The 72,089-nt window shown below is 44.6% G+C and overlaps 2 protein-coding genes, 2 long non-coding RNA genes and 1 pseudogene across 4 annotated transcripts; 2 read left to right on the top strand and 3 right to left on the bottom strand.

The window, feature by feature from the left end:
• Positions 1-7,332: 7,332 nt before the first annotated feature.
• LOC123057488 (uncharacterized) lies at positions 7,333-8,059 on the bottom strand. The gene is made up of 2 exons (XR_006426872.1): positions 7,929-8,059; positions 7,333-7,623 (listed from the first exon to the last, which is right to left on the bottom strand). It is a non-coding gene; the product is annotated as an uncharacterized lncRNA (long non-coding RNA).
• A 13,338-nt stretch (positions 8,060-21,397) lies between these two features.
• On the bottom strand, positions 21,398-23,216 carry LOC123056581 (uncharacterized). The gene is made up of 3 exons (XM_044479932.1): positions 22,873-23,216; positions 22,129-22,406; positions 21,398-22,044 (listed from the first exon to the last, which is right to left on the bottom strand). Exons 2-3 carry the CDS (start codon positions 22,145-22,147, stop codon positions 21,398-21,400), a joined length of 666 nt encoding a protein of 221 aa, XP_044335867.1. The 5' UTR covers positions 22,148-22,406; positions 22,873-23,216.
• An 8,136-nt stretch (positions 23,217-31,352) lies between these two features.
• LOC123059790 (uncharacterized) lies at positions 31,353-31,895 on the bottom strand. The gene is made up of 2 exons (XR_006427583.1): positions 31,769-31,895; positions 31,353-31,639 (listed from the first exon to the last, which is right to left on the bottom strand). It is a non-coding gene; the product is annotated as an uncharacterized lncRNA (long non-coding RNA).
• Positions 31,896-49,804: 17,909 nt separating this feature from the next.
• Positions 49,805-50,767, top strand: LOC123059789 (fasciclin-like arabinogalactan protein 3). The gene has a single exon (XM_044482277.1). The coding sequence runs from the start codon at positions 49,849-49,851 to the stop codon at positions 50,464-50,466; it is 618 nt and encodes a 205-aa protein (XP_044338212.1). The 5' UTR covers positions 49,805-49,848; the 3' UTR covers positions 50,467-50,767.
• Positions 50,768-53,777: 3,010 nt separating this feature from the next.
• LOC123056579 (fasciclin-like arabinogalactan protein 3) lies at positions 53,778-54,669 on the top strand (annotated as a pseudogene).
• The last annotated feature ends 17,420 nt before the right edge of the window (positions 54,670-72,089 follow it).

Genomic DNA, 72,089 nt, shown 5'->3' with positions numbered 1-72,089 from the left:
ATAGCAATATTAGGTTCTACTTTAACTTGCTCAGGAGGTGTATAAGTTCTAATATTGCTTTTTAACAGGGAAAGGTGGTTTCTCAATATAAGAAGTAGGAACAATAGGATCATTATAAGTGACAGTCTTTTATTCAACTTTAATAGGTGCAGCTACTTTTACTTCTATGGGAGGATGATATTTAAACCACTTCTCCTTAGGGAGATCAACATAAATAGCAAAAGATTCACAGAAAGAAGCTACTATCTCAGAGTCAAGTCCATATTTAGTGCTAAACTTACGGATAATATCGGTATCCATAAAAGATTGAACACAATCAAACTTAGGTGTCATACCCGACTCCTTACCTTCGTCGAGGTCCCAATCTTCAGAGTTTCGTTTAATTCTATCCAATAAATTCCATCTGAATTCAATAGTCTTCATCATAAAAGAGCCAGCACAAGAAGTATTGAGCATGGTGCGATTGTTTTCAGAAAGCCGAGCATAAAAACTTTGCATAATTATTTCTCTTGAGAGCTCATGATTGGGGCATGAATATAACATTGATTTAAGCCTCCCCCAAGCTTGATCGATGCTTTCTCCTTCGCAAGGCCAGAAATTATATATATAATTATGATCACGATGAACAAGATGCATAGGGTAATACTTTTGATGAAATTCCAGCTTCAATCTTTTATAGTCCCACGATCTCATATCATCACATAGCCTATACCATATCAATGCGTCTCCCTTCAAAGATAAAGGGAAGATCTTCTTCTTAGCAACATCATCGGGTATACATGCAAGCTTAAATAATCCACAAACTTCATCCACATATATTAAGTGCTCATCAGGATGCTTTGTTCCATCTCCTGTAAAAGGATTAGCTAGCAGTTTTTCTATCATACCCGAAGGATACTCATAAGGAATTTCATTTTCAATAGGTTCAGTAGGTTGAGGAGCAACTCTTTGCTCTACTGGACGGGGTGAAGATACCCCGAACAAGCCCCTCGGAGAATTACTTTCCATAGTAACAAGTGACAGTAAATTTCAGCACACTATATAAAATTTTCCTTACCAAATCCCACCTACCAAAGGCGCTACACTCCCCGGCAACAGCGCCAGAAAAGAGTCTTGATGACCCAAAAGTATAGGGGATCTATCGTAGTCCTTTCGATAAGTAAGAGTATCGAACCCAACGAGGAGCAGAAGGAAATGATAAGCGGTTTTCATCAAGGTATTCTCTGCAAGTACTGAAATAAGTGGTAACAGATAGTTTTGTGACGGGATAAATTGTAACAAGCAACAAGTAAAAAAAGTAAATAAGGTGCAGCAAGATGGCCCAATCCTTTTGTAGCAAAGGACGAACCGCAACAAACTCTTATAATAGGAAAAGCGCTCCCGAGGACACATGGGAATATCGTCAAGCTAGTTTTCATCACGTTCATATGATTCGCGTTTGATACTTTGATAATTTGATATGTGGGTGGACCGGTGCTTGGGTGCTGTTCTTGCTTGAACAAGCATCCCACTTATGATTAACCTCTATTGCAAGCATCCGCAACTACAACAAAAGTATTAAGGTAAACCTAACCATAGCATGAAACATGTGGATCCAAATCAGCCCCTTACGAAGCAACGCATAAACTAGGGTTTAAGCTTCTGTCACTCTAGCAACCCATTATCTACTTATTACTTCCCAATGCCTTCCTCTAGGCCCAAATAATGGTGAAGTGTTATGTAGTCGACGTTCACATAACACCACTAGAGGCTAGACAACATACATCTTATCAAAATATCAAACGGATACCAAATTCACATGACTACTCATAGCAAGACTTCTCCCTTGTCCTCAGGAACGAACGTAATTACTCACAAAGCATATTCATGTTCATAATCAGAGGGGTAATAATATGCATATAGGATCTGAACATATGATCTTCCACCAATTAAACCAACTAGCATCAACTACAAGGAGTAATCAACACTACTAGCAACCTACTAGCACCAATCCCGGACTTTTAGACAAGAATTGGATGCAAGAGATGAACTAGGGTTTGGAGATGAGATGGTGCTGGCGAAGATATTCATGGAGATTGCCCTATCCCGATGAGAGGAGCATTGGTGATGACGATGGTGATGATTTCCCCCTCCGGGAGGGAAGTTTCCCCGGCAGAACAGCTCTGCCGGAGCTCTAGATTGGATCCGCCAAGGTTCCGCCTCGTGGCGGCGGGGTCTCGTCCTGAAAAGTTCCTCCTTTTTTTCTCATCGAAAGACCTCATATAGGAGAAGATGGGCATCGGAGAGCCACCAGGGGGCCCACGAGGTAGGGGGGCGCCCCCCACCCTCGTGAGCAGGGTGTGGGCCCCCTGGCCTTCATCTTTGGCGTGGATTTTTATTTATTTCTTCTATGACATTCCGTGGAGTTTCAGGACTTTTGGAGTTACGCAGAATAAGTCTCTAATATTTGCTCCTTTTCCAGACCAGAATTCCAGCTGCCGGCATTCTCGCTCTTTATGTAAACCTTGTAAAATAAGAGACAATAGCCATAAGTATTGCGATATAGAGTGAAATAACAGTCCATAATGCGATAAATATCGATATAAAAGCATGATGCAAAATGGACGTATCAGCAAACCCGTGGCTCTCGCGAAAGCAAATCCGTGTCTCTTGCGGAAGGAAAAAGAAATGTGTTTTCCTGTTTCCGAGAGGCTTGGCCCTGCATCTTGCAGAAGCAAATCCGTGCCTCTCGCGACAGAAAAAAGAAAAGAAAATGTGTTTTTTCGCGCAAAAAGTCGAATTATTTTCTGTCCAAAAGCAAAGAAAGACAAGGGAAAAAACAAAAAATATAAAACTAGAAAAAAAACCATCTTAAAAGCCAAAAATGCATGCGGAAAAATAAAAAAAATAAAAATCAGAGGGAGCGTCCACGACGCGACACGTGATGGAGGCTGAGAGCGCGCCAAGTGACGTGCTCTCAGCCCACCCCAAGTGAACCTTGGGGAGACTCCCGAACGAGCAATCTTTGATTAGTTGCTCCCAACTTAATAACCAACCTAGGGTTAGGCGCCATCAGGCCGTTGGTACCAGAAATATGCATTGTCCAAACATATGGGTGGATGCCCTAGAACTAATTGTTGGTCTCTGATTTTCTTAAACACGAAATAGGAGGTGTCCCACCAGTAAGATCGGGGTCCGTTGCGCCTCCATGGACCTAAGGCCATTTGAGACGAGGCAGATCGGCGGCGGCACTGGCGGCAGGCGAGGAACCATAGCCACTTGAAGCCTCTCATGTTTAGGTGTTTCTTTGAGTTTGTTTAGTGTTTGTGTCCTGCTTAGAAGGGTGATATAGCAGCGACTCCCTGGAGATGGAATAAGGTTGTCCCCGCCTAACCCACTATCGTGGTGGTGCGTCTTGTTTCGTCGTAGGGCATGTGGAGATGTGTCTCCGGCGGATCCTGCGGGATTCGGTCGATATTTGTCTATGATGGATTTGCTTTGATCCGGTCTTCGCTCATCTGTGTTCATGTATCTACGGTTTCGATCCTTCTGACCTATGCTTCTCTTGATAGGTGACGGTTGCTGTTCTGGTGGATTTGTCATGTGGCGATTTAGCATGATGACTTCTCGATTGTCTACTACAACAGGGTCTGTCTAGCTCCGATGAAGGAGGGGCAATAACGGTGCCGTGCCTTCAGCTCGCTTCAGTGCTTGTAGTCGTCCCTAGGTGGTGCACGGACCTGGATGTGATTTCTCTTACTTCTAGTGTTCTTTGTACTGCCAATATGTTTGATGGATAGATCAAAAGTTTCTTGCAAACAAAAAAGGGCTCTGTTTCCTGTCAAATAGTGAGAAAAATCCTTTATGTCCTGCTGTAAGGCTTTAATATTTCCACTGCTAGTAAAGCAAATTTCAATTTATTTGAATGTTTTCTGAAATCTCTGCCGGAAGCTCTTGTTATTTTATATTAAAATTCCACTAAGTTTTTGTTGTGGATTCATTCCTGTCAATGTAAAAGGCACATGACCAAAATGGTTTCTGAGTTCAAACTTCAGCAGGGATAGCAATGTTAATCGACTGGGCTGCCTTAATGTGATAGCAAATTATCCGACTCTTCCTCCATAGTAAAAGTGTAATCTTGAAAAAAGTCGCATGGAGCACTATGAAATGGCATGTACACTTGAATAGATAGTGTTTATTCATCCAATATTCAACATGGACTCAAATGAGCCGAGAAAAATAGTTTGGAGAAGAAACTGAGCGCAGTCAATGGACTACTTACTTAACCGGTTAACCTCCATGTCAGTCATCTCAGTACATATATGTCGTTTACTACCTCCATTATTATATTCTAGGGATAGGTGATCAACCAGGATGTGGAAAATACGTACATGAGACAAAATTTGAGTAATATATTTGTGATAGGAAAATTTTAGTTTGCATTGGGCATGCGGGCAACTTTTAAGTTGCATATAGTTTTTTCATTGGCACCACATGATTGAACTTCTCAAGAAGTTTTAACCAAATTGATATTACAGTTTGAGAAACAAATACAACAAGTATGTATCAATAGCAATAATAGTTTGGGCTAAATTCACGCCCAATTTAGATTGCCTACTTTTAACTTAGGGATCTGCCTTCTAGATTTTTGGAACAAGTTACTATGTTAAATTGTTATTATTGTCTAAGAAAATGCAAAGTTTGCATCTCGATGCATTGATAAAAAAGAGAAAGTTATGATCCTACCAGCCTAAGACTAGGCCGAAACACCCATGAACTCAAGACAAGACTACAACCAACAACTACTAGGCAAATATTACGACATGCACCACCAAACAAACCCAAGCCTATATGCCATGCAGACTAACAAGTATGGTGCAAATCCTGTCACAGGAAGCGAGAAACAAAATCTGAAAAGAGGGTAAATTTGGCCACTCCTGCTTTGGAGATGGCATGGCATTGCAGACAGCCAATCACGCACAGCAACCGTTGTCGAAGCCTCGGAACGACCAGACACCACACACCACCACACACACCGTACATGTTGCCACATCCCTTGTCTGAGGCAACATACACCAATGATCGTCACTTCAAATGTCTCCCCGGGTGACCAAGATGCCACGACATGGAGTCCTCCGTGATCCACTACCCATGCCATCCATGGTAGCGGCGCTGGCATGATGCGGATGCAGATATGGACAGGCAGCTATAGCAATAGCATGGGCCACCGGAACACGCGTCAACCTAGGGATATAGAACCAAGAATCATGCCTCCATGGAGGGAGTGACATCTTTGACGCCAACGTCATCCGACCCGGCAAGCCAAACCTAGGTTTTCACGGGGGGTCAAGACCACGAGGGACGAACAAAGGTGAGCTTGAGCTCCTCAACGATGCAACCAAGGAGGAAAATGATGCTCGAGTGAGCCGTCATCATTACCATATCGACAAAGGTCATGCATTGCTTTTGCCAAGTTTGTGGATTACTATTGCATTTTACAACTTCATGGAATTATGTGTACCTCAAGCCAAGTTCGTGTGCATTCGATGCAATTAGCTCAATATTTAGTGCAAATACGTAGTTGCAATTTTAGTTTTTTATTGTTGTGTAATATGCAAACGATTTTAATTTCAGGGATGGAGAGAGAGGGTTGGGGGCGGGGCGGGGGGAGATTGGTGGTGTGGTGATGGTGGTTCCATGTGGATAGGAGCCTCACAATGCTACTTCGATTGCAGTTTAAGTCAATAGTCAGTTTCATGAAGTATCATGAGTCATGCCACTAACCGCTGGCACAATAGTGACTAGCACATTGGCTCACTTTATCATAGAAGTACATAGGGGTATTGTGGGCTTGTCTGGATTCATAGGGGATGCGTTTGGATGCCTGCATCTAGTTTGCATGTATTCAATACTTGTCTCAGTTGGCCATGGTTGAGCAAATGCAGGGTAAAAACCATCATCTGCACATTATTTGGTTGCTTGCATATAGACTCACTGCAATAGGGAAGCAATTTTTGCTTGCCGTTTGGTTTCCTGCATTGACTAGGCTGATGCAAGTGCCTGGTATTTTGTTGAATACAGGCAACATGATTAAGAGTTAACAACCACACATAAAACACATAGTTACAATAGAGTTCCTTGGCATTGTGCTTGCGATGTCGATGCCAGTATAATAGACTACGAGTAAGGAGGCCGAGAGGAACGACGCCGATGGTGGCGCCGGGCACAACATGGCGTCCATCCGGGAAGATTGACGTTGATCAGTGATAACTAAAAGGAGCCACTCATATTTCTTCTAAATCATAAACCACCACACGACCACCTTGATACATTATACATATATGACCGTTAAAACAGAAAAAGTACAACATGAAAGTCTTCTGAAACATTTAGATAAACCTACTGGTCAAAGGGTATTTTAAACGGTCGACCGTGCGCGACGAATTCTACGAAATTCAACAAAAATTGCTTTAAACATGAACATGAAATTAAGCATTTATGGTCAAGAAAACTATGAACCGATCATCGGAATAGGACCACAACATCGATGTGCTTCTTTTTTGTGTAGACCTTATCTCAAATCGGAGTGCCATTGTGTAGATTAGAAGGTACTGGGTGAAAGAGATTAAGCCAAGTCTCGTTAAAACTGACCACACATATGCATTCCTACGGTACAGTAGAAAGATGTAGATCTACTCATCTACGGGAATCAAAACAGATAACATACAACACAAAAGTCGTATGAAACATCGAGATGAAACTACCTGTCAAAGAAAATTTCGAATGGTCGACCCTGCACGAATAATTTGATGAAATTCGTCGAAAGTAGCTCCAAATATGAACACAAAATTGAGCATTTACAGTCGATGAAACTACACACAGGTCATCCAAATGGACCCATAACATTAACGTGCATCTTGTCATGTAAACATTATCTCGAATCGGAATACCGTCGTGTAGATTGGAAGGGGTCAGATGAAAGAGATTAAGAGGAGATTAATTAGAACAGGTGCAAACACATGTATTAGTTGCAGTTAGCTGCACCAGCTCACGAGTAACTGCACCACGACCACGAGAGCCACCCACATGCGCTCCTTTGCATCGCTCGAGTATGGCTCACTGGAAACGGCTGAATCAAGCGTTTCCAGTGATGTAGGCCTAGATGTGTTTTAAAGTTCATGCTATGCAGCCCAAGCAGTGAATCTAGGCAACCAAACAGGTCGAATTCTTCCTGCGCGTATTTGATTAGGCTATTTGCAGGCAACCAAACGCATCCAGGGTGAATATATCAAAATAATGTTTGTGTTTGTACCGTATGTTTATAAAAAGAAAAGAGTTAAGAATAAGCATAGGTACGCTAATATCATTATTTATCGTCTCAATTATTTAGCACCATGATGGATCATACATAGATGAAAAGAATATATAAGCGGCACTGTTTCGTGCATAATTAAATGGCCTTCCTAACAGCTTGCTGCAGGGTCTTGCGGTGCGGCGCCAGTGCTGACATCTCCGGCTTGGGTGGCGGTGGCGGCGGAGGATGGAGCGGAGGCCTTGGAACTGGAGTTGGAGGTGACGGAGAGACCTGGCGACCTGGCACGGGCGGCGGAGGACTCGTTGGCTCATGGCTTCCGTCAAGAGCAACTGCGTGCATATGCATTAGCATGAACCATCAATCCTTCTCACCCCAAACATAAATACGTACTGCATGTACAATACACACATGATGCCGACGTGGGATTACTAGCTAGTAGTACTCCCTCTTTACAGAGGGATTGAGTAGAGATCTAAACATTTTTATATTTCTTTATAGAGGAAGTACTCCCTCCATCCAGAAAAGCTTGTCCCAAGCTTGTCTGTCAAATGGATGTATCTATCACTAATTTGGTGCTAAATACATCCATTTAAGGGACAACCTTTTTCGAACAGAGGGAGTAGTAATTAGTTACCTCTTGCCGACGCCGAGCATGACAGGGAACAGCATATCAGAGCAAGGATCACAAGGCTGCGTACCAAGGACGAAGGAGGAGAAGTAGAACGCTTCATGATGCGTTATCCTTCCTGTCCCAGCTTCTCATGTGTTCTCCTTGTGCGTGCATGTCTTGTTTTATAGGTAACGCAAATACAACTGCGTATGCGTTCTCCTTTCTGTATTATTATTGGGAAAAGATTGGTCACGCAGACTTATGTATGGTCAAAGTCTTCCCTTGGGTCAACAGACAGGGCATATTTGGAAACTTTTCCTTGAGACCAAAGAATTGGTGGCGAGTACTGTTGGAAAGATACTCCTTTCTCGTCTTGTATGGACCAAGGAGTCAACACCATCGGCTATCATGCAGCTTGTCGAGAAAAACATTGGTTCGCAGCAAAAAGCGCGTCTTCCGATTGCAGCGTTCTACGTTTGTTTCGGGAGCGATGGTTTCCCTAACCACGCTTTCTGATACGGCGGTTCAGAAAATCAAAACCGCCCGACTCGGCACGGATTAGAAGTCGGGACCCGGCGCACAAACCAAACAATGAACGTATTACGTAAAAGTATTCTGACGCAGCACTTCCCGATACGAAACATTGAATACGTTACCTGCGCTGTACCAAACGCGCCGTATAGCGTTTCTTCGAATTTCTAGCTTATTACAAGACTTGTTTTCCAGTCGAATTTCCCACTACTCCCTCCGTCCAGGTGCATAGGGCATCTAAGGTGTTGCATCGTAACCTAGGTGTGTGAAGATTGGATGGAGAAGACTAAACCAAAAATCAATGACAATAATGATTCCTATTTGGCCAACTTGGAAAGTTGGGAGGAGCCAACCACAACGTTGGTTTCCCATGCCATTAATTCCTAAATAGCAACATGCAATACCTATTTAATGCCCCAACTAATGAAAATGTTAGGATGCAAAATGAAAATTAATGATCATGAAGAATGATGAACTTATTCCATGCATGGTGACTTATATATTTGGAATACTAATTTTTTGTAAGACGCCCTATGCACCTGGACGGAGGGAGTACATGTTTTTTTGCCGGTTTTGCTAATGGTCAGGTGCCTCAACCCTCAAAACAAGTATTGTTTGAGGTGAAGCCAGCAGCAGCCCATGTAAAAAGGCTCGATTTGTTCCTTATTTTTTTCGCTAGCTTGTAACAGCCCATGTAAAAAGGGTCGGGTTGTTCCAATTTTTTTTTCATTCCCTACCTTGGAACAGCCCACGTAAAAGGGTACTGACTGGCTGGAGATTGCCCACAGCTCAACAATGATATTCAGAGGAATTGAGGATTGAGATTAGTAGATGCATGGTGTGATGTACCGATGAGTCAAACATTGGGTTCTTCGCTACTTCCCGCTGGTTGGATCCGGAAGATTTGACAACTGAAGAAGGCCGCGTCGCGTAGACGCCTTATGAATAGGATCAGCAGAAGCAGGGCAGGGAGAGCGAGCTGAGGCGGCCGTGCGTGAGGGCACGGGACGGCGGGGACTAATTTCGCGTACTAAGAGCATCTTCAACAGGCACACAAAAGTTTCGTGCTCTAGAATAGTTTTAGCGCGCCACACTTTAGCACTTTTAGCACGCCGTATCCCACATTGCTTTTATCAGATGCCCAAAAACGCGCGCCTAAAAAAACATGCAGTGTAAATTGTGAAGCGCGCAATCCGGAACCTCAAATTTGCAGTACGCGAAAGCGTTTTTCAGCGCCCGCCCGACCCTTTTTTTGTGCGCACTATTTTACAGCTTCTGCTAGAGCAGTCCGGCGCCCAAAAAACCCAAATTTTAACGCGCAAAGCAGTTTTTGAGCGCGTGTTTGTCACGAACTCATCATCGCAAGAGGGGATCGGAGAGGGGAAGGGGATGAGATCGAGACTTGGGGAAGACGTTTCTTTCCAAGGGAGGAGGTACAGCGCAGGTGAGTTAGGTTCAGAGATACATCATACACATCAAATGCCTGCCTACTGGTTCCAGCTGGCTAAATAGCCGCGCCACACATGGCAACTCGCCTTACAGGTGGGTTCGTGCCACCAGGCATTGGGGTCCACCACATCACACGCCCACCGCATCATCTCCTGGTGATGCCGGTGTGACATTTCCCATTCCTTCAGAACGAGCGTCTTCTTCAGATGCTTCGAGCTGGCCTCCGTCGCCGACCGATGGTGCGTCCCACGCCGGTGCTTGCGGAAAGCGGCGGCGAAGGGTGTCGTAGTCTTCCCAAGTGGTCGTCGTCTCGTCATTGCGCCATCACACCTTGACTTGCAACAGAGCGCTGGCGCCGTGCTTGACCATCGACGCTCCACGATCTCCACCGGTTCGTCGTCATGGCCTGCGAGATCAGGGGGTCGTGGCAGCTCGAAGAAGACTGGTGTGTAATTGGGGGTGAATGGCTTGAGCTGTGATACGTGGAAGACTGGGTGGATCTTATTGTCCGCCGGTAACTCCAGTTTGTACGCCAGCTTGCCAATCTTGTCGATCACCGAGAATGGTCCGAAGTACTTGTACGCCAGCTTGGCGCAGGGTCTGTTTGCCACGGACGACTGCGCGTAGGGCTGGAGCTTGAGGAGAACAGCGTCGCCCACCACGAAGGAGCGCTTTGAGCGATGTTGATCGACCTGTTTCTTGAATCGGTGCTGGGCGCGAAGGATTTGCTCATGCGGGCGCGCCGTGTGCAGTCCCCAGTCCCAGGGATCGCCGTCAATCATGGGCACCGTCTTGTCGTCCCAGAGTGTCATGGTGCCCAGGTTGGGCTCAACGCCATAAAGAGCTTTGAAGGGGGTACATTTGATCGAGGAGTGGAACAACGAGTTGTACCAGAATTCCGCTATAGGTAGCCATCGACACCATTGCCAGGGCGCCTCGTGCACGACGCAACGCAAGTACATCTCCATGCACTGGTTGACGCGTTCGCTCTGGCCATCCGTCTAGGGGTGGTACGCTGTGGAGAGGAGCAGCTTGGTGCCCGTGCTGGCTAAGAGTTCACGCCAGAGTGCGCTGGTGAAGACACGATCGCGGTCGGAGACGATGGAGCTGGGGATGCCGTGCAGCTTGACAATCTGATCCCAGAAGACCTTGGCGACCTAAGGGGCCTTGAATGGGTGACGAAGCGGAATGAAGTGCACTGATTTGGTCAGCTTGTCGACGACCACCATGATGGAATCGAAGCCCTCCGACGATGGCAAGCCATCCACGATATCCATGGTGAGGTCGCGCCAGGGAGCGGTCGGCACGGGCAAGGGTGCGAGCATGCCCGCCGGCTTGGATTGCTCGTGTTTGGCATGCTGACACACTGGGCACTGCCGCACGTAGTCGGTGACATCGGTTTTCAATCTGTCCCACACAAAAAGTTTCTTGATGCGCTGGTAGGTGGCCGTAGCGCCGGAGTGACCACCGGCCGCGTTGTCGTGCAGAGCGCTGGTGATCTTGGTGCGCAAGGCCGTGTTCTTGCCGATCCACAAGCGCTCCTGCTTGCGGATGAGCCCCTTGTAGAGCTCGTAGCCGTCGTCGTCGGGACTGTGGATCGCGAGACGCACCAGGCGATCCTGTGCATCGGTGTCTGTGGCGTAGGAGTTTGCCACCTCTTGCACCGATGCTGGCTAGCAGATGGAGAGCGCGTCGAGGTTCAGGGTCGCGCCCACTCGAGAGAGAGCATCCACGGCTCCATTTCCGCTGCCTCGTCAGTAGCGGAACTTGAATTGGAGTCCCACCCGCTTGGCCATGGCCTTGCATTGCAGATCGGTGGCGAGCTGCTGATCTTGCAGGTTGCAAAGGCTTTTGTGATCCGTGATGATGGTGAAGGGGCCCCGTTGCAAGTACGTGCGCCATTTCTCGACGGCCATCATGACGGCGATGTGACGCCCGGATAATTAGACTACAGTATGCCACGTCACCACGACTACTGTTACTAATCTCGCGTTAGTTCAAAATGATTCAAATTCAAATTTGAGTTAATGACAAACACCAAAAGTTTTCAAACGTTAAAACTGAAATGTTCGGTTTGCGGAAAATAATCCATACATTATTTTGGTGAAGTAACCACACTTTTACAAAATGTTTAAATATTCTGAAATAAGTAAAACAGTAGCAGAAACAGATAATTAAATGACTTTTTCAATTAATAAAATATTAAGCTAATTTATTAATTGCCCGAACTAATGGGGCACTGACATATTTATAAGTACTAATTTAGGTGCTAGTGGTAAATTTGATAAAACCTAAAATAAAAAGGAACTAAAAATAAAATAGAAAAGAAATAGGAAAAAAAGGAAAAAAGACAAAAGAAAATAAAAACAAAACTAATCTACTGAGCCATGTGCCCCATTAGCCCAAGAAAACAGCCCAGCCCACCCCTGCCATCCCCTTCCTGTCGCTACAGGAGACGGAGGGGGCCGTGGCAGCCATCCACGGTGCCATGGCCGCGGTGGTGGCCATCGGCGATCCCTGCCCCGCCTACAAGGCCCCGTCAACGCCCCTGAAACCCTAGCCCCCTCGCAGTGCTTTCCCCCTCGCGCCCCTCGCATTCTCTCCCGCGCCCAGCTGAGCTCCTCGTCGCTGCCGCCCCGTCACCGCCACGGCCAGCCAAGGAGCCCAGGAGGACCACCGCCGTCGTCCTCTTCGGCTACGGGGGCGCGTTCAAGCCCGGAGCCACCACATCGACCGGATCAACGCCATCTTCTTCCTTGGTCGTCGCCGCTGCTCTTCATCGATCCGTCGCCTCTGCAGCTCCTAAGCCATCAACGGGCCTCCGTGTGCCTCCGCGGTGAGCTCCTCGTCCGTTCCCCCTCTTCTCTGGCTCGATCCGTTCCATTTGTGGCCGTCCCGTGAGCTTTGTCCATCATGGCAAAAGTTCAGTGTCCAGGTACGTGCACGCTGCTGCTCCTCTGTTGCTGATGCGTGTTGCTGCTGCTTTCTACCTACTGTTGCTTGCCGCTGCTCGCGTCGTCACGCCGTGCCCGCGCTCGCTGGCCTTTGGCACGACCGGCCGCGCCCGGCCGCGCCTACGCGCGTGCCCGCCTTCGCGTGGCCTCGCCCCCATGCGTGCTCCCGCATCGCATCACGACTGCTGCTACTGCTGATTGCTGTTGCCGCTAGGTGCTTCTTCTACTAGCTGCCGCTGCTTGCTGCTCTTCCGGCTGCCTTGTGCGTTGCTGCTTCTCTTACTCCACTACTTGTTCCTGCTGCTACCTAGCCGTTGCTTCTGCTGATGTTTTGCTACTGTTACTCTGCTTTGCTAGGTGCCTGCTATTACATTAATGCTAATGGCCACAGCCGGGCACATGCTTGTGTCAGTTGTGTGCGTGTTTGTGCAAAGCCACCAACAGCCGGCCGGTGCAAATTAGCTTAGGGGCTGATTACTAGTTTGGTTAACTGTTAACCAATGACAATGGCCACCACTGTTAGTTAATCTAATTTAATTAGAGTCTAGTTAACCTTAGACAATGACATGTGAGACCCACTTACACTATTCATATGTTGACCAGTCAACATTTGACCGGGTCAACCCAACCCCACTGCCCCCACCTGTCATACACTATGGCTACAATAGCACTAGGTGACAAAATTATAATCTGTTTTATTTTCGAATTAAATTAATTCTAGAAAATGCAATAAACTTTGAAAATGAATATAAAATAATCCGTAACTCGGATGGAAATACTTTGTACATGAAAGTTGCTCAGAACGATGAGACGAATCCGAATATGCAGTCCATTCGTCCTCCGCGCATCCCTAGCATAGCGGACACGCAACTTTCCCTCTTCGGTTCATTTGTCCAGAAACGCGAAACACCGGGGATATTTTCTCGGATGTTTCTCCATCACCGGTATCACCTCATACCGCGTTAGAGCACACCTAGCATCACGCTTTTTCATGTCATGCATCGTTAGGCATTTGTTTGCATTATATTTATTGTTTCTTCCCACTCTTCTCTCGCTAGACACCAAGACCGACGCCGCTGCTACCCAGTACGACTACGGTGTTGACGACCCCTCTCTCTTACCAGAGCAACCAAGCAAGCCCCCTCCCCCCCTTGATCACCAGATATCATTAGAGTTGTGTAGCATGTTACTGCTTTCCGTTAATCCTATTCTGATGCAAAGCCTGTCATTTTTACTACAACTATTGATACCTTACCCGCAATCCTAAATACTTAGTATAGGATGCTAGATTATCATCAGTGGCCAACATTCCTGGCAGTCTTCCATGCTATACTATCGGGCCGTGATCACGTCGGGTGTTGGTCACGGGTAAATACATACATATATACATACTATACAGGTGGTGACTAAAGTCGGTCGGCTCGTTGAGTACCTACAAGTGATTCTGATGTGGGGGCTGAAGGGGCAGGTGGCTCCATCCAGGTAGTGGTGGGCCTGAGTACCCGACGGCCCCCGACTGTTACTTTGAGGCGGAGCGACAGGGCAGGTTGAGACCACCTAGGAGAGAGGTGGGCCTGGCCCTGGTCGGCATTCGCGGATACTTCAATTAACACGCTTAACGAGATCTTGGTATTTGATCTGAATCTGGCTACTGGCCTGTACGCACTAACCAACTACGTGGGAACAGTTATGGGCACTCGGCGTCGTGGTATCAGCCGAAGCCTTCGTGATGTCAGCGACTGAGCAGCGCGCGCCGGGTTGGACCGCGTAACGCAACTTCCTTTGTAATGGAGGTTGCTAGGTCTGCTCAACGGCCGCGTACGCAACATGCAGGTGTGCAATGGGCGATGGGCCCAGACCCCTACGCGCATAGGATTTAGACCGGCATGCTGACCTGTCTGTTGTGCCTAGGTGGGGCTGCAACGTGTTGATCTTCCGAGGCCGGGCATGACCTAGGAAAGTGTGTCCGGACAAAGGGGATCGAGCGTGTTGGGAAATGTGGTGCACCCCTGCAAGGAAGTTTATCTATTCAAATAGCCGTGTCCCTCGGTAAAAGGACAACCCGGAGTTGTACCTTGACCTTATGACAACTAGAACCGGATTCTTAATAAAACACACCCTTCCAAGTGCCAGATACAACCGGTGATCGCTCTCTCACAGGGCGACGAGGGGAGGATCACCGGGTAGGATTATGCTATGCGATGATACTTGGTGAACTTACCATTTACTCTCTTCTGCTGCTGCAAGATGAAGTATCCAGAAGTGTAGTCTTCAATAGGACTAGCTATCCCCCTCTTATTCTGGCATTCTGCAGTTCAGTCCACATACGTTACCCCTTTACCATTTGATACCAATGCATACATATGTAGTGTAGCTCCTTGCTTGCGAGTACTTTGGATTAGTACTCACGGTTGCTTTGCTCCCCCTTTTCCCCCTTTCTATACCCGATTGTTGTGACCAGACGTTAGAGTCCAGGAGACGCCACTGTCGATGACGACTGCTACTACTCGGGAGGTGCCTACTGTTGGGGAACGTAGCAGAAATTCAAAATTTTCCTACGTGTCACCAAGATCTATCTATGGAGAGACTAGCAACGAGGGGAAGGAGAGTCCATCTACATACCCTTGTAGATCGCTAAGCGGAAGCGTTCAAGTGAACGGGGTTGATGGAGTCGTACTCGTCGTGATCCAAATCACCGATGACCAAGTGCCGAATGGACGGCACCTCCGCGTTCAACACACGTACAGCCCGGTGACGTCTCCCATGCCTTGATCTAGCAAGGAGAGAGGGAGAGGTTGAGGAAGACTCTATCCAGCAGCAGCACAACGGCGTGGTGGTGATGGAGGAGCGTGGCAATCCTGCAGGGCTTCGCCAAGCACCGCGAGATATGAGGAGAAAGAGAGGGAGGGCTGCACCAACAGGCAGAGATCAGATCGCGTGTTATGGGCAGCCCCAGGCCTCACTATATATAGGGGAGAGAGAGGAGGGTGCGCCCCCTCTAGGGTTCCCACCCCTAGGGGGGGCAGCCCTAGATGGGAAAGGGGAGGCGGCCAAGAGGGGGAGAGAGGGGGCGCCCCCTAGGGTGGGCCTTAGGCCCATCTAAGCCTAGGGTTTCCCCTCTCTCCTCCTTTGCTGCGCCTTGGGCCTTGTGGGAGCCGCACCAGCCCACTTAGGGGCTGGTCCCTCACCACCCTTGGCCCATGCAATCCTCCGGGGCATGTGGCCCCACTTGGTGGACCCCCCGGGACCCTCCCGGTGGTCCCGGTACGTTACCGATAAATCCCGAAACTCTTCCGGTGACCAAAACAGGACTTCCCATATATAAATCTTTACCTCCGGACCATTCCGGAACTCCTCGTGACGTCCGGGATCTCATCCGGGACTCCGAACAACATTCGGTAACCACATACAAACTTCCTTTATAACCCTAGCATCATCGAACCTTAAGTGTGTAGACCCTACGGGTTCAGGAACCATGCAGACATGACCGGGACACCTCTCCGGCCAATAACCAACAGCGGGATCTGGATACCCATGTTGGCTCCCACATGTTCCACGATGATCTCATCGGATGAACCACGATGTCAAGGACTTAATCAATCCCGTATACAATTCCCTTTGTCTAGCGGTATTGTACTTGCCCGAGATTCGATCGTCGGTATCCCTACACCTTGTTCAATCTCGTTACCGGTAAGTCTCTTTACTCGTTCCGTAACACATCATCCCATGATCAACTCCTTGATCACATTGTGCACATTATGATGATGTCCTACCGAGTGGGCCCAGAGATACCTCTCCGCTTACACGGAGTGACAAATCCCAGTCTCGATTCGTGCCAACCCAACAGACACTTTCGGAGATACCCGTAGTGTACCTTTATAGCCACCCAGTTACGTTGTGACGTTTGGCACACCCAAATCACTCCTACGGTATCCGGGAGTTGCACAATCTCATGGTCTAAGGAAATGATACTTGACATTAGAAAAGCTTTAGCATACGAACTACACGATCTAGTGCTATGCTTAGGATTGGGTCTCATCCATCACATCATTCTCCCAATGATGTGATCCCATTATCAATGACATCCAATGTCCATGGTCAGGAAACCGTAACCATCTATTGATCAACGAGCTAGTCAACTAGAGGCTTACTAGGGACATGGTGTTGTCTATGTATCCACACATGTATCTGAGTTTCCTATCAATACAATTCTAGCATGGATAATAAACGATTATCATGAACAAGGAAATATAATAATAATCAATTTATTATTGCCTCTAGGGCATATTTCCAACAGTCTCCCACTTGCACTAGAGTCAATAATCTAGTTCACATCGCCATGTGATTAACACTCACAGGTCACATCGCCATGTGACCAACATCCAAAGAGTTTACTAGAGTCAATAATCTAGTTCACATCACTATGTGATTAACACTCAATGAGTTCTGGGTTTGATCATGTTGCTTGTGAGAGAGGTTTTAGTCAACGGGTCTGAACCTTTCAGATCCGTGTGTGCTTTACAAATCTCTATGTCATCTCCTAGATGCAGCTACCACGCTCTATTTGGAGCTATTCCAAATAACTGTTCTACTATACGAATCCAGTTTACTACTCAGAATAATCTGGATTAGTGTCAAAGTTTGCATCGGCGTAACCCTTTACGACGAACTCTTTTACCACCTCCATAACCGAGAAAATTCCTTAGTCCACTAGTTACTAAGGATAACTTTGACCGCTGTACTGTGATCCATTCTTGGATCACTCTTGTACCCCTTGACTGACTCATGGCAAGGCACACTTCAGGTGCGGTACACAGCATAGCATACTGTAGAGCCTATGTCTTAAGCATAGGGGACGACCTTCGTCCTTTCTCTCTATTCTGCCATGGTCGAGCTTTAAGTCTTAACTTCATACCTTACAACTCAGGCAAGAACTCCTTCTTTGACTGATCCATCTTGAACACCATCAAGATCATGTCAAGGAATGTGCTCATTTGAAAGTACCATTAAGCGTTTTGATCTATCCTTATAGATCTCGATGCTCAATGTTCAAGTAGCTTAATCCAGGCTTTCCATTGAAAAATACTTTCCAAATAACCCTACATGCTTTCTAGAAATTCTACATCATTTCCGATCAACAACATGTTAACAACATATACTCATCAGAAATTCTATAGTGCTCCCACTCACTTCTTTGGAAATACAAGTTTCTCATAAACTTTGTATACACCCAAAATCTTTGATCATCTCATCAAAGCATACATTCCAACTCCGAGATGCTTACTCCAGTTCTTAGAAGGATTGCTGGAGCTTTGCATACTTATTAGCATCTTTTAGGATTGACAAAACCTTCCGGTTGTATCACATACAACCTTTCCTCAAGAAAATCGTCGAGGAAACAATGTTTTGACATCCTATCTGCAAGATTCCATAAATAATGCAGCAATCGCTAATATAATTCCAACAGACTTTTAGCATCGCTACGTGTGAGAAAGTCTCATCGTAGTCAACTCCTTGAACTTGTCGGGAAACATCTTAACGACAAGTCGAGCTTTCTCAATGGTGACACTTACCATCATTGTCTGTCTTCCTTTTAAAATCCATATGCACCCAACAGGCCTACGACCATCAAGTAGTTCTTCCAAAGTCTATACTTTGTTTTATATATGGATCCTCTCTCGGATTTTATGGCCTCGAGCCATTTGTCGGAATCCGGGCCCACCATCGCTTCTCCACAGCTTGTAGGCTCATTGTTGTCTAGCAACATGACTTCCAAGACAGGATTACGTACCACTCAGAAGTAGTACGCATCCTTGTCATCCCACGAGGTTTGGTAGTGACTTGATCTGAAGTTTCATGATCACTATCATAAGCTTCCACTTCAATTGGTGTAGGTGCCATAGGAACAACTTCATGTGCCCTGCCACACACTAGTTGAAGAGACGGTTCAATAACCTCATCAAGTCTCCACCACCCTCCCACTCAATTCTTTCGAGAGAAACTTTTCCTCGAGAAAGGACCCGATTCTAGAAACAATCCCTTTTTGCTTTCGGATCTGAGACAGGAGGTATACCCAACTGTTTTGGGTGTCCTATGAAGATGCATTTATCCGCTTTGGGTTCGAGCTTATCAACCTGAAACTTTTTCACATAAGCATCGTAGCCCCAAACTTTTAAGAAATGACAGCTTAGGTTTCTCTAAACCATAGTTCATACGGTGTCATCTTATCGGAATTACGTGGTGCCCTATTTAAAATGAATGTGGTTGTCTTTAATGCCTAACCCATAAACTATCGTGGTAATTCGATAAGAGACATCATGGTATGCATCATATCCAATAGGGTGTAGTTATGATGTTCGGACACACCATCACACTATGGTGTTCCAGGTTGTATTAGTTGTGAAACAATTTCCACAATGTCTTAATTCTGTGCCAAACTCGTAATTCAGATATTCATCTCTATGATCATATCATAGATCTTTTATCCTCTTGTCACGACGATCTTTCAACTTCACCCTGAAATTACTTGAACCTTTCAATAATTCAGACTCGTGATTTATCAAGTAAATATACTCAACATCTACTCAAATCATCTGTGAAGTAAGAACATAACGATATCCACTACATGCCTCAGCACTCATTGGATTGCAGACATCAAAATGTATTACTTCCAACAAGTTGCTTTCTAGTTCAATTTTACTGAAAAACGAGGCTTTCAGTCATCTTGCCCATGTGGTATGATTTGCATGTCTCAGGTGATTCAAAATCAAGTGAGTCCAAACGGTCCATTTGCATGGAGTTTCTTCATGCATATACACCAATAGACATGGTTCGCATGTCTCAAACTTTTCAAAAATGAGTGAGTCCAAAGATCCATCAACATGGAGCCTCTTCATGCGTTTTATACCGATATGACTTAAGTGGCAGTGCCACAAGTAGGTGGTACTATCATTACTATATTTTGGCATGAACATGTGTATCACTATGATCGAGATTCAATAAACCATTCATTTCAGGTGTAAGACCATTGAAGGTATTATTCAAATAAACAGAGTAACCGTTATTCTCCTTAAATGAATAACCGTATTGCGATAGACATAATCCAATCATGTCTATGCTCAACGCAAACACCAATCTCGATGGCAGAGGGAGCGTGCGATGCTTGATCATATCAACATTGGAAACACTTCCAACATATATCGTCAGCTCACATTTAGCTAGTCTCCGTTTATTTCGTAGCTTTTATTTCGAGTTACTAACACTTAGCAACCGAACCGGTATCTAATACCCTGGTGCTACTAGGAGTACTAGTAAAGTACACATCAACATAATGTATATCCAATATACTTCTATCGACCTTGCCAGCCTTCTCATCTACCAAGTATCTAGGGTAATTCTGCTCCAGTGGTTGTTCCCTTTATTACAGAAGCACTTAGTCTCGGATTTGGGTTCAACCTTGGGTTTCTTCACTAGAGCAGCAGCTGATTTGCCGTTTCATGAAGTATCCCTTTGTTCCCTTGCCCTTCTTGAAACTAGTGGTTTCACCAACCATCAACAATTGATGCTCCTTCTTGATTTCTACTTTCGCGGTGTCAAACATTGCGAATATCTTAAGGATCATCATATATGTCCCTGATATATCATAGTTCATCACGAAGCTCTAGCAGCTTGGTGGTAATGACTTCGGAGAACCATCACTATTTCATCTGGAAGATCAACTCCCACTCGATTCAAGCGATTGTTGTACTCAGACAATCTGAGCACAAGCACAACAATTGAGCTTTTCTCCTTAGTTTGTAGGCTAAGAAAATTGTCAGAGGTCTTATACCTCTTGACGTGGGCATGAGCCTGAAATCCCAATTTCAGCCCTCAAAACATCTCATATGTTTTGCGACGTTTCAAAAACGTCTTCGGTGCCTCAACTCTAAACTGTTTAACTGAACTATCACGTAGTTATCAAAATGTGTATGTCAGATGTTCGCAACATCCACAGACGACGTTCGCGGTTCAGCACACTGAGCGGTGCATTAAGGACATAAGCCTTCTATGAAGCAATGAGGACAATCCTCAGTTTACGGACCTAGTTCGCATAATTCTACTATCAACTTTCAACTAATTTTTTCTCTAGGAACATATCTAAACAGTAGAACTGAAGCGCTAGCTACGACATAATTTGTGAAGACCTTTTGACTATGTTTAGGATAATTAAGTTCATCTTATGAACTCCCACTCAGATAGACATCCCTCTAGTCATCTAAGTGATTACATGATCCGAGTCAACTAGGCCGTGTCCGATCATCACGTGAGACGGACTAGTCATCATCGGTGAACATATTCATGTTGATCGTATCTACCATACGACTCATGCTCGTCCTTTCGGTCTCTTGTGTTCCGAGGTCATGTCTGTACATGCTAGGCTCGTCAAGTTAACCCTAAGTGTTTTGCATGTGTAAAACTGTCTTACACCCGTTGTATGTGAACGTAAGGATCTATCACACCCGATCATCACGTGGTGCTTCGAAACGACGAACTTTAGCAACGGTTTTAACAGCTAAGCTATTACAAGGCTTTATAAACCCATGAAGATGAGCATTGTCCCTCCCTCGCCGGTTCACCATCTTGAGTCTGCTGGAAGTTGGGTTTTGACCAATCAAAGCCGTTCATGGCGACAAATTTGGCTTCGTCGTCAATTAAGCCGACCGGGTCAACCTCTGGGGCAAATGTATCTTCTCTCACTGGTGGGATCAAGTATGTTCCTTTATATGAGGGAGGGGCCATCTTCTTATTCTCACTATCAAAACCCGGCTGGTACTTGTCCACATTGGTGTCATCTCCAAGACCAGTCGCCTGAGGCCGGACTTCACGGACGCAGGCTATGAAGTCATCCTGATCAAAAGGAGACCCGTCCTCCTTCATGGTAGGATAGTCTCTTGCTACGTCCGCCGGGTCTAGGTCTGGCACCCAAGCCTTGGAGTGGCTTAGGGCAGTCAAAGCTCCGGCTCGTGCGCAGGAGCGTTTTACTTCTTGAAACCTGGCAGGAAGGATGGACAGCTTCTTCAGGACGTCGCTGAGCCGGTTGGGTCCTTGATTGGCATGACAGATGGAAGCCAGAGCCCGTTGTGCGCCGATATACAATTGTTCAACCAAATTATATACTGCCTTCAGCTTAATCAACGGGTCTTGGCTCAGATTCTTACTTCGCGGACCTGCATAAATTTTTTTTAGAGTCAGTTGGCGGATTATACTCCGGATTGGCAAAAATATACGAAAGGTCAAATCAGGCAGCTTACCAAAGATAGCAGCAACCATCTAAGACACTCGGCCCTTTAATCCGTTCAGCTCTGTTGAAATTTCTTTCAGATCTGTTTCGGCTGTCTCAGCTCGTCGGGTCAGAAGTGTTTTCTCATTTTCCCAAGTCTTCTCCTTGGCAGCAAAGCTGGTCTTCAAATTTTCCATTGCAGAAAGGCTTATTTTGCAGTTTGGAAGTGGAAGATTTGATTTCTGACTCCTGACTCGCTAGCCGGGTCTTTGCGTGAGTCAATTGAGAGTTCAATTCCGACAAGGCATTCTGTGAAACGTTCAGACAAGTCAAGACTTGGTTTCAAATTCAAATATCCAAATTCAAGATTCAAGTCTCAAGTACTTTACGAATAAACCACTTAACACTTGGGGGCTAATGTATGCCAAATCAAATTTTTACGACTCTACCAACATATTTAAAGTCCCAAGTCCCTTACAAAGTAACAACACTTGGCACTTGGGGGCCATTGTACGCAGTTCAGCAAGTTTATCAAGGTTAAACCAGAGTGTTAAGTACTTTGAAGACGGTTTTAAATTCTAAAGTACTGATTCATTAATGATCAAAATAAACCGGTCCTTGGGGACTATAGGTGAAGTTTTGTTCTATCAATATCAGGCAAAGATTCAGAGGTAAAAGTCTCAGCCTATATTTTAAGTCTACAGGTTATTCTGTTTCTCTTATAATCTGAAGACTTGGGGGCTGAAGGAATATTAGTAAACAGGAAACAACGTACCTCATACTTCAACTGAAGCTGCTTGACCATCTCGATCTCAGACTCACGACTGGAGTGTACATGACTGAGATAGCCGGATAAGATATCACTAGCATTGAGACGGTCATAGTTGGCAACATCAAAGCGAACCTTCTGCCTCTCCAATGCTTCTTGCTTTGTTGTGCACCAAGCCAGCACCGTTGGGTTCCCCGGCTCAACAAAGCGGCTCCCAGTAATTTGAACATCTTGAGCAGGTGGATACGGCAGGTTGGTTGAGCTTGACGGTCCAGCTATAGAAGGATTCATAATGGCTTCGTCAAAAGTCGGCTCAGGAGGGTTTTCCTCATTGTCAATAGGCGGGTGTTCTGGAGCGTTATTCAATGGAGAAGGCGGCCTAGCCGGTTCAGATGCTAGCACTGGCGGGTCTTCCGCCGGTTTAGCCGCCTTCGTCTTGTTGGATTTAGCCTGACCACTGAGGAAAAATATTGCAGGATTTTCATCATAAAGATACAATTGAGCAACCCAGAAGAAAGGAGGATTTCTGATTACCCAGGAGCAGTCTTGAAAGCCGGAAATTGTGTTTGTGATGAGTCGCCTGAAGAACAAGACACCTCCTGAAAAAAGAAAAGAGTTAAAATAAATACAAGGAGCAGGATTCATTAAAACGAGTTAAAGACAGTAATAAGTAAACCTCGTTCGGGCATTTCCGAGGGGTCTGTTGAAGGACGATAGCCGGTTCATCTTCAATCCCAACTTCACGGCGGCTTTCATGTTGCTGCTTTTTCAAATGAAAGTTGGGATCCAAGTGAGCTAAGGGGTTAGAAAACCTTAATTTACGGATCACTCGTCGAACTTTGTGTCTTGGTAAGGGCTCTGAGTCGGAGGAAATGATAGTTACCTCTGCTTCCCCGGCCTGACTGGCCCAGTGTCATCCTGGCAAGGATCAGTGTCAATAAGATTGTTAAAAAATTGGCCAAGGGAATCAAGGGCTACCTCCGAGTCAGACGTGTCATCAAGTTTCATTAAATCTTCAGCAGTGGTCTTCTTTTTCTTCTTCGATCTCCGGGTCAATTTCTTGGCGTTCATGGCGGCGAGTTTCGCCTTCTTGGTAGCTTCGTGATCATATTTCACTTTCCAAAAGTCAGAGTTGGCCTACAAAGACAAGAGGACGGATCAGTGATAAACAATACGGCTGGACAAAATACAAAGGAAGAAAGATCAGAATATCCTTACTTTTGGTACCGGGTTAAGTTTATAGAAGGGATTTAACCCAACAACACTGCAATATTCATACTTCGCATTCACCAGAAGGTTTGACATTGAGACAATGTCCTCCTCGGTTAGTTGAACCGGAGTATGACGAAGAGAGTCGTCCGGGTCTCCACCATATTCATACATCAATTTTGAACGACGACTTAATGGAATAATCCGCCATGAGATCCAGCAGTGGGTTAGATCGACTCCGGTTAAACCGTTCCCCAACAAACCGTTGATTCTTCTGATAGATGGAAGCAGCTTCTTGCGTTCAGCAATGGTAAGTTTATCTGGCAGTGTGAACTTGGAGTCAAGACGATCGGGGCGGTAACCCGGCAGTGGCTTCTCGTTGGCGGGTGAGATGTCCTGACCGTAAAACCAAGTTTGGTTCCAGTCCTTTGAGTGACTTGGTAAAACTATGAGAGGGAAGACAACACCCTACCGACACTGAATTGAGATGCCTTCAAGTTCTAAGCTAAGGCCGTTGGTGCACTCGTTCTGCCGGTTCAGATAGAAGTATTCTCTAAATAGCTCCACAGTCGGCTCTTGCTGAAGATATACCTCACAGAGCACTTGGAAGTTACAAATATTGGATATGGAATTGGGCCCAATATCCTGAGGATGGAGTTTGAAAAAGTGAAGAGCTTCTCTGAAAAACTTTGAACCGGGCGGTGAGAAGCCACGGTTCATGTGGCCAGTAAAGACGATCACTTCGCCGTCTTTCGGATTGGGTCGTTCTTCTTCCGGGTGAGGAGCACGATAAGACATGATGCTTTTTGAGGGCAGAAACCCAATGAGGAAGAACTCTTTTAAACGATCCTCGGTTATGGTTGAGGGGACCCAATTACAGATGGTGGGTGTCTTTGACAGCATGATGTGCAAGGAATTGAAAAAGAAATAACAACATGCCGGTTCAGTTTATGGTCAGGATAACAGTTAAAGGCCGAAGATGTAAAACAAGTAATGGCGGCTTAACTAAGGGCTAATGAAATATAAGGAAAAGAAAGCCGGAGCGGTAAGCCGCCATGACTACAAATTTTTTCAGAAAGCAGATTCAGCTAAGTATTGGCATAAACAAGTTTTACCAAGCTGTCATTATTATTTTGGATCAAATGGCCGTTCTGAAAAGAAAAATATTCTAGACCTAAAAATCTAGTACAAATGGGTTCGTCGGCTATAATGAAGCATCTATACAGGAAAAAGGGATCTACTGCTATCAAAAATGGACGCAAAACAACTACCGCGCGAGTTATATCTCCTCTTTGGATCAAGAGAGGCTGCGGAGGAAGAACTACTAAGAAGGTTCATGAAGAACGGTGAAGAACACCGATGAACTCGCAATCCCTAATGCAAATCTAAAAAGTTTGAGAAGATAAGACTTACGGATGCGGATTCGCTGCGGAGGGTCGTCGCCGTTTATCTGGACAGTTCAGGGTGATGTAGCGGCCAGGCTCGAGGACGAGGATGAGCGTTGCGGCGGCGGCGGAGCTCGAGCAGTAGCTGAGATGGCGAGAGAAAGAAGATGAAGGAGAGGGGAGAATGAGAAAAACTGGCCGCGTGCCTATTTATAAGGGCAGATGCGAACAGACGGGCGCGAAAATCAAGGGAGAACCAAATAATGGTTATCCAGCTATATAGACGCCTTGATTCTCGGGAAGCATTAAAGATAAAAGATCCGTTGGAAGATAACGTCATGAAAGTTTTTTGTGTTTTCAAAAGATGACGTCACGGCGGGTTACAGAGTTTTTTCAGACAGAAGATGGATTTCATCTAAGTATTGAAGATTGACAAAGAACAAAGTTCAAAGTCAACCTGGGGCCTAATGTTGCGGATATTACTATCAGTATGACCCGCCCAGGAGGGGCCGGGTCAACCCTAATGGTGGGTTACATAAGAAGCCCAATATACATTCAAGATGATAGTTTATTAAACATATAGAAGGCCCAAAGGCCTGGGGCCGGCTTAAGGCCCGATATTGTAAACCGCCGTATGTAAGGAAAGACTTGTAAAGAAAGACATGTAAAGGAAGTCACTGAGCCGGACACGGTTATGAGCCGGCCGGGACTCTGTAGGCCACCAGACGTCAACCCATGTATATAAGGGGACGACCCGGTGACGGCTTAGGGGAAGAAACAACCAAGTCGATAACCAAGCCGGCGAGTTGAGCCCCTTGGAGATCGAAACTTCAGCAATACCAATCCCAACTAGACGCAGACTTTTACCTTCATCGTAAGGGGCCGAACTAGTATAAAAAATCTCTTGTGTGTCCTTTGTCCCGGTTAACCCCTTTAAGTTTCCTAGTGCGATGGCCCTACGACTAACTCCTTGCTCTAGAACATCTGTCGTGTCAACTCCACGACAAGTGTGAATGCTAGATATAAGATAAAATTATACACACTCAAGTTTTGTGCGGCCTATGTGCACATCATACTATTGTGTGAAAGTCTCTTTACTATACCTTATTTTCCGTATTAAGGAACAATGCAATTTTTTTGCTTATTGTTTGCCAATTTGAGTCATCAATTTTTGTATGTATTTTTTAGGGTGATACCAATGCCCTTAATTCACTCTTGCCTAGAAAAAAGTTTGTTTTTGTTTTAAGTTTTGTATTTTTTTTCTGGGTGTTTCTAACTTTGAAAGACCATGCACATGGGAGCCATCCATGCATGACATTCTGAGGAAATTGTATGGAAGAGTTGCCAAAATGGTGGATCTTTTCGTCCTCTAAATTCATGCACGGTAGATTGTGAATAGAAGCAACTGACATGATTGTGAATAGAATCAATTAATTGACGTGCTCTTGATCTTAGTTCAATAATAAAATAGATTGATCTTCGCTAGGTGAAGACTTTCATGTGTGCTTCACTCGGCAAAAGGCACTTGAAAAAAGACCTCTACCGTGTGTCCGACTAAATTATACAATGGAAGGTGTACAGACGATTCGGGTATAGAGCACAGACAAGTCAATTAGACACATGTTATCCTATATGACTGATAGCTTATTCATACGAACATAACAACATAGCTTTATTCATAACTTTCACAACTAATAAATAATATCACAACTTCTCAGTAGTTAATCGTCTGGATTTTATTTATCACTGTATACACTCTGATTTTTCGGCCTGCTTTATGCGTGAGGGGCCTTAGCAGCCACCTACATGGTCTTACGGTGTGGCATAAGTGGCGGCAGCGGCCGGGGGCTCATAGCCTGGCTGCCTCGGCGGCCCGTACCGCGGCGACGGAGGTCCAATGATTTGCGTACGGGATCCGTCCAGAACAGCTACACCTATGAACATGATCAATCGCCATTCCGGCCGCCTCATCTTAGAAAATTCCCTTACAAAAATGGCATGCACATAGTTCTTTACGTACCTTCTTGGACCGCTGCTGAGCATGGCGACGGCATGAAACAGTAAACGATAGCTAGGAACGCCATAGCGAATGCGAGGGAAGAAGAACGGTGCATATTCACCTGGCCGGCTTCTCAGTGCGTACATTGTTCACTTTGTGGGCCATATGTTAAATAGGGAACGGTACTAGTAGTAGTGGTACTAACTCCACAGGGGATGGCTACGCACTTGCGCTCTCTTCTTGGTCATGGAGACTTGACTGTGCAGATATGAATGCTTGCCAGTGGCGGACCTAGCCCACTAGGCCAGGGTGGGCCGATAGTGCTAGTGTACATATACATTTATTTTTATTTTATTTTTTTAGCCTTTCTCCTATGGTATAAAAGCTATTTCCAAATCTCAGGGTGGGCCATGGCCCACCCTGGCCACCCTCTACCTCCGCCACTGATGCTTGCTCTAGTTCATGGTCAAAATCTGCCGTGTGGAAATGCAGCTTGAGGACAAGAAATTTGTGGCAGAGTAGTCGTGGAAAGATCTTGTTGTTTGATCTTGAGTAGACTAGACCTACCAAGTCAAGAGTCTCCCAGTCAGGCAGCTTGCAGCAGCAGGTAAGCCGGCAAAATCAGAAGTCGTGTGCCAAACTCTAAAATAGGGCGTACTTCACTACAAACATAGAACTATAATAATGTATAGGCCATAATATACCATATACTCCCTCCGATAAAAATTAATTGGCGTAGCTTTAGCGTAACTTTGTACTAAAGTTATATTAAGGTTCCGTCAATTAATTTGGACGGATGAGTACTAGATTTTGGGCATGGCTTTGCAGCATGCCACCCAACCTTTGCATGTTAAATCATTATGTGAATCGTCTATAAATTCATTCCTATAAGACTGAAAGAAACCAGACAGAAAACCAAATTAAAACCATATTGTACACCTTAGAAGGAAAAAATAATATATGTAGAAATAATATGTCTCACATCAGCTTCACATTATGTTAACAACTACTTATACATAGTTGGAAACAGTTGGCTCTAAAACGATGTCATGCAGATTCACCTCAGAAGATTGTGCTCTTATCCAATCAGGTTCTGTAGGAACTGAACATGTAAATAGTCGAAAGAGACATGATTTTCAGCACCCGGGTGCCCATACACCCTCTATGAACAGTAAATTCAAAACAAATTGAAAAAAAAGCAAAAAAATCTGAAACTTTGGGACATCGAACATCATGAAACTTTTGATGATTTTGCAAACTTTTAGCTAAAAATAACATTCAAAGAGCACTCAAATAAAAAAACAAAATCATTGTTCAAAGTTTATGTACATTTTTAGCAGTGATTTTGTTTTTTTGGTGAGGGCTCCACGAAGGTTATTTCTCGCTGAAACTTTGCAGGCACATCAAACCTTTTATAATCTTTGATCCCTGAAAGTTTCAGATTTTTTTGATGTTTTTTCAATGTTTTATGAACTTATTGTTCATGAGGGTGTAGGGGCACCCGGGAGCTGTTAGACATTTCTCATAGTCGAAATTCACAGCATAGCATCATAGTTATTGTAGTGTTTTTGTTTAGACAAATCATAACTATAAAATCGAATAAAGGGATCATTTGGAAAACAAATATGTGACAAGATCACAATATACGGAATAAGAAATTTTACGACTGTGCTACCAAGTGCTTCCTGTTTTTTAACGAGGCACATACCTTAAGTTGTTCTCCTTCTGAGTTATATCATATATAGGGAACGTTAGTGGTAATGTACTACACTGGGGATGGTTACACTCTTTTCTTTGTCTTGGAGACTCAACCATCTAGATATACTCTAATTCATGGTCAAAGTCTGCCATCGGTATCCGTCGACAAGGGCACCTTTGAAAATGCAGCTTGACGACATTGAATGAGGGACAAAAGGAGTCATGGAAATTTGGACTGCTTTTCTCTTGTATATACCAACTAAGTCAAGAGTCTCCTAGTCATAGTCATGAAGCAGTGGTTCCTCCTATCAAAAATCTACCAGTCCTTTGCTTTCTCAATTTTGTGGGTAGGTAATACAGACATTATTATGAGAATTTTTCACCAGACAATGGAAGAAATAAAAGGATTGCCCTCGAACTAGTGAATGCAAAAGCACAATTTGCACACCCTGTTCGGTAACCATTGGGGTAGGGGGCGGGGTGGGAGTTTGTGTTGGGATTAGGAGCGGAAGTAGATTTTTACTCTCATTTCCTTGCTTGGTATATTATGGGAATTAGTCTATCATGAACCACTGGTCATGAATTAACCATGGAAAGAAATCGGGAATCGGCTCTCTCAACTCCCATTCCCCTGCCAACTTAGGCCCTGTTTGGTTCCAAATAAGTCACCAACTTATAAGTCCAAAAGTGAAAAAAGTGACTTATTTTGCCAAACAGACCTAACTTATAAGTCACCCCAACTTATAAGCCATAAGTTGCTCCACCCCAACTTAAAACTTATAAGTCACCCCTTTTTGCATGGGTTCCACCACCTTTACATAAAAAAACAAGATGGAAAGGTGTGCTCAGATGACTTATAAGTCAGGTGACCACCAAACAGACGTGACTTATAAGTCACTGGTTTTAAGTCACCTGACTTATAAGTCAGGTGACTTATTGGAACCAAACAGGCCCTTAAACTCTCATTACCTATAATCAATCAAAGGGCTTTTAATCTCCTCACCCCTCAACTCACATTCCCCATCTCTAGTTCGCACGAACCAAAGACGTTGTCAGATAACACCTTCGGGGAGGAAGTGATACACTAGTGTGGTCATTGTTGTAGTCTTATTCAATTTTCCACTGAGGCCCTATTCTTATCAAAAAAATCAACTTCGATACCGAATTAAAAACTTCACAATAAATGGGTTGCTTGCATCATTCTATCAAGAGTCTGAATGTATACACTTATTTCATGTTAACGTTTTCTGATTTGCTTTCCCTAGCAACCGGTCAAAGTCTTCTGATTTGTTTTTAAGTGCGTGGCCATCAAATTAAAGGAATATAGGTGAAAACATCACACAACAACACACATTTGATGATTCAAAACTGACATCCTTGATGATAGTTTCTCTTATATTAATATAAGAAACAGACTTGTCAGGAGATGCCGTCTTGGGAGGCTTGGGTGTTTGGCGGAGAGTTGCTGTGGGTGATGCGCTCCGTGTGTCAGCTCTAGCAGCGGCTACGGTGTGGAGGTTGGCAAGAGGAGTGGCGTTCAATATACCGTGTTGAAGACGGTGGATCTTTGCGGCATGATGCAGCTGAGTCTAGCGTCTGGATGGATGAGCGTAGAGTGGTGGCGCCGTTGGCGGGGTTCTCTTTCCTGAAGATGGGTTAATGGTTCGATGATGGCGGCGCCTTCTAAAATGTGTGCATGCAGTATACGCTTTAGGTTGCTATACGTTGTACGGATGGATCAGAGACGACAATGTTTGTAGATATGGAGTGAGAGCACTCCTCGTTATTGAGATTGTACGTATGAGTAGTGGCTTCATATGGTTTGATGTATGTTCTTGTCAGACCTTTGTAGAATAATGAATAAAGATGATAATGGGGTTTTAATCTCCTTGAAAAAAATACTTAGTGACTTTTGATCTCTACTTGACCTTTATACTTCCTTTGTTTCTATTTAATTTACATATAAAGTTTGACCAAAGTCAAGCTTTGTCAAGTTTGACTAACTTTATATCAAATAATATCGACATTCACAATATGAAATCAATATTATCAGATACGTTATGAAATATATTTTCATACTATATAGTTTTAGTATTGCAGATATTCATAATTCTTTTATATAAATTTGGTCAAACTTTGTATAGTTTGACTTTGACCAAATTTTATACGTGAAGTAAAAAAAATGAAGAGAGTACATATGTACGCTAATATCATTATTTATCGTCTCAATTACTTAGGACCATGATAGATCATACATAGACGAAAATAATATATGAGCAGCACTGTTTCATGCATAATTAAATGGCGTCCCTGACAGCTTGCTGCAGGGTCTTGCGGTGCGGCGCCAGTGCTGACATCTCCGGCATGGGCGGCGGTGGCGGCGGAGGATGGACCGGAGGCATTGGAACTGGAGACGGAGACATCTGGGGACCTGGCACCGGCGGCGGAGGACTCGTTGGCTCATGGCTTCCGTCAAGAGCAACTGCGTGCATATGCATGAGCATGAACCATCAATCCTCACCCCAAACATAAATACGTGCTGCATGCACAATACACACATGATGACGACGTGGGAACAGCATATCAGAGCAAGGATCACAACGCTGCGTACCAAGGACGAAGATGGAGTTGAAGTGGAAGTGGAACGCTTCATGATGCGTTCTCCTTCCTGTCACAGCTTCTCATGTGTGTTCTCTCTGAGCATGCATGTCTTGTTTTATAGGTAACGCCAATACAACTTCCTACGCGCACTCTGACTACAGTGACGATTACTAGTCTATATTATTGGTCTCGGAGACTTATGTATGGTCAAAGTCTTCCCTGGGGTCAACAGGCAGGGCAACTTCCCAAATTTTAGCTTGAGAAGAAATAATTGGTGGCGTGTACTGTTGGAAAGATATTCCTCTCTCGTCTTGTATGGACCAAGGAGTCAACACTATCGGCTATACCTATCATGCAGCTTGTCGGCACCACAGAAAAAAAGATAAGAGTTTCTTCGAATTGCTAGCTTATTACAATACTTGTTTTTTCAGTTGAATTTCCCACAGCATGTTTTTTCTGCCGGTTTTGCTAATGGTCAGGTGCCTCAAAACAAGTATTGTTTGAGTCGAAACTTTTTTCTCAAGCCAGTAGCAGCCCATATAAAAAGGTTCAGTTTGTTCCAAAAATTTTCGCTTGTTTGGAACAGCCCATGTAAAAGGCTCCGTTTGTTCTATTTTTTTTTTTCATTTCACTAGCTTGGAACAGCCCACGTAAAAGGTTACTGTCTTTCTTTTTGCGAATAATAAAAGGTTATTGTCTCGCTGGAGCATGCCCACAGTCCACACACAAAGGCCTGGCCTGATCAATCAATTTATTTTAAGATTCCCTAAAAAAACAAGTGCTTGTGTGTATGTGTTGTGTGTGTGCGCAGAGAAAGAGAGAGAGAGAGAGAGAGAGAGAGAGAGAGAGAGAGAGAGAGAGAGAGAGAGAGAGAGAGAGAGAAGGAACCACAATTGATATGAAATGCCAACCAATTTTAACTGGTCGAGAGACGAATAAACGCCAACATTCTTATTTTGTTGTTTGACATAGTATAACATGGAAGTACATATATGCTAGGTACCCTACTATATCATATTTTTTTTGCATATTGTGGATCAGTGCAAGTTATATGCATTTTGTGTGAGAGTATCTCGTCACTATTTATTTTAAATTTATTTTCTCAATTTATTTCTTCATTCAGGGTAATAGCAATGCGCTAAAATTCACACTTCAGGATAACATTTCTATTTTTATGATTTATTTTTCATTTTTAACACAAAACAAGGCATGACAAAGATAAGTACATAATATATGCCTGTTTTTTCATATTATGGAACGGTGCAAGTTCTATGATATTTGTATGCGTATTTTCGTCATGATTTGCTTTAAGTTTATTTTTTATTTTATTTTTCCTTTTAGGTAACACCAATGACCTTGATTTATGCTGCCTTAGAAAATTAGTTATGTTCTTGTTTTTGCTTCATTATGTCTTAGATTTTTCTGATATTTATTCAATTTAATTTGTTGGCCCCTGGATTTTCTTATTTATTTGTGCAGGTGACGGTGTGTTCAATGCCGTAATCTTGTAACACTATTTATTTTTTCTTCAGGAACGAAAAATGGAACTCGTTTTCAAAACAATTTCTACTTAAATTATAAATAAAAAAATTTAGTTTTGTATTTTCTTCTTAGTGTTTTTAACTTTGAAAGACCATGCACATGGGAGCCATCCATGCATGACATTCTGAGGAAATTGTATGAAGAGTTGCCAAAATGGTGGATCTTTTCTTCTTCTAAATTCATGCATTTTAGATTGTGAATAGAAGCAACCGACGTGATTGTGAATAGAAGCAAGTGACACGGTCTTGATCTTAGTTCAGTAATAAAATGGTTGATCTGGGCTAGGTGAAGGCTTTTTCCTTTATACACGGGAGAATGTACAGATGATTCGGCTATAGTGCACGGACAAGTCAATCACACACTTGTTATCCTATATGACTGATAGCTTATTCATACGAACATAACAACGTAGCTTTATTCATAACTTTCACAACTAATTATTATTGCCTCTAGGGCATATTTCCTTCACATGTGTGGGTTCAATCCTCTTTTGGAGCTCCTTATTAATGAGATTGGTTGAATAGAAGGCTCCTCCTGGTTACCTGATTCATCATAAGAAATAATAGGAGAATACTGGGAAGTCTCTTCCCATTCGTTAGTATTCTCCTCATCTTTTATTTGTTTTTTTCTTTATGTAATTGGAAATATAAGGATTTTCAATGCAATTCATCGTAAACTTGTTATCCTATATGACTGATAGCTTATTCATACGCACATAACAACGTGGCTTTATTCATAACTTTCACAACTAATTATTAATATCACAAATCATCCGGATTTTATTTACCACTGTATACACTCTGATTTCCGGTCTACTTTATGCGTGAGGGGCCTTAGCAGCCGCCTACACGGTCTTACGCTGTGGCAGAAGTGGCAGCAGCGGCCGGGGGCTCATAGCCTGGCTGCCTCGGCGGCCCGTACCGCGGCGACGGAGGTCCATTGATACGGGATCCGTCCAGAACAGCTACACCTATGAACATGATCAATCATCATTCCGGCCGCCTAATTTTAGAAATTCCCTTACAAAAATGGCATGCACACAGTTCTTTACGCACCTTCTTGGAACGCTGCTGAGCATGGCGGCGGCATGAAACAGTAAACGATAGCTAGGAACGCCATAGCTAATGCGAGGGAAGAAGAACGGTGCATATTCATCTGGCCGGCTTCTCAGTGCGTACGTTGTTCACTTTGTGGGCCATATGTTAAATAGGGAACGGTACTAGCAGTAGTGGTACTAGACTACACCGGGGATGGCTACGCACTTGCGCTCTCTTCTTGGTCATGGAGACTTGACCGTGCAGATATGAATGCTTGCTCTAGTTCATGGTCAAAATCTGTCGTGTGGAAAATGCAGTTTGAGGACAAGAAATTTGCGGCACACTAGTTGTGGAAAGCTCTTGTTGTTTTGTCTTGTATAGACTAGACCTACGAAGTCAAGAGTCTCCCGGTCAGGCAGGTTGCATTAGCAGGTAAGCTGGCAAAATCAGAAGTCGTGTGCCAAACTCTAAAATAGGGCGTACTTCACTACAAACTTAGAACTATAATAATGTATAGGCCATAATATACCTTATACTCCCTCCAATCCAAATTAATTGGTGTAGCTTTAGTATAACTTTAAACTAAAGTTATATTAAGGTTCTGTCAATTAATTTGGATAGGAGGTAGTACTAGATTTTGGGCATGGCTTTGTGGCATGCCACCCAACCGTTGCATGTTAAATCATTATGTGAGTCGTCTGTAAATTCATTCCTATAAGACTGAAAGAAACCGGACAGAAAACCAAATTAAAACCATATTGTAGAAGGAAAAAAGAATATACGTAGAAATAATATGTCTCACATCAGCTTCACATTATGTTAACGACTACTTATACATAGTTGGAAATAGCTGGCTCAACAACGATGTTATGCAGTTTCATCTCAGAAGATTGTGCTTTGATCCATTCAGGTTCTGTAGGAACTGAACATGTAAATAGTCAAAATTCACAGTGTAGCATCATAGTTATTGTAGTGTTTTTGTTTAGAAAATCATAAAAATAAAATTGAATAAAGGGATTATTTGGAAAACAAATATGTGACAAGATCACAATATACGGAATAAATTTTACGACTGTGCTAGCAAGTGCTTCATGTTCTGTAACGCGGCACATACCTTAAGTTGTTCTCCTGAGTTATATCATATGTAGGGAACGTTAGTGGTATTGTACTACATTGGCGATGGTTACGCTCTTTTCTTTGTCTTGGAGGCTCAACCATCTAGATATACACTAGTTCATGGTCAAAGTCTGCCATCGATATCCGTCGACAAGGGCACCTTTGAAAATGCAGCTTGACGACATTGGATGAGGGACAAAAGGAGTCACGGAAATCAGGACTTCTTTTCTCTTGTAGTATATACCTACTAAGTCAAGAGTCTCCTAGTCATAGTCACGAAGCAGAGGTTCCTCCTATAAAAAATCTACCAGTCCTTTGCTTTCTCAATTGTGTGGGCAATCTATTAATATAGACATTATTAAGAGATTTTTTCACCAGACAATGGAAGAAATAAAAGGATTGCCCTCGAACTAGTGAATGCAAAAGCACAATTTTCACATCCTGTTCGGTAACCATTGGGGTAGGGGCCGGGGTGGGAGTTTGTGTTGGGATTAGGAGTGGAAGTAGATTTTTACTCCCATTAATTTCCTTGCTTGGTATATTATGGGAATTAGTCTATCATGGACCACTGTTCACGAATTAACATGGTACCCCATGGAAAGAAATTGGGAATCGGCTCCCTCAACTCCCATTCCCCTGCCAACTTAAACTCTCATTACCTATAATCAATCAAAGGGCTTTTAATCTCCTAACTCCTCAACTCAAATTCCCCATCTCTAGTTTGCACGAGCCAAAGACGTTGTCAGATAACACCTTCGGGGAGGAAGTGATACACTAGTGTGGTCATTGTTGTAGTCTTATTCAATTTTCCACTGAGGCCCTATTCTTATCAAAAAAATCAACTTCGATACCGAATTAAAAACTTCACAATAAATGGGTTGCTTGCATCATTCTATCAAGAGTCCGAATGTATACACTTATTTCAATGAAGAATATATTTATAGTGATGTGGAAAAACTAAGATGAGAAAAGTAGGCTAGTTTCTTATCAAAGAAATGGAATCATGTTGATCATAAATCTTCTTCTGGCTATGTCATTCAAATTTGTTTTGATGCTTTGGTGGTAAAATACTTATCACGCTTTTTATAGGGCTAATTTGCCCTTGCAGATATTTTTCCTTATGTGCTGACTCGAAGGGCGGGCGCTTGGTAAGCGGTTGCGGGATCCCCGTGGTAGAGTTGATTGAATATTTTTCATGCTGACCTGAAAGGGTGAAAAACTTGAGCTCTGATGATGTGTTTGGTTGAATTGTTTCGTTGGTGATGATTTGTTTTTGTTTTTCTGTATTTATCTCTCGGTGATAGATCAATAATTTCTAAGGCACATCGATTATGACTTGTTATGAGCTATCTGATCAATTTATTTATAAAGTAGTACAGATTATTTGTAAGCATGTTACTGCAATGGTCATCGCAGTACTAGTAGTTTATTTTTCTCCCCCTGTCCCTCTTTTATATTTTGTTGTTTGAGGAACATGAAAATAAATGTGCCTGTTACCAAAAATATGTGGAAAAGTGAGAGTAGATTTTTCTTGAAGCACCATGTAGTTGTACCCTCTAACAAGATTAATTTTCCGACTTTGCATCAAGATCCGTGCTAGTTCACTATCTTCACCTGGAAAAAAATTGTTTATCCTATGTGGCACACCATTCTTGAAATTTTCCTTTATATGGGTGAAAGCAAGCACATGAGTTACTGTATTTTGGCTATGATCCAGCTTCTTGAGTATAATACTGTGTGAGTCCAGTGAGCGCGCGTGCGAATTTCCTTCGCAATTTGGCCATAGTTTGACTTATATCGACCATACTTTAAACTTTGCAAGTCAAAAGAACTTTCGTACTAACAGTGCCTAGAAGTTTTCGGATATTTCTGTGGTGCAACGAAAATGTCTAAACGAATTTGATCCTCTAGTTATTTAATGTGTACAAAAAAATTACAAGTTGGGCTGCCTCACCGAACTTCTCGGGCTGTTCGATTTTTTTTGTCTGTTATTAATAGTTTCAGTCGCCAACACGGCAAACAATCCTCGTCACCAAGAACGTAAGGTTACAAGTTCATGGCCTTATATTTATCGGAATTGCTAACATATATTTAGATGTTTTTTAAGTATGTCACATCTAAGTTTTTAACCGTTAGATCTATTCTGCTGTAATTATCGTTCAAGGTTGATTTGCGTCCAGCTGGCGTGTCCCGCGTCGCTCGCACACATAGCTGTCACTCGATCGTTGCTTGTTTTTTTTGTCCGGCCGCACGTTGCACGGTTCGTTGTTGCTTTAGTCTTTTCTGACTGCGTTGTAACAATTCAACGAGGCTATTGGTTTCTATCGTCCATACATTCCGCATCTCACTTCTTGTTGTCTCGCTTTTATTCTTCCACTTTAGATTTTCTCTTTTTTTATTTTATAATTCATGATCTTGCATGTAAGGCACTTTTTGAAGTGGGCGGACACTTAACAAAATTTACTATTTTTTTGTGGACAGTTTCAGAAAAAAATGTTTTCTAAAATTCATAAACATTTTAAAAATATTTGAACGGTTTTGAAATCGGATTTGCTAAATTTCATGAAGATTTTAACAATGTCTTATCTAAGTTATCGCTCGTTCAATTTATTTGCTGTAATCTTTTCCGCAAATTTGGGCCTGCTTCTTTTTTGTCGCACACATCACATGTCGTCGCGATGTCTAGTTGTTGGACGGTTTTTGTTAGGCCATTTTTGTTCAACCTCTATTTTTGTTTTTTCTGGCAATTTTCATGTATTTTTTGTCCTTTTTTTTGCATTAGTTGCGAGTCCACTCATCATGCAACTATGCCTGACTCTTTAGACTCAGTTACAAGTCCACCATCAACTAGCAACTAGGGGTCCAATTTTTTTTCTCTCAGTTGCAAGTCAACCATCGACTCACAACTGGACACTTGGTTTTTTTTGTTGCAATTGCAAGTCAACCAATGACGCGCAACTATGTGTGACCATTTTTTTCTGGTTGTAAGTCCAGCATTGGCATGCAACTCAGCTCTTGATCTTGACTTGCAACTAGGCCCGACGTTTTTTGACCCAATTGCAAGTCAACCCTCGATTCGCAACTGGGCTCGTTATGTCATTTGTATCATAACTCGTCCCAACTCTCCTTTTTTGCATTAGTTGCAAATCCACCCTCAACTTGTAACTAGGTCTGACTTTTTTTTGCCTCAACTGCAAGTCCACCATCCACTCGCAACTAGGGGCTAACTTTTTTGTACCAGTTTGCAAGTCAACCCGTGACTCGCAAATAGGCCTACCCCTTACTTATTATCCTGTTGAAAGTCAACCAACAACTTGCAATTGGGTCAACTTATAACTAGGCTTTTGATCGTTGTTTTTTTGCCGAAGTTGCAAGTCAACCAACGACTCGCAATTGGGTCTGATCCTTTTTTTCGTCCCAGTTGCAAGTCCATCACTAACATGCAACTGTGCGGGTGATCTTTTTTGTCCCTGCTGCAAGTACACCCCTGACTCGCAACCGATTCTTTTAATCCAATTACAGTTGACCATCGTCTCACAACTGAGGTCGACTCCATTTTATCCTTGTTGCAAATCCATCATCAACTCGCGACTAGGCTGGCAATTTTTTTTGCTAGTTGCAAATCTACCATTGATATGCAACTGAGCTCTTTGATCATTTTTGCCCCAGTTTACAATCCACCCTTTGGCTCACAAGTGGGCCCGACTTTCTTTTCTACCTCAGTTGCTTGTCCCCCTAATGAGCCGCATTTCGTGTTTGTGTACCTCTGGTCGTGTGTGTTGTATCACTGTGTTGTTGCGAGTTGTGATTTTTCTTTTTGTGATTTGCTAATTCTCATCTAGATGAGATTTATCAATTGCACATTCTAGTTTCCCACCATTGGATGACCCTGCTAAGATTCGTGCTATGCCCAACATGTGCCATGTTTGCTTTCGTATATTGTCTTGTTTGTCGGACCATGAACCGGGCATGTCCATGTCTTTTCATACTTTTTTGTTGGGCATGAGTTCTTTTGAAGTTTGTGTGGTATGCGTGACAGTGTGCTACCCTTGCGCATGCCCCCATAAATTCGTATCGCGTGTTTTCAACATTGTTTTACATTGTTTTTTGTAGATAGTTGTTTCTCTTGTTGTGCATATATCTTGAGGAAGAACTTTTGCATTGAATTTTCTTTGTGCTTCTATGTTGAGAAAAAACATTTTTATGGCTGGTTTGTCATTGAGTATTAAACTCGAATGATTTCAAAGGTGTAAATGGGGTTTTCCATAGAATCATAATACAACTAGGTCTGACTCTTTTTCTGTCCTAATTGCAAGTTCATCCCCGACATGCAACCGGGCCCGGCCCATATTTTTTTTTTCAATTACAGGTTTACCCTCGACATGCAACTGGGGGTCCGGTCTAGTTTTGTCCCAATTTCAACTTCACTGCAACGTGTAACGAGGCCTGGCCAATTATTCATCCCAGTTGCAAGTCCACTCTTGTCACGCAATTGGGGGCCTAACCTTTTTTCCCTAGTTGCGAATACACACGTGATACATTGGGCCTGACTCATTATTCGTCCTAATTGCAAGTCCACCCTCGACACACAACTACCTGGGGGAGGCGGCCCTTTTGTCCCAGTTGCAACTCCGCCCTCGACATGCAACTTGGATTTGGTCCCCAGTTCGTTTTTGTTCAGTTTTCTATTTTTTTGTTCAGTTTGTCAATGTAAACAACATGCAACATTATTTGTTTTTATTCAGTTTTCTATTTTTTGGTTTTTGTTTTCCTTTATTGTTTTCTTGTTTTTCATTTCTGCAATGTAAATTAATATTTTTTAAACTCATGAATTTTTTATCAGTGTCAATTGCATGTCCATCACCACACAACAAGTGCAAGTTCGCTCATCTTCAATGTGATTGCTACTTAAAGGATGAAAGTGCTTTCTCGAGAGGGCATTTGCGTGTCTCCTACTAGCTATACACACAACTTCAAGCATCATCCTTGGCTGCAACTGCATGTCTTCAATAGGATTACAACTTTGTTTTGTACATATGTAAGTGTTTGTCATTGCACGTGCACCATCAAACATGGAACTGCACGATCAACCTCGCCCACATAACTTGCATGACACCGACCCAGTTTCATGTCCACTCTTGACATGCCACTCGGTCGACCTAGTTGTATGCCCATCCTTAACCCTCATATTGCCTCCGACAAACGGGGTGTGTGTCTTTGTCACTTTTTACATGCAACTTGCAACTGGGGTGTGTGTTTTTCGGTGCCCACAGTTGCAAGCCGACCAACGACTCACAACTAAAGGTGTGTGTGTGTGTGTGTGTGTGTGTGTGTGTCGACGGTCACTAGTTGCAAGCCGATGTTCGACTTGCAACTAGGAGAATGTGTGTTTGTTGAGGGTCCCCAGTTGCAAGCCGACCATCGACTTACAACTAGGGTAGTGTGTGTTTGTCGGTGCCCCGAGCTGTATGTCAATCATAGACTCGCAACTAGGGGAATGTGTGTTTGTCGAGGGTCCCCAGCTGCATGTCGACCATCGACTCGTAACTAGGGGTGTGTGTATTTGTCGAGGGTCCTTAGTTGCAAGCCGGACATCAACTCACAACTAGGGGTGTGTGTGTTTGTCGGTGCCCCAAATTGCAAGCTGACCATCGACTCGCAACTAGTGTGTGTGTGTGTGTGTGTGTGTGTGTGTTTGTCAAGGGTCCGCAATTGCATGTTAGCCATCGACTCGCAACTAGGGGGTGTGTGTTTGTCGAGGGTCCCCAATTGCAAGTCAACCATCGATTCACAACTAGGGGTGCGTGTGTGTTTGCCGAGTGTCCCAGTTGAAACCAACCATCGATTCGCAACTAGGGAAGTGTGTGTGTGTTTGTCGAGGATCCCTAGTTGCATGCCGACCATCGACTCACATCTAGGGGTGTGTGTGTATTTGTCGAGGGTCCCTAGTGGCATGTCAACCATTGACTTGCAACTAGGGGGGTGTTTGTCGGTGCCCCTAGTTGCAAGCCGACCACCGACTCGAAACGTAAAGGTATGGGTGTTTGTCGAGCGTCCCCAGTTGCAAGCTGAACATTGAATCACAATTAGGGGGAGTGTCTGTGTTTGTCGAGGCCCCTAGTTGCAAGCCGACCATCGACTAACAACTAGGGTGTGTGTGTGTGTGTGTGTGTGTGTGTGTGTGTGTGTGTGTGTGTGTGTTTGTCGAGGGTCCCTAGTTGCAAGCCGAACATCGACTTGGAACAAGGGTATGTGTCTTTGTCGAAGCCCTAGTTGCATGCCGACCATCGACTCACAACTAGGGATGTGTGTGTGTTTGTCGAGGGTCCCCAGTTGTATGTCAACCATTGACTTGGAACTAGGTGAGTGTGTGTTTGTCAGTGCCCCCAATTTCAAGCCGACCATCGACTTGCAACTAAAGGTGTTTGTGTTTGTCGAGGGTCCCCAGTTGCAAGCCGAACAGCGACTCACAACTAGGTGGGTGTGTTGTATGTGTGTGTCGAAGGTCCCCAGTTGCATGACAACCATTGACTCGCAACTAAGGGTGTGTGTGTGCTTGTCGAGGGTCCCCAGTTGCATGTCAACCATCGACTTGCAACTAAGGGTGGGTGTGTGTGTTTGTCGACGGTCCCTAGTTGCATGCTGGCCATCGACTTGCAACTAGGGGAGTGTGTGTTTGTCAAGGGTCCCTAGTTACATGTCGATCATCAACTCGCAACTAGGGTGTGTGTGTGTGTGCGATTGTCGAGGCCCCCGGTTGCATGCCGACCATCCACTCGCAACTAGGGGTATGTGTGTGTGTATTTGTCGAGGGTCTGGAGTGGCATGTCAACCATTGACTCGCAACTAGGGGTCTATGTTTGTCAAAGGTCCCCAATTGCAACCCGACTATCGACTCGCAACTAGGGGTGTGTGTGTTTGTCGAGGGTCCCTAGTTGCAAGCCGAGCATCGACTTGCAACTAGCGAAGTGTGTGTTCGTCGGTGTCTCCAGTTGCATGTCAACCATCGAGTCCTAGCTAGGGGAGTGTGTGTTTGTCGAGGGTCCCTAGTTGCATGTTGACCATCGACTCGCAACTAGGGGTGTGTGTGTTCGTCGTGGGTCCCTAGGTGCAAGCCGATCATCGACTCGCAGCCCCTAGTTGTGAGACGACCATCGACTCGCAACTAGGGTGTGTGTGTGTTTGTCGAGGGTCCCCAGTGTCATGTCAATCATCGAATGGTAACTAGGGTGTGTGTGTGTGTGTGTGTTTGTGGAGGGTCCACATTTACATGTCAACCATCGACTCGCCACTAGGGTGTGTGTTTTTGTCGAGGCCCCCAGTTGTAAGCCGATCAACGACTCACAACTAGGGTGTGTGTGTGTGTGTGTGTGTGTGTGTGTGTGTGTGTGTGTGTGTGTCGAGTGTCCCCAGTTGCAAGCCGAACATCGACTCACAACTAGGATGTGTGTGTATTTGTCGAGGCCCCCAGCTGCAAGTCCATCCTCGACTCGCAACTGGTATCGTAGTTCTATGTAGTGCTAATTGCAAGTCCATCATCGACATACAACTGGGCCCATAGTTTGTTTGTTTTTCATCCCGGTTACAAGTCCACTCTCGACTCGGAACTGGGCATATAGTTTATTTTTAATCCCTGTTGCAAGTCCACCCCGACTCGTAACAAGACCCATAGTTTGTTTTTAACCCAGTTGCAAGTCCACCCTCGACTTGCAACTAGGAGTGTAGTTTGTTTTTCGTCCCAGTTGCAAGTCCACCCTCGACTCGCAACTAGGCTCATAGTTTTCCTAGATGCAGTTCACCATCGGCTCTCAACTGGTCTCGTAGCTTTGTGTAGTTGTCTCAGTTGTAAGTCCAACATCGAGTCGCAACTTGCCGACTCGACTAAGTTGCATGTCCACCCTAGACACACAACTCGCCCGACCCAGTTGCATGTCCGTCCACGACATGCTACTTGCCTTGCCTAGTTGTTTGTCGACCATCGATGCACAACTTGTCCTAACCTGATCCAGTTGCATGTCCACCATCAACATGCACTTTGCCCCGACCCCAACCCAGTTCCGTGTCCACCCTCGACACCAAACTTGCCCGGCCCAGTTGTTTGTACACTCTTGAGACACAACTTGCCCGGACTCAGTTGCATCTCCACCCTTAGCTTATCTTTTTCCCCCTTTTGATTTTCCTCCACCATGCGATTTTTGTGTTTTCGAAAATGTTCACGGTGTTTAAAAAAATGTTCATCGTGTATTTATAAAATGTTCATCATTTTTTTATAAAAATTGCCTTGTTCTAAAAAAACGCTCATCCTATTTAAAATATATTAACGGTGTTTTTCTAGAAAATGTTTTCTATGTATGTTGAAAATGTTCATCATGCACACGTATTGTGAAAATATGTCAACACTTTTAAAAAGAGCATGAGCACTTCTAAAAATTGCATGAACATTTATGTATACATACACAAACATTTTTCTTCATTCAATGCATGGCCATATTTTCATCTTTCATTTACTTTTGTAAATAGGATTTACATCAAATTAGTGAAGTAGTTTTGTAAATATACATATAGATTACAAGTTTGTTCATGCATGTGTCTTTTGGCCCTTCGCCCACACATATTTTTTAAGAGAACTGGGGACTATTTATGAAAAAGAGAATTGGGGACTATTTACGAAAAAGGAACACTGTTGTGGTTTGTTTGTTTGTTCTCTTCACAGTTTTTCCTGGTTTATTCCTTTTTTGTTTTTTCTTCACCAGATTTTGTTTCCTTTTTACTTTTTTCTTTGAAACAATAATTTCTAATTTTATTTTTATTATTCATTTTCTGTTTCAAAAAGTGTTTGGAATTTGAAAAAATATTTTGTTTTTTCAAAAGTTATTTGGGTTTCTAAAAAATGGTCAAAAATATCAAATTAAGTTCACGTTTTTTAAAAAATGCTCGCAAGTTTAGAAAAATGATTGGGGTTTTAAAAAAAGTACAAATATTTAAAACAATGATCCTTTTTAAAAATTGTTCACAAATGCTAATCATCTGTCGAGCTTTACACGTACTGGACTAAACTACAAGCTCTCACCTTGACTACATCCGTTTCTAAACCTATAGGCATCCACGTATGTTTCTTAATTTGTCGTGTTTTATGCTAACAAAAGAAAGTGGGACACATGGTACTCTTAAGCTTTACGCGCTGCATTTTTTATGACTTTGCGTGCTCAAACACAACGCACTTGGGTGTGTACAGTGAGCCGGCTCAGTGGCGAAGGCCTGCGCTATGTGCGGCAACGAGAAACTGGCTCGTAGATGTCACATAGTTATGTCACATCTAGATGTGCCCTAGTCACACCCTATATTTATTTCCTTAATTTGCACCATCAGCAATAGTACATGCATAGACAAGAACATATCGGAGGGACAGTGCTTCATAGATGAGGAACGCTCGAAACAGCCTGCTGCAGGGTCTTGCGGTGCGGCGCAAGCGCCGTTGTCTTCAAGGGCGGTGGTGGAGACGCAATCTCGGCCGGAGCCTCCACCGGGTTCTGGTTCCCGGGCAGTGGCGACGGCGGAGTCCTTGGCTCACGGCGTCCGTCCGGAACAACTGCATGTATCATCAATCATCATCCTAATCCGGCAACTGAGCTGCGAGTAGTGGTTTATTAGTTACCTTGGGCCGCCGCCGAGCATGCTAACCAACAGCAGATGAGTGCCAGGAGGACGACACCGCGTGCCATGGAAGAAGAAGAGCGCTCCATGATCCTCTCTAGCTGCATAGTACAACGTTGTGACTAGCCTTGTATTATAAGATACGGTAGTGGTACGGTCTTGGAGACTATGGGTCAAAGTCTGCCGTCCGTCAACCTTGGAAAAGTTCCGCTGGCTTGAGAACAGCGTCAGTGGCCCATAGTGACGAAAAAATCTTCCTCTTTCGTCTTTTATCTATTGACCAGAGAAGTCAGCTATCAAAGTCATGCAGCGTGCATCACCCGTCGACGCGTAGTTCGGCACCATAGCATCATTTTCAGCTGACGCGCCACTAAATGGCCCATCGGTCACGGTATAGTTGAAGTGAAAAAGAAAGGACCTTAATAAGGAGAGAACGTGCTCCCCTAGTTTCTGTGGAACAAATTATCGCGCTTTCTAGGAGCCTCTCGTAAACGATGTTGTTCGCTCTGGAGCCTCCTGCGAGCGAACGATGCCATGTGCAGACTTTGAGCAAACATTGCCCCACCGCGATTGCCACATATCACCACGTTGAGATTCGCACTCAGGATCGATTGTCCCATAGACCGTTCGCTCAAAAAAAAAAAATTTACGCTCCTGTGGGACGTTTGCTATATATCATTTCCAAAATAAAAAGAACACAAAACATCTACACTGCCAGGGGCAACTAGAGCAGCGAAACTGTAACTGCCACCGAGCAAAAATCCTCCCCCATTACTCCCTTGCCGGAGCCGAAGGATGGGGGAAAGCCCCTTCCAGCGATAGATAGCAGCAGGGCTCTCTCTCTCTCTCTCTCTCTCTCTCTCTCTCTCTCTCTCTCTCTCTCTCTCTCTCTCTCTCTCCCGGTGCTAGAGGGGCTGGTGATGGCAGAGGTGCAGCGAGCTCTTTGGGTGTCGTGTTGAGGTGCGGGCGGTGGCTCCGGTAGCAGCGGCACCAGTAGGTTATTCCTCTTCTACCACGGGAGGCAGGGTGGTGGCATGGAGAGTGTGTGACAGTGACACGTGTTCTAAGGCCCGTCTGGTCCGCCTGCCTACGAGCAACCGCATCTGTTGGTGGATCATTCGTTCTTATCAAGTTTTCATAGTTTGAAGCTTGGTTCAAATTAAAAATTGTCATAGGTTATTCAATGATCTTATTTCAAAGCCCTCATCACAAGGATCATGAATATGCAAACACAACATAAATTAAACTTTCAGCTCAAATATATAATAAATTGAAAATTGAAAGTCAAATGAAAAAGTATGAGAGATAGGATGGATGGAGCATCTCCCCTCAGGTCTAGACTATTTTAGTCCTTAGACGTGTGATCGATGTAGGCCGCATAATCATTTTTATTTTAATATTGCATTAGCAGGGTCTTGAACTCAAGACCTCTGGACTCTGATACAATATTGAATTAATGCTCTAGCCAACTCATCCAAAAGTCTGAACTGATGAAAGAACACGGGCAATATATTTTAACACCATGCACATAACCTTTTCACCTTTCTGAATCATGAGGTGGATGAGCAGTCTACAACAGCCCTAAATGTGGGAGCAATGGCAGCGCAGGTGCCACAAATCTCCTCCCATACATCCAATATAATAATAAAATTATTATTTATAAGTCACAGATGCAAGTAAGCCAGTGTGAAAAAATCTCCTCTCATACACTGTTTTCTTCTATATTATAAAAAGGACCTAGGACCTCTTTTTAAAATCGTCGCAGATGAAAAAAATGGCGTCGCATGTCATTATCTTCTTCCCTGCTATTCTCAACGACTCCCGTCCCTCCATAAAAAATATTCGTCTCGTCCTTGTAGTTGCCGACACGCGGTTCCCTTTCATGTATGTCGTTCAGCTCCGCTCGTGCTGGGATGGACAACTCACCGGTGCTGCTTGTAGGCCTTTCCTTAGGGCATCTCCAGCCGCGTCCTCAGGAAGGCCTCCTCAGGTGTTTTCTTTTGCGTCGGCGCCGAAAAAAATAGCCCAGTCGCACTCCCAGGAGCCCGATTTTCGCCGGCCTGGGCCAAAACAGCGCCGGCGGACCCAGGCCGAACCCGGCGCGCTGGGGGGTGCCCGGGGGCGCCAGGGCGAACTGTTTTGGCGCGAAAAAGCCGCAGGCCAGCCGCGTCAGGGACACGGCGGCTCGTCTTCCCCCAAATGCCTCGGTTCCCGCGGGGAATCAATGGCAAGGCTGCCGCCGATCAGCCTTGCCTCACGGGACGGTGCGCCGACGCCTCCCCTCCCTCGCACGCGTACACACGGGCGCGGAGCGGTTATAAAAGCCGGCGGTCGCCTGTGCCCACACCAGACTCGCCCCTCGCCGCCGCCCAGCCCCTCTCTCTCCGTCTCCGTCTTCCTCCCCCGAGCGCCACCGGCAGCCCCTCTCTCTCCCTCTCTACCACCGCCGAGCCCGTCGCCATGGCAGAGCGCTTCCCCGGAGATGAGGCGGCGGCGAACGGCTTCGGCCACCGTTCGCTCCGCGAACAGGAGTCCTGTCTCCTGTTCCAGGCGAACATCCCGGCGCCGCCGGACATGCGCGCTGGGCCGACGGGGGAGTGCCCGTTCCCCCGTTACCCGACGCCGTGGCGAAGCCCAGGTACTTCGCCGAGGAGGTCGAGGTCGCACGCGCCTCCCTGACCGACGACGAGCGCTCCCTCCCCCTGTACGCCGCCGGCAATCACGCGGCTTGGGCGGCGTACTTCCGGCGCCGCCAGCAGCAGCGCCTGGCCTCCACCAATGGCGCGGCGGTGGTCGGCGGCGTGAAGAACAGCGAGGGGTGCCACTTGTGGTGGGGCGTCCCCGGCCGCACACTGGATGGCGTGCTGGCGTACCTCGACGACGGCAACAACCCGCCGTTGACCTATCCTGCGATGGGGGCCGCCCCGTCGCAACACCGGCGCTTCTCGGCGTCAAGGCCGAGCCCGCGGCGGAGACGCCAATCGGTCGGCGCACTCGCAGCGTCGGCATCTCATCAACGAGGGTGGCCGGCGCTCCTCCTCCTCGTCGGCTCCTCCGCGCTTCGTCAAGCCAAAGTTGGAGCCGGGGCTGGTGCCGGTGAAGGCGGAGTTCGACGACGACGACGCGGCCCTAGAATGGGCGTGCCAGGACTCCATTGCGATGGAGAAGGCGCATCGGGAGAAGGAGAAGGAGCGCCAGCGCGCCGCCCTGCGCCGCTTCGAGGAGCGCCGACGCGGCCGCGATGAAGACGGGGTCGTCGTCTTATGCGACAGCGACGACGACGACGCGCCGCCGCCAGTCCGCCATGGCGACGCCGGGCAGGGGTCTAGCAGGGGCGCCCGTGTCAAGGAGGAGAAGGCCGGCGACGACGATGGCGGCGACGGCGGCGACAACTTCAGCCCCTTTCTTTTTTAGATTAGGTTAATGTAATGAAAATGTACGAATTTCATCGAAACTTGCCATGTTTGGCCGAAATTTAACTAGTTTTTATCATAACTTCGCCGAACGGTCCTCCTTTTTTTATTTTAATACGCGCCTGGGGCGACCCTGGGGCCGACGGGTGGGGATCGACTCGCCCCAGGGCCATTTTTTGCGCCGGCTCACCCCCAGGCGGCGCTTTTACACGCCCCCTGAGGGGCCAACGGCTGGAGATGCTCTTATGGCTCGCCGTTGTCCCATCTGCTACATGTGCAGCTCTGCCACACCTCGATGGTGACGCAGAACAAGGCCAAGCCGCCCGTCCTCGTGCAGCTATGCCGTCGGATACGCCATGCTGCCGAGTGCCCTTTTTGGTCATGGTCGTTCAACGGAGTTCACTTAGTACAAGCTTCCTTTCTTATGCATGCTAATGGTAACACACTGCTCTTTGGCCGTGTGCATGGTCGTTCTTTGGCCGATCACTTTGCTGCATACAACGGCTAGCTCCGCTAGGAAAACAGACGTGTTTGCACTGCTAACGCTGCAACTGATTGTACTGTTCATGCACCTGGGCACCGAATCGTTGTGTCCTTAAGTTCACCCCTTAACTCCCACCTGCAGCCTGCACTGCCCACGGATGGTCCCACCGAATGTAGTACAGCACTATAGAAGTGCTAACGATATAGAAATGCAAATACAGATTCGTGAACCACATAGAAATGCAAATACATAATCTTGAATTAGATAAAAACGCCACGTCCACTCCCCTTCTTTAGTAATAACATCTATAAATAAACACGTAAAGGACGGAGAACTGTGTATAGATGTGATGTGGCCGCAATATGGGATCCCCTAATCTTAAGTTAGTTTTTAAAAAACAATCGTACCAAAAATTTAAAAATAATAATCAGGAATAATGTAGTACATCAATATAGAAGTGATAAAGGATATGGAAATGCAAATACAAAATCTTGAACCGCATAGAAATGCAATATAAAATCTTGAACTAGATTAAAACTCCAAGTCCACATCCCCTTCTTTAGTAATAGCTATAAATAAACACGTAAAGGACGGAGAACCGGGGTATAGATGTGAAGTGGCCACAATATGAGATCCAATGCATATTTATTTTTTTGAAGAAAGAGAGGCCTCACCTTCGATTTCCATTAATAGAAACCAGGGTGTGAAATTACCCGGAACCAATGCCTGGCCGTCCGCAGAATGTTTGGAGGAAACAACCTCTTCCACAAATATAGCTGCAACCCCATTCTTTATAATGAGCCATACATCTAGATCATCACCATCATATCCACAATCAACCACGATGGCGTCCAAAGTCCTTGTCGCAATCCTCCTGCTCGCCGCGGCGACGCCAGCGTCGCTGGCTGCCATCGATGTGGTGCAGCTGCTCGCCGGAAAACCCCAGTACGCGACCTTCCTGAGGCTCCTGAAGGAGACAAAGGTCGCCGATGACGTGAGCCGCCTCAAGTCGGCTTCCGTGCTGGTCGTCACCGAGAAGACCGTGAAGCCACTCTTGGCGGTGCCGGCCGCCAAGCAGAGGACGATCCTCCTGCATCATGTGCTCATCAAGTATTTCGACCCCATCCAGCTGGGCGAGATGAAGACCAACGTTGCCAAGCTCCAGACCATGCTCTCCAACACGGATGAGGACATGGGCACCATCGACTACTCCAAGGACAAGGACGGCCAGATGTACCTACGCTCCCCAGGCGCCGACAGTGTCGCCAAGCTCGTCAAGGTCGTCGCCGCGCGCCCCTTCACCATCTCCATCATGGAGATCAGCGCGCCGCTCTTGTGCCCCAAGCTACTCGGCCCTGGCGCCGCCGGCGCTGCCGCTGGCAGGCCCAAGGGCAAGGGCAAGGGCAAGATCAAAACCATGTCCGCTGAGGAAGGGGCCACCGCCGCGGCTCCAACTGCCTGATCTGAGAATTGAGTAAGGTGGCCCTGCAGGTCCCCCGTTGAACCATGCGCGCACAACTTTGGATTTTATCTTAATGCCAAGGCTTCATACATCTTCTTCTTTTCTGCTACTGTACTAATTTTGTGTTTCCAGTATCCTATGATTATTAGTGAAGTGAATCGCAGTACTACTAGAGGTTGGGGCGCACCTCCTGTGCAGCGTGCGTGTTTTTTTCTTGTTTGGTGCAAAGGCAGTCAGATCGAGGAAGAATGTAACAACTGCCTTCTTTTTGAGACAACTACTTTTGTTGTTGCTTTTTCTATGGACCCTGGTATCTCCCGAACGTTCCGTCTGCGGGGCTCCTGTACCGAACACACAGTTTTTTTAGGGAATACCGAACACACCGTCAGCAGTCGATCCATTGAACGATTTCGTTTGCTAGGCGAAACCCTCCAGCACGATCCCCCAACGTGACATACCCCTCCCATCGAGCATTTTATATTTGGAGCTGAAGGTGCTGGTTAAGGTGGCCCTCCAGGACGCCCCGTTGAACCATGCGTGCACAACTTTGGATTTTATCTTAATGTCAAGGCTCCATACATCTTCTTTTTTCTGCTACTGTATTAACTTTGTGTTTCCAGTTTCCTATGATTATGAGTCAAGTGAACCAAGTACAACTAGAGGTTGGGGCGCGCATCCTGTGCAGTGTGCGCATTTTTTTGGGTGCAAAGGCAGTCAATCGAGGAAGAATGTAACAACTGCCTTATTTTTTGAGACAACTGCTTGTGATGTTAATTTGATTTTATGGACCCTGATATCTCCTGTACCGAACCAACCGTTGGCTGGGTAGGGTCGATCAATCGAACAGCGTGACCAAACACCCCATCGCTCACTAATAGAGGTTGCATCAATCCAACGCTGGGCCAAAAACGTGCCAAGTAGTAGCCCAAAAAACAAGCCTTATTAACGCTGGCCGAAAAGATGTCCCTCTTGCACTGGCACGACTAGGAAAACCTAGTATTTGCCATGTCTTACTGTAGATTCAAAACACCGCATCCTAAAACTGTTGAGACCACAAAAAAATGCAGAGGAAAAAATACGCAAAAATATGTAACGCATAGCAATTTGGTGAGGATATAATATGCATTGGCCTTGTGGTATATGTTTCTACCTTGTGTTGGCCATACTCTAGTTTATAAAGTTTTTCATGCTTTAATTAATAAAAATTACCATGGTGGTGTATTTTAAGTTGTCGTGGTAAAACATGAGGATTAAATCTTCAGGTATTATTTCACGGGTGGGGCGAGTTAGAATTTACCTATGATTTTAAAAACGTTAGCACAGAAAATGTGGATTATTTTTGTAAGGTGTTTGACAACGTACATGAAGGCACAAAATATGTGGATTAAAAATTGCCATCACGTAGAACACAAAAAGTGTACCATATATTGTTTAATAGTAATTTTTCATGTTTCATATAGAAAAATTAACGTGGTCCCATGCATGCAAAGAATCCCACAAACGATGAAACTAAAATTTTCATGGATGTAAATTAAATTTACAGGGCACTATAAGTAAATTTTCCACGGCAAAAAAGGTAAATTTTTCATGAGCAATTAAATTAAAAATTCCCATATATGGTAAAGATAAAATTTCCATGGAAAATAAAAAAAGGAAAAACTTTTCATGGCAATAAAAGTAAACTTGCCATGGAAATAGGTTAATTTGCCATGCCACAAAGTAAAATTTTCCCTACTCTTAAAAAGGATAAAATGTTATGAACATCAAATTTTCATACATGTTTGTCATGTGATAAATTCCATGAAATATCTCAAATCTTGATTTGATGTATGAGGCATGCATTTTTGAAAATTTTGGCATATCTTAATCCACATAACTTTTTTGCCATGACATGGTTAATGAACTAGACACACTAGTAGAAAACGGCCCATTAGCCCCGGTTCCAGAGGCCCTTTAGCCCCGGTTCTGGAATCGGGACTAAAGGGTCGGGACTAAAGCCCAAAACCATTAATCTTGGTTCGCTTACGAACCGGGACAGAAAGGGTTCCACGTGGCCGTTGCGGGGCGCCTAGGCAGAGGACCTCTAGTCCCGGTTGGTAACACCAACCAGGACCAAAAGGCATCCACGCGTCAGGAGCTGGCTGGAGCAGCGGGTTATGTTTTTTTTTTTTGAAAGGGGGGGGGTTAGGGGGTTTTGAAGGGTTAATTTAGTGGTTTCATATATTGAGTTAGCTAGCTAATAGAGGGAAGTGTATGAACAAAGTTGCCATGGTAGATGCATATTAAAAAATTTCCATTCTATTTTTTTCTTATAATTGTCATGATTTGTGTAAGAAAAATGCCATGTATGTACATTGTAGTGGCGTATTGAAAATATGAACAAAGTTGCCATGGTAGATGCATATTTAAAATTTCCATTCTATTTTTCCTTATAATTGTCATTCTTTGTATAAGAAAAATGCCATGTATATAAATTATTTCTGCCATGATACAAAGGTCGGCACCGCCAAGAGTGGCTTTATGCGACCTTCCCGTGGCTCCCGAAGGAGATAAAGGTCACCGATGCACTACTAGGGAAAACTCTATACACAGAATCTTAGCAGCAGCGCGGCTCAAAAAGGAGCGCTGCTACTAATTAGCAGTAGCGCGGGTGTGGAAAACCCGCTACTGACAAGTGCTTAGCAGTAGCGCGCTCGGCGTAACCCGTGCTGCTACAAATATCGAGCGATAGTGCCCACCCAACTCCATTTAGCAGCAGCGCGGTGCCGCCAGCCGCGCTACTGCTATAGCTGTAGCAGTAGCGCGGTTTTTCTGAGGTCGCTGCTGCTAATTTTTAAATCGGGCACACTTTTGGCCCCGGTTAGCTGTAGCGCTTGTACTGAAAGCGCGCTGCTGCTACTTTCTTAGCAGCAGCGCGTTTTACGTACCGCGCTACTGCTAATCCACACCCACCATCTTTTCCCCACCCGTCCTCCCCCTCCCCCAAATCCCTCCTCTCTTCCGCCACTCTCTCCTCTCTCTCTCTCTCTCCATACGTTCTCACATTGACCTCTTGCCCATGCGCCCTCCTCCTCCATGGCATCGAAAGAGGGCGCCGCCTCGCGCCACTGGTGTCTAGGAGCTCGCCGGTCTTCCACCGGCGTCTAGGAGGCCGCCGCCTCGCGCCACCACGCCGGAGACCTAACCACCGGTGACCAGCCCCGCTACTCCCTCCATCTCCTTCCTCTCTCCCTTGGTTTTCTCTCTCTCTCTCTCTCTCTCCCTTTGGTTTGACTCACAATCCCATGTCCATGCCCGTGCAGGTAGTCGCCATGGACGACCATATCTGGCATGGTCGGGAAGAGGAGCCCCACGCCGCTGCCTTGCTCTTCCATGGAAACAGGCCCTCCTGCAACAGCCACTGCCAGATCTGGTCTGCCGCTGCTCGTTCATGCCTCCGGCGACCCCAACCATTGCTGGATCGAACAACTGCTGCCATTAACAACACGCACGGGATCGATATATCTTTTTCTTTTGAATGTAATAGTAGTAGCGCGGGGTATAAGACCCGCTACAGATAATTAGCAGTAGCGTTGTACTGCAACGCACACTACAGCTAACTATGTATAGCAGTAGCACGTGTCAACACGCGCTACTGCTACAAGTTAGCTGTGGCGCCGTATTAGTAGCGCGGGCGCCCCGCGCTACTGATACACCCAAAACCTGCGCTACTGCTGAGCTTTTCCCTAGTAGTGATGACGTGAGCCGGCTCAAGGCGGCGTCCGTGCTGGTCGTCCCCGAGAAGGCCATAAAGCCACTCGTGGCGGTGCCGGCCGCAAAGCAGCGGACAATCCTCCTGCATCATGTGCTCATCAAGTATTTTGACCCCATCCAGCTGGGCGAGATGAAGACCAATGTTGCCAAGCTGGAGATCATGCTCTCCAACATGGATAAGGACAAGGCACCATCGACTATTCCATGGACAAGGACGGCCAGATGTACCTACGCTCCCCAGGCGCCGAAAGTGTCGCCAAGCTCTTCAAGGTCGTCGTTGCGCGCCCCTTTACGGTCTCCATCATGGGGATCAGCGCGCCGCTCTTGTGTCCCAAGCTACTCGGCCCCGGCTTCGCCGGCGCTGTCGCCGCTGGCAGGCCCAAGGGCAAGGGCAAGATCAAAAACATGTCCGCTGAGGAAGGGGCCACCGCCGCTGCTCCAACTGCCTGATCTGAGAATTGAGTAAGGTGTGTTGGAATAAGCTACAACGGCCGTGGCGCGCGGCGGCGTCCGCGGTGCCCGCGGTGCGCGGCGGATATGAAGGTCTTGGCAACGGTGCACGGCGAGCGCGTGGCGTCCGCATCGCGCGACGAGTCCACGGCGGTGTGGCGTGATGCCGGGCGCGCGGCGAGCGCGTGGCATCGGCAACGCGCGGCGAGTCCACGGCGGTGTGGCGTGATGCCGTGCGCACGACGAGCAGCGTTTGCGGAGACGAGGAGGTCGCGGAGGACCTGCGTGGTGTCGCAGAGGCCGCGGCGGCTCGGCGCGATGACCGTGGAGGCGCTGCGCTGCGGTTGACGGCGCAACGGTGCAGGGCAATAAGCGCGGCGGCGAGCCGGGCGCGACCGGTGCGTGTTATGCGTGCGCACCAGACGCGTCGGGCGCGTCGGGACCGCGGGAGTGGACCGCGTCGAGGCGCTGGACCTGGTTGCGCAGATCACGTACGTGCGCGGCGGGAGTGCGGGGACGTGGGGACTGCGCGCGAAGGGCACGGCGGCACGGTGGCAGGCTTGGCAGCGACATCAGGGTGGTGGCGGCTACAACGTCGACGACGACGGACTCCTCTAGGTCGTGGCTTAGGGAGTGTGTGTTGGAATAAGCCATGGCATGTGTGGTCGGGCTCGTCGGGCGCGTCGGATGCGCGCGGGACACACTGATGCCGTCGGGCGCGTCGGTGGCGCGCGGGACGGACGGAACGTGCGAGACACAACAACGTGGCATATGTGTGTAGCGTGTGTACTCAGTCTGGCACGTAGAGCAGGCCGTTGGCGAGTGTGCTGGCCAAGTTTGCTACTCCTACATGCAAGGCTGAGTTAGTTAGCTAGGTGAGCTTTTCTAGGAGTGGATGAGTACGTGCGGTTAGTGGCCGGTTGTGAGGCCGGGTCCTGCGTAGGTGCATAGATTAGTGGCCGGTGTGGTCGATGAGCTGTGCGCGTGCATCTTCTACTTAAGTGTTGTGCTTGTGCCTGTAGCCGTGAGGCAGTTGGAGCTCTGAATAATAACGGGGCTGTGAAGTCGGATGAAACTCCAGTGTACTGTGTGCTCCTCCTTTTTCTACCTTCATTCATCCGTGTAAGAGAACGGTTCCAACAAGGTGGCCCTGCTGGACGCTCCCGTTGAACCATGCCTGCATAAGTTTGGATTTTATCTTACTGTCAAGGCTTCATACGTCCTCCTTTTTTTCTGCTACTGTACTAATTTTGTGTTTCCAGTATCCTATGATTATTAGTGAAGTGAACCGAGTACAACTAGAGATTGGGGCGCGCCTCCTGGTGCAGCGTGCGCGTTTTTATTTTCTTTTTTACGGGTGCAAAGGCAGTCGATGGAGGAAGAATGTAACAACTGCCTTCTTTTTTGAGACAAATGCTTGTGTTGTTACTTTATTTATGGACCCTTATATCTCCCAAACGTTCCGTCTGCATGCGGGGCTCCTGTATCGAACAAACCGTTAGCTGGGTAGGGTCAATCTATCAAACGAGGGAGCAACTAGTTAACGAGCGCTCCTTCGGGAGCATCGCAATGATCAGCACCACTTGATGCGTTTTTAGCCATTTACCACGTGTCGCACTTTGGACGCTCCCTTCGGATTTTGTTTTTTTATTTTTCCGCACGTGTTTTCGTCTTTTTAAACGTTTTTTTCCGGGTTTTTTCGACGTTTTGGTTTTCCCCTGGTCTTTCTTACCTTTTCGATAAAAAAAATTCGAAATTTTTTTTTGCGCGAAAAAACGGATTTTCTTTTTTTTTCCTTTCGCGAAAGTCACGGTTTTTCTTCCACGAGAGATGTGCCTTTCGGAAACGGAAAAAATGTGTTTTCTGTTTTTTTCATACGCACACGCAAGATCATGGTGATGCATAGCAACGAGAGGGGAGAGTGTTGTCTACGTACCCTCGTAGACCGTTCGCGGAAGCGTTATATCAACGCGGTTGATGCAGTCGTACATCTTCACGATCCGACCGATCCAAGTACCGAAAGAACGGCATCTCCGAGTTCTGCACACGTTCGGCTCGGTGACGTCCTCGCCTTCTCGATCCAGCAAGAGGGGCGAAGTAGTAGATGAGTTCCGGCAGCACGACGGCGTGGTGACGGTGTTGGTAAAGAACAATCTCCGCAGGACTTCGCCTAAGCACTACGAAAACTAGGACGGAGGATAAACTAGTGGGGACGGGGTTGCCGGCACACGGCTTGGTGTTTCTTGATGTGTCTTGGGTGCTAGCCCTACCCCTCTATTTATATGTTGAGCCTTGGGGTCGAAACTTGGAGTAAAAGCCTCCACAAAGTCGGTTTCATCCGAAAGGTAAGAGTCCTTCTCGGACTCCAGGGCCAGACGCCAGGGTTCCCGGCGTCTGGACCCAAACGCCAGGGACCTGGCGTCTGGCCCCTGGACTCCGCAAAACTTCCTTTTGGTCTTTTCCAAAAACCTTGTGGGCTTTCCCCTTTGGGCAAAATAAAGTGTTCTCGTACCCAAACATTTCGGGAAACATTCGGAACCCCTTCCGGTGAATTCCGGAACCCTTCCGGTGACCAAACACTATTATCCCATATATCAAACTTTATCTCCGGACCATTCCGGAGTTCCTCATCGTGTGCATGATCTCATCCCGGACTCCGAACAACATTCAGTCACCAACATACATAACTTATAGTACTATATCGTCAACGAACTTTAAGCGTGCGGACCCTACGGGTTCGAGAAGTATGTAGACATGACCGAGACACCTCTCTGGTCAATAACCAATAGCGGGACCTGGATGCCCATATTGGCTCCTACATATTCTACGAAGATCTTTATCGGTCAGACCGCATAACAACATACGTTGTTCCCTTTGTCACCGGTATGTTACTTGCCCAAGATTCGATCGTCGGTATCTCAATACCTAGTTCAATCTCGTTACCGGCAAGTCTCTTTACTCGTTCTGTAATACATCATTCCGCAACTAACTCATTTAGTTGCATTGCTTGCAAGGCTTAAGTGATGTGTATTACCGAGAGGGCCCAGAGGTACCTCTCCAACAATCGGAGTGACAAATCCTAATCTCGAAATACAACAACCCAACAAGTACCTTTGGAGACACCTGTAGAGCATCTTTATAATCACCCAGTTACGTTGTGATGTTTGGTAGAACACAAAGTGTTCCTCCGGTAAACGGGAGTTGCATAATCTCATAGTCATAGGAACATGTATAAGTTATGAAGAAAGCAATAGCAACAAACTAAACGATCAAGTGCTAAGCTAACGGAATGGGTCAAGTCAATCACATCATTCTCCTAATGATGTGATCCCATTAATCAAATGACAACTCTTTGTCTATGGCTAGGAAACATAACCATCTTTGATCAACGAGCTAGTCAAGTAGAGGCATAATAGTGACACTCTGTTTGTCTATGTATTCACACATGTATCATGTTTCCGGTTAATACAATTCTAGCATGAATAATAAACATTTATCATGATATAAGGAAATAAATAATAACTTTATTATTGCCTCTAGGGCATATTTCCTTCATAATACACATTGCCTTGTGGTATATGTTTCTACGTCGTCAAAAATATGGCATGTCTTAGCTATACTCTAGTTTATAAAATTTTTCATGCTTTAATTAATAAAAATTACCATGGTGTTATATTTTAAGTTGCTGTGGTAAAATATGTGGATTAAATCTGCTGGTATTATTTGACGAGTGGGAACGAGGTAGAATTTACTTATGATTTTCAAGAACATTAGCAGAAAAAATGTGGATTAATTTTGTAAGGTATTTTTACTACATACATGAAGATATAAAAAATGTGGACTAAAAATTATAATCATGCAGGACACACAAAAAATTGTAGCATATATTGTTTAATAGTAATGTTTCATATAGAAAACTTTCCATGGTCCCATGAAAGCAAAACCTCCCACGAACAATGAAAGTAAAAATTGTCAGAAGACAACAAATTTAAGGATTTTGTTCTTTGAAAAAGATGGAAAATTTACAAACAAGATTGCATGCTATTAGATTATTTGTGGTACCCCCCCCCTACCCCAACATGTAAAGAAAGGCAATTTCCATCCTAATGACACATATAATTAACCAATTGTGAAAAAATTATGAAAATTGGCACTATGGCACTGGTTTAGCTCCCCCTCCCCTATCTTTCAAACCTGCAAAACATTTTTTTTTGCATACATTGGTTTCCACACATGAATTGTGACTAGATAAATTTTAGTTGCATGTATCATTGCAATCTCCTAAAGTTGACACTCTTCCAAACCCACTTTCACCAATATAATCATCATAAATAGGAGGCATGCTACCATCATTATAAATTTGCATATCAAAACTTGGGAGACTAAAAATATCATCTTCATTAAACGTAGCATCCCCAAGCTTGGGACAAACATTAATTGCAGCAAATATATTCTCAAAAACATCATCTTCATCAAACATAGCATCCCCAAGCTTGGGCCTTTTCATATCATAAGCATAATCACTCTCATCATTAATAGTATGGATAGCACCAATAGTATAGAAATTATCATCATCACAATGAGAAATAGGAGCAACATCATTTGGGAGAGATACCTTTCTACCTTTACTTCTCTGTCTTTTCTTTTTCTTCTTCACATCATGTGTGGGTTCAATCCTCTTTTTGGAGCTCCTTGTTAATGAGATTGGTTGAATAGAAGGCTCCTCCTCGTTACCTGATTCATCATAAGAAATAATAGGAGAATACTGGGAAATCTCTTCCCATTCGTTAGTATTCTCCTCATCTTCTATTTGTTTTTTTTTCTTTATGTAATTGGAAATATAAGGATTTTCAATGCAATTCATCGCACAATACATATAAATTTCTTCTAGATCAATATCGAGGAATTTCTCAAGGTTATATTCTAGAATATGCTTAGTTTGACATTTCATTTCTTCATCACCCAAAAGAAAACTAAGTTCATTATGATGTGCAAGGGAAATCAAGTCATCACAATTTTTGGACATGATTCGATCATGAAACAATTTGCATTTGATATTTAAATGACCATGTTCATTGCAAAGTTCACAAGTACGGCTAAGATATTTTAAATTTTCAGCACTAACATATAGCCTCTCTTGCAACCATTTAGTTTCCAAATACTTATGCCTCTTGCAAAATCTATCTTCCCTGTTTGGTTGTACTTGCAAACTCTGTGCACTCCACAAAAATCTACATGCTTAAAAGAGATATTTTCATCATAACTAGTGCAATCATCATTAGTACTATGGATATTCAAAGAGATCATACTAATAACATTGCAATCATGCTCATCATCCAAAATTTAGTGCCAAACATTCTATAGACTTCTTCTTCGAGCACTTGAGCACAATTTTTCTTTCCATCATTATCACGAAAGATATTAAAAAGATGAAGCGTATGAGGCAAACTCAATTCCATTTTTTGTAGTTTTCTTTTATAAACTAAACTAGTGATAAAACAAGAAACTAAAAGATTCGATTGCAAGATCTAAAGATATACCTTCAAACACTCACCTCCCCGGCAACGGCGCCAGAAAAGAGCTTGATGTCTACTACACAACCTTCTTCTTGTAGGCGTTGTTGGGCCTCAAAGTGCAGAAGTTTGTAGGACAGTAGCAAATTTCCCTCAACTGGATGACCTAAGGTTTATCAATCCACGGGAGGCGTAGGATGAAGATGGTCTCTCTCAAGCAACCCTGCAACCAAATAACAAAGAGTCTCTTGTGTCCCCAACACACCCAATGCAATGGTAAATTGTATGAGTGCACTAGTTCGGCGAAGAGATGGTGATACAAGTGCAATATGGATAGTAGATAATGGTTTTTGTAATCTGAAAATATAAAAACAGCAAGGTAACTAATGATAAAAGTGAGCGTAAATGGTATTGCAATGCGTTGAAACAAGGCCTAGGGTTCATACTTTCACTAGTGCAAGTCCTCTCAACAATAATAACATAATTGGATCATATAAGTATCCCTCAACATGCAACAAAGAGTCACTCCAAAGTCACTAATAGCGGAGAACAAACGAAGAGATTATGGTAGGGTACGAAACCACCTCAAAGTTATCCTTTCTGATCGATCTATTCAAGAGTCCGTGTAAAATAACATGAAGCTATTCTTTCCGTTCAATATATCATAGAGTTCATACTAGAATAACACCTTAAAGACACAAATCAACAAAAACCCTAATGTCACCTAGATACTCCAATGTCACCTCAAGTATCCGTGGGTATGATTATACGATATGCATCACACAATCTCAGATTCATCTATTCGACCAACACAAAGAACTTCAAAGAGTGCCCCAAAGTTTCTTTCGGAGTGTCAACACGAAAACGTGTGCCAACCCCAATGCATAAGTTCGCGTGGTCACGGAACTTGCAAGTTGATCACCAAAACATACATCGAGTGGATCACATGATATCCCATTGTCACCACAGATAAACACATGCAAGACATACATCAAGTGTCCTCAAATCCTTAAAGACTCAATCCGATAAGACAACTTCAAAGGGAAAACTCAATTCATCACAAGAGAGTAGAGGGGGAGAAACATCATAACATCCAACTATAATAGCAAAGCTCGCGATACATCAAGATCGTATCACCTCAAGAACACGAGAGAGAGAGATCAAACACATATCTATTGATACATACCCTCAGCCCCGAGGGAGAACTACTCCCTCCTCGTCATGGAGAGCACCGGGATGATGAAGATGGCCATCGGAGAGGGATTCCCCCCTTCGGCAGGGTGCCGGAACGGGTCTAGATTGGTTTTCGGTGGCTACGGAGGCTTCTGGCGGCGAAACTCCCGATCTATTCCGCTCTTCGATGTTTTTAGGGTATATGGATATATATAGGCGAAAGAAATCTGTCAGGGGAGCCACGAGGGGCCCACGAGGGTGGGGGCGTGCCCAGGGGGGTAGGGTGCGCCTCCCTGCCTCGTGCCTCCCTTGAAGCTTCCCTGACGTCTACTCCAAGTCTCCTGGATTGCTTCCGTTCCAAAAATAAGTTCTGTGAAGTTTCAGGTCAATTGGACTCCGTTTGATTTTCCTTTTCTGCGATACTCTAAAACAAGGGAAAAAAACAGAAACTGGCACTAGGCTCTAGGTTAATAGGTTAGTCCCAAAAATCATATAAAATAGCATATAAATGCATATAAAACATTCAAGATTGATAATATAATAGCATGGAACAATACAAAATTATAGATATGTTGGAGACGTATCAAGCATCCCCAAGCTTAATTCCTGCTTGTCCTCGAGTAGGTAAATGATAAAAATAGAATTTTTGATGTGGAATGCTACCTAACATATTTATCCATGTAGTTCTCTTTATTGTGCCAAGAATATTCAGATCCATAAGATTCAAGACAAAAGTTTAATATTGACATAAAAATAATAATACTTCAAGCATACTAACAAAGCAATCATGTCTTCTCAAAATAACATGGCCGAAGAAAACTATCCCTACAAAATCATATAGTCTGGCTATGCTCTATCTTCACCAGACAAAATATTTAAATCATGCACAACCCCAATGACAAGCCAAGCAATTGTTTCATACATTTGGTGTTCTCAAACTTTTTCAATCTTCACGCAATATATGAGCGTGAGCCACGGATATAGCACTATATGTGGAATAGGATGGTGGTTGTGGAGAAGACAAAAAGGAGGAGATAGTCTCACATCAACTAGGCGTATCAACGGGCTATGGAGATGCCCATCAATAGATATCAATGTGAGTGAGTAGGGATTGCCATGCAACGGATGCACTAGAGCTATAAGTGTATGAAAGCTCAACAAAAGAACTAAGTGGGTGTGCATCCAACTTGCTTGCTCATGAAGACCTAGGGCAATTTGAGAAAGCCCATAATTGGAATATACAAGCCAAGTTCTATAATGAAAAATTCCCACTAGTATATAAAAGTGATATCATAGGAGACTCTCTATCATGGAGCATGGTGCTACTTTGAAGCACAAGTGTGAAAAAAGGATAGTAGCATTGTCCCTTCTCTCTTTTATTCTCATTTTTTTGGGCCTTCTCCCTTTTTTATGGCCTTTCTCTTTTTTTCGTCCGGAGTCTCATCCCAACTTGTGGGGGAATCATAGTCTCCATCATCCTTTCCTCACTGGGACAATGCTCTAATAATGATGATCATCACACTTATATTTAATTACAACTCAATACTTAGAACAAGATATGACTCTATATGAATGCCTCCGGCAGTGTACCGGGATATGCAATGATGCATGAGTGAAATGTATGAAGAATTATGAACGGTAGCTTCACCACAAATACGATGTCAACTACATGATCATGCAAGCAATATGACAATGATGAAGCGTGTCATAATAATGGAACAGTGGAAAGTTGCATGGCAATATATCTCGGAATGGCTATGGAAATGCCATAATAGGTAGGTATGGTGGCTGTTTTGAGGAAGGTATATGGTGGGTTTATGGTACCGGCGGGAGTTGCGCGATACTAGAGAGGCTAGCAATGGTGGAAGGGTGAGAGTGCGTATAATCCATGGACTCAACATTAGTCATAAAGAACTCACATAGTTATTGCAAAAATCTATTAGTTATCGAAACAAAGTACTATGCGCATGCTCCTAGGGGGATAGATTGGTAGGAAAAGACCATCGCTCGTCCCCAACCGCCACTCATAAGGAAGACAATCAATAAATAAATCATGCTCCGACTTCATCAGATAACGGTTCACCATACGTGCATGCTACGGGAATCACAAACTTTAACACAAGTATCTCTCAAATTCACAACTACTCAACTAGCATAACTCTAATATCACCATCTTCATATCTCAAAACAATCATCAAGTATCAAACTTCTCATAGTATTCAATGCACTTTATATGAAAGTTTTTATTATATCCCTCTTGGATGCCTATCATATTAGGACTAAATTCATAATCAAAGCAAACTACCATGCTGTTATAAAAGACTCTCAAAATAATATAAGTGAAGCATGATAGTTTCACAATTTCTTCAAAATAAAACCACCACCATACTCTAAGAAGATATAAGTGAAGCACTAGAGCAAATGGCAAACTACTCCGAAAGATATAAGTGAAGATCAATGAGTAATCGGATAATTATGCAACTATGTGAAGACTCCTTAACATTTAAGAATTTCAGATCTTGGTATTTTATTCAAACAGCAAGCAAAACAAAATAAAATAAAATGATGCTCCAAGCAAAACACATATCATGTGGCGAATAAAAATATAGCTCCAAGTAAAGTTACTGATGAACGAAGGCGAAAGAGGGGATGCCTTCATGGGCATCCCCAAGCTTAGGCTCTTGGTTGTCCTTGAATATTACCTTGGGGTGCCTTGGGCATCCCCAAGCTTAGGATCTTGCCACTCCTTATTCGATAGTCCATCGAATCTTTACCCAAAACTTGAAAACTTCACAACATAAACTTAACAGAAACCTCGTGAGCTCCGTTAGCGAAAGAAAACAAAACACCACTTCAAGGTACTGTAATGGACTAATTCTTTATTTATATTGGTGTTAAACATAATTTATTCCAACTTCTCTATGGTTTATAAACTCTTTTACTAGCCATAGATTCATTAAAATAAGCAAACAACACACGAAAAAAAGAATCTGTCAAAAACAGAACAGTCTGTACTAATCTGTAGGTTTTGAGTACTTCTGGAACCCCAAAAATCCTGAGAAATTAGTAAGTCCTAGGTAATTTGTTTATTAATCTACTACAATTTGAATTGTATTTTATCGCTCTCTGGTAAAAAATGAAAATTATTCTCGTGAGCGCATACTTTTTGTTTTTTACAGCAAGATCAAATAACAATCACCCAAGAAGATCCTAAAGGCTTACTTGGCACAAACACTAATTAAAACATAAAACCACATCTAACCAGAGGCTAGATGAATTATGTATTACTAAACAGGAGCAAAAAGCAAGGAACAAACATAAAAATTGGGTTGCCTCCCAACAAGCGCTATCGTTTAACGCCCCTATCTAGGCATGATGATTTCAATGGTGCTCACATAAAGGATAAGAATTGTAACATAAAGAGAGCATCATGAAGAATATGACTAGCACATTTAAGTCTAACCCACTTCCTATGCATAGGAATTTTGTGAGCAAACAACTTGTGGGAACAAGAATCAACTTGCATAGGAAAGCAAAACAAGCATAACTTCAAGATTTTAAGCACATAGAGAGGAAACTTTATATTATTGCAATTCCTACGAGCATATATTCCTCCCTAATAATAATTTTCAGTAGCATCATGAATGAATTCAACAATATAACCAGCACCTAAAGCATTCTTTTCATGATCTACAAGCATAGAAAATTTACTACTCTCTACATAAGCAAAATTCTTCTTTGTCGGAATAGTGGGAGTATCATAAGAGACTTGAATACTATAAATTGTTTCCACATTAAAAGAGTAATGTTCAGAAAAAGGGTAATCACAATCATGACAAGTTTTATAAATATAATCATCACTACTTTTTATAGCATATGTATCATCACAATAATTATCATAAGTAGCAACTTTGTTCTCATCATAATCGATTGAAACCTCTTCCAAGATAGTGGAATCATCACTAAATAAAGTCATGACCTCTCCAAATACACTTTCATAATTATCATAATAAGATTCAACATCCTCCAAAATAGTGGGATCATTACTTCCTAAAGTTGACACTCTTCCAAAACCACTTTCATCAATATAATCATCATAAATAGGAGGCATGCTATCATCATTATAAATTTGCATATCAAAACTTGGGAGACTAAAAATATCATCTTCATTAAACGTAGCATCCCCAAGCTTGGGACAAACATTAATTGCAGCAAATATATTCTCAAAAACATCATCTTCATCAAACATAGTATAGCACCAATAGTATAGCAATTATAATCATCACAATGAGAAATAGGGGCAACATCATTTGGGAGAGATACCTTTCTACCTTTATTCTTCGTCTTTTCTTTTTCTTCTTCACATCATGTTGTTGGGGAACGTAGTAATTTCAAAAAAATTCCTACGCACACGCAAGATCATGGTGATGCATAGCAACGAGAGGGGAGAGTGTGATCTACGTACCCTTGTAGATCGACAACGGAAGCGTTTGGTCGATGTAGTCATACGTCTCCACGGCCCGACCGATCAAGCACCAAAACTACGACACCTCCGAGTTCTAGCACACGTTCAGCTCGATGACGATCCCCGGACTCCGATCCAGAAAAGTGTCGGGGAAGAGTTCCGTCAGCACGACGGCTTGGTGACGATCTTGATGTACTACTGTCGCAGGGCTTCGCCTAAGCACCGCTACAATATTATCGAGGACTATGGTGGCAGGGGGCGCCGCACACGGCTAAGAATATGATCATGTGGATCAACTTGTGTCTCTAGGGGGTGCCCCTGCCTCCGTATATAAAGGCTCAAAGGGGGGGGGGGGTGCGGCCGGCTTAGAGGTGGCGCGCCAGGAGGAGTCCTACTCCCTACGGGAGTAGGATTCCCCCCCCCCCCCAATCCTAGTTGGAATAGGATTCGCGGAGGGGGGAAAAGGAGAAGGGGGGCCGGCCCCCTCTCCTTGTCCTATTCGGACCAAGGGAGGGGAGGGGCGCGCGGCCCATCTCTGGTTGCCTCTTCTCTTTTCCACTAAGGCCCACTAAGGCCCATATAGCTCCCGGGGGGTTCCGGTAACCTCCCGGTACTCCGGTAAAATCCCGATTTCACCCGGAACACTTCCGATATCCAAACATAGGCTTCCAATATATCAATCTTTATGTCTCGACCATTTCGAGACTCCTAGTCATGTCCGTGATCACATCCGGGACTCCGAACAACCTTCGGTACATCAAAATGTATAAACTCATAATATAACTGTCATCGAAACCTTAAGCGTGCGGACCCTACGGGTTCGAGAACAATGTAGACATGACCGAGACACGTCTCCGGTCAATAACTAATAGCGGGACCTGGATGCCCATATTGGCTCCTACATATTCTACGAAGATCTTTATCGGTCAGACCGCATAACAATATACGTTGTTCCCTTTGTCATCGGTATGTTACTTGCCCAAGATTCGATCGTCGGTATGCAATACCTAGTTCAATCTCGTTACCGGCAAGTCTCTTTACTCGTTCCGTAATACATCATCCCGCAACTAACTCATTAGTTGCAATGCTTGCAAGGCTTAAGTGATGTGCATTACCGAGAGGGCCCAGAGATACCTCTCCGACGATCGGAGTGACAAATCCTAATCTCGAAATACGTTAACCCAAAATGTACCTTTGGAGACACTTGTAGAGAACCTTTATAATCACCCAGTTACGTTGTGACGTTTGGTAGCACACAAAGTGTTCCTCCGGCACATGAGAGTTACATAATTTCATAGTCATAGGAACATGTATAAGTCATGAAGAAAGCAATAGCAACATACTAAACGATCGGGTGCTAAGCTAATGGAATGGGTCATGTCAATCAGATCATTCAACTAATGATGTGATCTCGTTAATCAAATGACAACTCTTTGTCCATGGTTAGGAAACATAACCATCTTTGATTAACGAGCTAGTCAAGTAGAGGCATACTAGTGATACTCTGTTTGTCTATGTATTTACACATGTATTATGTTTCCGGTTAATACAATTCTAGCATGAATAATAAACCTTTATCATGATATAAGGAAATAAATAATAACTTTATTATTGCCTCTAGGGCATATTTCCTTCACATGTGTGGGTTCAATCCTCTTTTGGAGCTCCTTATTAATGAGATTGGTTGAATAGAAGGCTCCTCCTGGTTACCTGATTCATCATAAGAAATAATAGGAGAATACTGGGAAGTCTCTTCCCATTCGTTAGTATTCTCCTCATCTTTTATTTGTTTTTTTCTTTATGTAATTGGAAATATAAGGATTTTCAATGCAATTCATCGTAAACTTGTTATCCTATATGACTGATAGCTTATTCATACGCACATAACAACGTGGCTTTATTCATAACTTTCACAACTAATTATTAATATCACAAATCATCCGGATTTTATTTACCACTGTATACACTCTGATTTCCGGTCTACTTTATGCGTGAGGGGCCTTAGCAGCCGCCTACACGGTCTTACGCTGTGGCAGAAGTGGCAGCAGCGGCCGGGGGCTCATAGCCTGGCTGCCTCGGCGGCCCGTACCGCGGCGACGGAGGTCCATTGATACGGGATCCGTCCAGAACAGCTACACCTATGAACATGATCAATCATCATTCCGGCCGCCTAATTTTAGAAATTCCCTTACAAAAATGGCATGCACACAGTTCTTTACGCACCTTCTTGGAACGCTGCTGAGCATGGCGGCGGCATGAAACAGTAAACGATAGCTAGGAACGCCATAGCTAATGCGAGGGAAGAAGAACGGTGCATATTCATCTGGCCGGCTTCTCAGTGCGTACGTTGTTCACTTTGTGGGCCATATGTTAAATAGGGAACGGTACTAGCAGTAGTGGTACTAGACTACACCGGGGATGGCTACGCACTTGCGCTCTCTTCTTGGTCATGGAGACTTGACCGTGCAGATATGAATGCTTGCTCTAGTTCATGGTCAAAATCTGCCGTGTGCAAAATGCAGTTTGAGGACAAGAAATTTGCGGCACAATAGTTGTGGAAAGATCTTGTTGTTTCGTCTTGTATAGACTAGACCTACGAAGTCAAGAGTCTCCTAGTCAGGCAGCTTGCAGCAGCAGGTAAGCCGGCAAAATCAGAAGTCGTGTGCCAAACTCTAAAGTAGGGCCTACTTCACCACAATCGTAGAACTATAATAATTTATAGTTCTATAATATACATTATACTCCCTCCAATCCAAATTAATTGGTGTAGCTTTAGTATAACTTTGTACTAAAGTTATATTAAGGTTCTGTGAATCAATTTGGATTGGAGGGAGTACTAGATTTTGGGCATGGCTTTGTGGCATGCCACCCAAACGTTGCATGTTAAAATATTATGTGAATCGTCTATAAATTCATTCCTATAAGACTGAAAGAAACCGGACAGAAAACCAAATAAAAACCATATAGTACACCTTAGAAGGAAAAAAGAATATACGTAGAAATAATATGTCTCACATCAGCTTCACATTAAGTTAACGACTACTTATACATAGTTGGAAACTGCTGAAATTTGAGATGGGCTCTAGGCTCATATAGCAATTTCTGAAAAATCTCTAAAGGCCCATGTGGATTATATGGCACTATGTGTAGTGGGAAGTTTAGTCCCACCCCGGAAGTGGAAGAGGAGTGGACCTCCTTATAAGGGTTTCTCTTCTATATGCTATTAAAGCTTGAGAAGAGAAGAGGCCCTCGCGCACTCCTCCTCCACCGCCCGCCTCGGCACGACGCGCCGCGGGTTGCGGGATCGAGCCGAGGCAAGCTCACACCTACGCTCTTATTTTTGCCAGTCATTATCTGACAGCTGGGCCACGATCTGAGACGTCGGATCGTGGGCTGGCACGGACTGGGACGTGGGTCGAGAGTTCTCTGACAGCTGGGCCACGATCTGAGACGTCGGATCGTGGGCTGGCACGGACTCGGACGTGGGTCGAGCCCACGTCTCTCCACGCGGCTGCGCCTATATAAGTGTGCGGTGTCTCCTAACCCTAGCCGCCACGAACAGATCACATCTGCTCCACGCACACGCCCACCGTCGTTCCCTTGCTGCTGCTGTCCGAAACCACGCCTACTGGAGGGTATAACTCGTTTATCCTGCTCCTACTGTTTTCTGTTTTAGCCATGCTAGCGTTATACGTAGATCTTTGTGCAATTAGCGTAGTATGTGCTTGCTTGACTGAATATCAATATGTGTTTATTTGTGTCTATGCCATGCTAGTGATTTACTCGTGGATTAATTTAATCGAGAAATTTCCTATTTACTCAACAGATTCACCTCAGAAGATTGTGCTCTGATCCATTCGGGTTCTGTAGGAACTGAACAGGTAAATAGTCAAAATTCACTACTCATACATAGTTGGAAACAGTTGGCTCTAAAACGATATTATGCAGATTCACCTCAGAAGATTGTGCTTTGATCCATTCAGGTTCTGTAGGAACTGAGCATGTAAATAGTTGAAATTCACAGTGTGGCATCATAGTTATTGTAGTGTTTTTGTTTAGACAAATCATAACCATAAAATTGAATAAAGGGATCCCTTATTGCAAGTGCTTCCTGTTCTGTAACGCGGGACATGCCTTAAGTTGTTCTCCTTCTGAGTTATAGCGAACGTTAGTGGTAATGTACTACACTGGGGATGGTTACGCTCTTTTCTTTGTGTTGGAGACTCAACCATCTAGATATACTCTAATTCATGGTCAAAGTCTGCCATCGGTATCATCGACAAGGGCACCTTCGAAAATGCAGCTTGACGACATTGAATGAGGGACAAAAGGATTCATGGAAATCTGGCCTTCTTTTCTCTTGTATAGACCAACTAAGTCAAGAGTCTCCTAGTCATAGTCATGAAGCAGAGGTTCCTCCTATCAAAAATCTATCAGTCATTTGCTTTCTCAATTTTGTAGTAGGTAATACAAACATTATTAAGAGATTTTTTTCACCAGACAATGGAAGAAATAAAAGGATTGCGCCTATATAGGTGTGCGGTGTCTCCTAACCCTAGCCATCACGAACAGATCACATCTGCTCCACGCACACGCCCATCGTCGTTCCCTTGCTGCTGCTGTCCGAAACCACGCCTACTGGAGGGTATAACTCATTTATCCCGCTTCTATTGTTTTCTGTTTTAGCCATGCTAGTGTTATACGTAGATCTTTCTGCAATTAGCGTAGTATGTGCTTGCTTGACTGAATATCAGTATGCGTTTATTTGTGTCTATGCCATGCTAGTGATTTACTCGTGGATTAATTTAATCGAGAAATTGCCTATTTACTCAACAATCCAAAAACCTATTATGTGTAGGAATTTCTCGGCAAGTGGCTTTGCCGCTGCACTGAAACCGGATAAGTTTACCGGTACATACTTTAAGCTTTGGCGGACTAAGACCATGTTATGGCTGACGGCTATGAACGTGTTCTGGGTCACCGGTGTCTCCACGGGAATGATTGCTCCTGAACAGGAGAAGGCGTTCAAGGAGGCTACCGTTGTGTTTCTCGGAGCAGTTCTTAGCGTGATCGGAGATAAACTGGTCGACGCATATTTACATGTGCATGTCGCCAAGGACTTGTGGGAGGCGCTCGAATCTAAATTTGGGGCCGCCGATGCAGGGAGCGAGATGTATATTATAGAGCAGTTCCACGATTACAAGATGGTTGAAAACCGCCCTATATTGGAGCAGTCTCATGAGATAATATGCATTGTTAAGGAACTTGAGCTTCTTAAGTGCGACTTACCGGGCAAGTTTGTCGCGGGCTGCATAATCGCTAAGCTCCCTAATTCCTGGAGGAACTTTGCCACCACTCTGAAACATCAGAGGCGTGAATTCTCTATGGAGGATTTCATTGGCCATCTGACTGTTGAGCAGAATTAGAGGGCAAAAGACTCGCACGGAAAAGGGGCCGAAGGGACTTTTGTTGCCAACATGGTGAACCAGAAGAACTCAACTCCCACAAGCCCAAGGGAAAGAACGGTGTCCAACACAATACCAACTTTAAGAAGAAGGACGAGGGCTACTTTACTTGTGGTTCGGTTGAACATTGGGCCAACAAGTGCCAAAACAAGTACAAGAAGTCAGGACAGGACTCCAAGTCTGTCAACATGATTGTGGGCAACAATGAGAATGGTGCATCTGGGTACGGTAATTTATTTACTGTTTTTTCAGTGTTTCAACCTACCGATTGGTGGGTGGACACAGGTGCAGGTGTTCATGTGTGTGTTGACATTTCATTGTTCACTTCTTACCAGGTCACAGGTCACGGGTCCGTATTGATGGGGAATGGCGCGAGTGCTTCTGTTCATGGTGTTGGCACGGTCGATCTGAAGTTTACTTCGGGAAGGATCGTGCAGCTGAAGAACGTGCAGCATGTCCCCGCCATCAAGAAGAACCTTGTTAGTGGCTCCCTTCTATGTAGAGAAGGGTTTAAGTTGGTTTTCGAGTCTAATAAATTAGTTGTTATGAAATATGGACTCTTTGTTGGAAAAGGTTATGAGAGCGGAGGGATGTTCCGCCTTTCCCTCGCAGAATTTTGTAATAAAGTCGTGAACCATATTCATTCGAATGTTAATGAATCTGAAGTTTGGCATTCACGTCTTTGCCACATTAGTTTTGGTGTTATGACGCAGCTAGCCAAGTTGGATTTAATCCCGAGTTTCACTTTAGCCAAAGGTTCTAAGTGCCTTTCATGTGCGCAAGCTAAGCAACCTTGCAAGCCTC

Source organism: Triticum aestivum, chromosome 3A (genome assembly GCF_018294505.1).
Source record: "Triticum aestivum cultivar Chinese Spring chromosome 3A, IWGSC CS RefSeq v2.1, whole genome shotgun sequence".
NCBI lineage: Eukaryota > Viridiplantae > Streptophyta > Magnoliopsida > Poales > Poaceae > Triticum > Triticum aestivum.
Note: the sequence above shows the minus strand (reverse complement) of the source record. Positions and strands in the feature narration are given on the sequence as shown.

Coding starts and splice junctions, on each gene's coding strand:
- LOC123059789 (XM_044482277.1), top strand. CDS start 49,849: ATGGCGTCCAAAGTCCTTGTCGCAATCCTCCTGCTCGCCGCGGCGACG.